This window comes from Loxodonta africana, chromosome 7, assembly GCF_030014295.1.
Source record: "Loxodonta africana isolate mLoxAfr1 chromosome 7, mLoxAfr1.hap2, whole genome shotgun sequence".
In the NCBI taxonomy this organism is placed as follows: Eukaryota; Metazoa; Chordata; class Mammalia; order Proboscidea; family Elephantidae; genus Loxodonta; species Loxodonta africana.
Window position 1 is genome coordinate 24,504,735 of NC_087348.1, and position 72,089 is coordinate 24,576,823.

The window sequence follows — 72,089 nt, forward strand, 5'->3', positions numbered from 1 at the left end:
GAAAGACGAAAGGATATCTATCCAAGATGCTCATCGAACCCCATTTAAGATTGATCCAAAAAGAAAAACACCAAGACATATTATCATCAAACTTGCCAAAACCAAAGATAAAGAGAAAATTTTAAAAGCAGCCAGGGAGAAAAGAAAGGTCTCCTTCAAGGGAGAATCAATAAGTTCAGACTACTCAGCAGAAACCATGCAGGCAAGAAGGCAATGGGACAACATATACAGAGCACTGAAGGAGAAAAACTGTCAGCCAAGGATCATATATCCAGCAAAACTCTCTCTGAAATATGAAGGCAAAATTAAGATATTTACAGATAAACACCAGCTTAGAGACTATGCAAAAAACAAACCAAACCAAACATACAAGAAATACTAAAGGATATTGTTTGGTCAGAAAACCAATAATATCAGATATCAGCACAACACAAGGTCACAAAACAGAACATCCTGATATCAACTCAAATAGGGAAATCACAAAAACAAATTACGATTAATTAAAAAAAAAATGCTCCTAACATGGAATCACTGAAGTCAATATGTAAAAGATCACAATAATCAAAAAGAGGGACTAAATACAGGTGGCATAGAAGTGCCATATGGAGAGTGATACAAGGCGATATAGAAGAATACAAGTTAGGTTTTTACTTAGAAAAAACAGGGCTAAATATTAAGTAACCACAAAGAGGTATTACAACTCCATAACTAAAGATAAAAGCCAAGAAAAACGTAACGACTCAACAAACATAAAGTCAAACACTACGAAAATGAGGATCTCACAATTTACTAAGAAAAACGTCTCAGCACAAAATATGTGGAAAAATGAAATTGTCAACAACACACATAAAAAGGCATCAAAATGACAACACTAAACACTTATTTATCTATAATTATGCTGAATGTAAATGGACTAAATGCACCAATAAAGAGACAGAGAGTCTCGGACTGAATAAAGAAACACGATCCGTCTATATGTTGCCTACAAGAGACACACCTTAGATTTAGAGACACAAACAAACTAAAACTCAAAGGATGGAAAAAAATATATCAACCAAACAATAAGCAAAAAAGAAGAGGAGTAGCAATATTAATTTCTGACAAAATACACTTTAGATTTAAATCCACCACAGAGGATAAAGAAGGACACTACATAATGATAAAAGGGACCATTGATCAGGAAGACATAACCATATTAAATATTTATGCACCCAATGACAGGGCTGCAAGATACGTAAATCAAATTTTAACAGAATTGAAAAGTGAGATAGACACCTCCACAATTATAGTAGGAGACTTCAACACACCACTTTCGGAGAAGGACAGGACATCCAGTAAGAAGCTCAATAAGAGACACGGAAGACCTAATTACAACAATCAACCAACTTGACCTCATTGACTTATACAGAACTCTCCACCCAACTGCTGCAAAATATACTTTTTTTTCTAGTGCACATGGAACATTCTCTAGAATAGACCACATATTAGGTCATAAAACAAACCTTTGCAGAATCCAAAACACCCAAATAATACAAAGCATCTTCTCAGACCACAAGGCAATAAAACTAGAAATCAATAACAGAAAAACTAGGGAAAAGAAATCAAATACTTGGAAACTCAACAATACCCTCCTGAAAAAAGACTGGGTTATAGAAGACATCAAGAAGGGAATAAGGAAAATCATAAAATGCAACGAGAATGAAAATACTTCCTATCCAAACCTCTGGGACACAGCAAAAGCAGTGCTCAGAGGCCAATTTATATCGATAAATGCACACATACAAAAAGAAGAAAGAGCCAAAATCAGAGAACTGTCCCTACAACTTGAACAAATAGAAACTGAGCAACAAAAGAACCCATCAGCCACCAGAAGAAAACAAATAATAAAAATTAGACCTGGACTAAATGAATTAGAGAACAGAAAAACAAGTGAAAGAATTAACAAAGCCAAAAGCTGGTTCTTTGAAAAAATTAACAAAATTGATAAACCATTGGCTAGACTGACTAAAGAAATACAGGAAAGGAAACAAATAACCCGAATAAGAAACGAGAAGGACCACATCACAACAGAACCAAATGAAATTAAAAGAATCATATCAGATTATTACAAAAAATTGTACTCTAACAAATTTGAAAACCTAGAAGAAATGGATGAATTCCTGGAAAAACACTACCTACCTAAACTAACACATTCAGAAGTAGAACAACTAAATAGACCCATAACAAAAAAAGAGATTGAAACGGTAATCAAAAAACTCCCAACAAAAAAAAGCCCTGGCCCGGACGGCTTCACTGCAGACTTCTACCAAACTTCAGAGAAGACTTAACACCACTACTACTAAAGGTATTTCAAACCATAGAAAAGGACGGAATACTAACCAACTCATTCTATGAAGCCACCATCTCCCTGATACCAAAACCAGGTAAAGACATTACCAAAAAAAGAAAATTATAGACCTATATCCCTCATGAACATTGGTGCAAAAATCCTCAACAAAATTCTAGCCAATAGAATCCAACAACACATCAAAAAAATAATTCACCACGATCAAGTGGGATTTATACCAGGTATACAAGGCTAGTTTAATATCAGAAAAACAATTAATGTAATCCACCACATAAATAAAACAAAAGACAAAAAACACATGATCTTATCAATTGATGCAGAAAAGACATTTGACAAAGTCCGACACCCATTTACGATAAAAACTCTCAGCAAAATAGGAATTGAAGGAAAATTCCTCAACATAATAAAGGGCATTTATGCAAAGCCAACAGCCAATATCACTCTAAATGGAGAGAACCTGAAAGCATTTCCCTTGAGAACGGGAACCAGACAAGGATGCCCTTTACCACCGCTCTTATTCAACAGCGTGCTGGAAGTCCTAGCCAGGGCAATTAGGCTAGACAAACAAATAAAGGGCATCTGGATTGGCAAGGAGGAAGTAAAATGATCTCTATTTGCAGATGATATGATCTTATACACAGAAACCCCTAAGGAATCCTCCAGAAAACTACTGAAACTAATAGAAGAGTTTGGCAGAGTCTCAGGTTATAAGATAAACATATAAAAATCTCTTGGATTCCTCTACATAAATAAAAAGAACATCGAAGAGGAAATCACCAAATCAATACCATTCACAGTAGCCCCCAAGAAGATAAAATACTTAGGAGTAAATCTTAACAAGGATGTAAAAGACCTATACAAAGAAAACTGCAAAGATCTACTACAAGAAATTCAAAAGGACATACTCAAGTGGAAAAACATACCTTGCTCATGGATAGGAAGACTTAACATAGTAAAAGTATCTATTCTACCAAAAGCCATCTATACATTTAACGTACTTCCGATCCAAATTCCAATGTCATTTTTTAAGGTGATAGAGAAACAAAATACTAACTTCATACGGAAGGGAAAGAAGCCTCGGGTAAGCAAAGCATTACTGAAAAAGAAGAAGAAAGTGGGAGGCCTCACTCTACCTGATTTCAGAACCTCTTATACAGCTACAGTAGTCAAAACAGCCTGGTACTGGTACAGCAACAGGCACATAGACCAATGGAACAGAATTGAGAACCCAGATATATATCCATCCATGTATGAGCAGCTGATATTTGACAAAGGACCAGTGTCAGTTAATTGGGGAAAAGGTAGTCTTTTTAACAAATGGTGCTGGCGTAACTCGATATCCATTTGCAAAAAAATGAAACAGGACCCGTACCTCACACCATGCACAAAAACTAACTCCAAGTGGATCAAAGACCTAAACATAAAGACTATAACGATAAAGATCATGGAAGAAAAAATAGGGACAACCCTAGGAGCCCTAATACAAGGCATAAACAGAATACAAAACATTACCAAAAATGATGAAGAGAAACCAGATAACTGGGAGCTCCTAAAAATCAAACACCTATGCTCATCTAAAGACTTCACCAAAAGAGTAAAAAGACCACCTACAGACTGGGAAAGAATTTTCAGCTATGACATCTCCCACCAGCACCTGATCTCTAAAATCTATATGATTCTGGCAAAACTCAACCACAAAAAGACAAACAACCCAGTCAAGAAGTGGGCAAAGGATATGAACACACACTTCACTAAAGAAGATATTCAGGCAGCTAACAGATACATGAGAAAATGCTCTCGATCATTAGCCATTAGAGAAATGCAAATTAAAACTACGATGAGATTCCATCTCACTCCAACAAGGCTGGCATTAATCCAAAAAACACAAAATAATAAATGTTGGAGAGGCTGCGGAGAGATTGGAACTCATACACTGCTGGTGGGAATGTAAAATGGTACAACCACTTTGGAAATCTATCTGGTGTTATCTTAAACAGTTAGAAATAGAACTACCATACAACCCAGAAATGCCACACCTCGGAATATACCCTAGAGAAACAAGAGCCTTCACACAGATATATGCACACCCATGTTTATTGCAGCTCTGTTTACAATAGCAAAAAGTTGGAAGCAACCAAGGTGTCCATCAACAGATGAATGGGTAAATAAATTGTGGTATATTCACACAATGGAATACTACGCATCGATAAAGAACAGTGACAAATCTGTGAAACATTTCATAACATGGAGGAACCTGGAAGGCTTCATGCTGAGTGAAATAAGTCAGAGGCAAAAGGACAAATATTGTATAAGACCACTATTATAAGATCTTGAGAAATAGTATAAACTGAGAAGAACACATACTTTTGTGGTTACGAGGGGGGGAGGGAGGAAGGGAGGGAGAGGGTTTTTTACTGATGAATTAGTAGATAAGAACTGCTTTAGGTGAAGGGAAGGACAACACTCAATACATGGAAGGTCAGCTCAATTGGACTGGACCAAAAGCAAAGAAGTTTCCGGGATAAAATGAATGCTTCAAAGCTCAGTGGAGCAAGGGCAGGGGTTTGGGAACCATGGTTTAAGGGGACTTCTAAGTCCATTGGCAAAATAATTCTATTATGAAATCATTCTGCATCCCACTTTGAAATGTGGCATCTGGGGTCTTAAATGCTAACAAGCGGCCATCTAAGATGCATCAAATGGTCTCAACCCACCTGGAACAAAGGAGAATGAAGAACACCAAGGCCACACGACAACTAAGAGCCCAAGAGACAGAAAGGGCCACATGAACCAGAGACTTACATCATCCTGAGACCAGAAGAACTAGTTGGTGCCCGGCCACAATTGATGACTGCCCTGACAGGGAGCACAGCAGAGGACCCCTGAGGGAGCAGGAGATCAGTGGGATGCAGACCCCAAATTCTCATAAAAAGACCATATTTAATGGTCTGACTGAAACTAGAGGAATCCCGGTGGTCATGGTCCCCAAACCTTCTGTTGGCACAGGACAGGAACCATCCCCGAAGACAACTCATCAGACATGAAAGGGACTGAACAGTGGGTAGGAGAGAGATGCTGATGAAGAGTGAGCTAATTATATCAGGTGGACACTTGAGACTGTGTTGGCATCTCTTGTCTGGAAGGGGGATGGGAGGATAGAGAGAGTTGGAAGCTGGCAAAATTGTCACGAAAGGAGAGACTAGAAGGGCTGACTCATTAGGGGGAGAGCAAGTGGGAGTATGGAGTAAGATGTATATAAACTTATATGTGACAGACTGACTTGATTTGTAAACGTTCACTTGTAGCTCAATAAAAGTTAATAAAAAAAAAAAAAATACTTGCAAGCGGCCATCTAAAAGTCATCAATTCGTCCCAATCCACCTGGAGCAAAGGAGAATGAAGACACCAATGACACAAGGAAAGTATTAGCACAGGAGATAAAATGGGCCACATAAACCACAGACTCCATGAGCCTGAGACCAGAGGAATTAGATGGTGCCCACCTACCACCAATGACTGCCCAGACATGGAACACAGCAGAGAGTTCCTGATGGAGCAGAAGAAAAATGAGGTGTAGAACTCAAATTCATGAAAAAAGACTAGACTTAATGGTCTGACCGAGAGTAGAGGAGCCCCAGAAGACATGGCCCCCAGACTCTCTGTTAACCCAGAACTAAAACTATTCCTGAAGTCAACTCTTCAAACAAAGATTAGACTGGGCTATAAACATAAAACAATACTTGTGAAAATGTGTTTCTTAGTTCATATAGATACTTGAGATTAAATGGGCAACTCCTGTTGAAGGCGAGATGAGAAGGCAGAAAGGGATAAGAGCTGGTGGAATGGACACAGGAAATCCAGGGTGGAAAAAGGGAGTGTACATTCACATTATATTTATAGCAACTAGGGTCACATAGCAATAAGTGTAAAATTTTGTATGAGAAAATAACTTTAGCATAATCTTTCACCTATAGCTCAATAATAAAAAAGTGAAAATATAGAAAAAACAAAGAAACGGTATATCAGAGTATGAAATTTACTAATTTTATTCCGTATGACAACGTTATGGAAGTGGGGGACTATTGAGTGGTCTGTCCTAAAGGTAAAGAATTTTAATCCAGACTCCTGGGTGGGACAGACTGAAAGCTAACTGAGACTAAATGAATGAATGAATCTAAAAGAAACAATCACTGGTGAATACAAATTGTTTAGAAAATTGACAGACGCACTAGATATGTTCTTAAGTGTTCAAGTGTTTCAGACATAATTAACACATAGCTTGGTATCTCCTCAGGGAGAGCTGTAAACGCTGAGAGAAAGCTGTAAGTTGCTCCCACTATGCCATGCTAAGAAACGCATGAGATGTGAAACAGATTCAATGCAGGTAAAAGGTAAAAATTTATATGCAATACCATGTTTTACCAATTTCAAGAGTGTTTTAATGGTTTTTTCAAGGCCCCATTTTTTTATTCAATTCTGTCTGCTTTCCATCATTATTCCTAATATGTTCTATATGAGATAAATGTGGATTTCACGTATTCACTTTTTTCATTAACGCTATGAAATTTAATTTCTGCATTCATTTGCTAATAGTTGACTCAGAGACTGCTCCACTCATAGTGTCCAGGAATAGGTATATGCCAGATAGACAGTAGATAGATGATAGATAGATAGATAGATAGATAGATAGATAGATAGATAGATAGATAGATAGATAGATAGATAGATGATAGATAGATAGATAGATAGCAGTTATACACATGGACCTCACCAGATGGAACACACAGGAACCAAATCTACTATGTCTGTGGAAAGAGATGATGGAAAAGCTCAATATCACCAGCCAAGACAAGGCCAAAGTATGACCTTGAGTAGACCCCACCTGAATTTGGAGACCATTGCAAGAATATATTTGACGCCTTGAACACTAATAACCAAAGGCCAGATTACTTGTGGAATGACACCAAGGGCATCACACAATAAAAAAAAAAAAAAGGCCATGAAAAAAGACAGGAGAGAAAGAAAAGACATAAAGTATGTCAGATGAGACTCTGAAATTTGCTCTTGAACATCCAGTAGCTGAAGCAAAAGGAAGAAATGATGAAGAAAACGCTGAAAAGAAGACTTCTTAGGGCAGCTCAAGAAGACAAAGTATTTTGATGAGATGCGCAAAAACCTGAGCTAGAAATCCAAAAGGAAAGAACATGCTCAGCCTTTCTCAGGCTGAAAGAACTGAAAAAAAATACAATCCTTGAGTTGCAATTCTGAAGGATTCTACGGGAAATATATGAAACGACCAGGAATCACCAAAAGAAAATGAAAGGAGCACACAGAGTTAGGACACCAAAATAATTGGTTGTTTTTCAGCCATTTCAGAAGGTAACCTATGATCAGGAACTGATGGTACTGAAGGAAGGAGTCCAAGCTGCACTGAAGGCACTGGCTAAAACAAGGCTCTGGGAATTAATAAAATACCAATTCAGATGTTTCAACAAACAAGTGCAGGACTGGAAGTGCTCACTCATCTATGCCAGGAAATTTGGAAGACTGGAAGCGATCATTATTTATGCCTATTCCCAAGAAAGGTGATCAAATCAAAAGTGGAAATTATTGAACAATATTATTAATATCACATGCAAGTAAAATTTTACTGACAATCATTCAAAAATTGTTGCAGCAGTGTATTTACAGGGAACTGCCAGAAATTGAAGCCAGATTTAGAAGAGGACATAGAACCAGGGATATCATTGCTGATGTCAGGTGGATTCCGGCTGAAAGCAGAGAATACCACAAAGAGGTTTGCCTGTGTTTTTTTGTCTATGCTAGAGCATTTGACTGTGTGGATCATACCAAATTATGGATAACATTGTGGCAAATGGGAATTCCAGAATGTTTAGTTGTGCTCATGAGGAACCTGTGTGTGGATCAAGAGGCAGTAGTTCGAACAAAACAATGGAAAACTGCATGGTTTAAAGTCAGGAAAGGTGTGTCAGAGGTATATCCTTTCACCACACCTATTCAATTTGTATGCTGAACAAATAATCTGAAAAGTTGGACTATATGAAAAAGAACAGGGCACCAGGATTGTAGGAAGACTCATTAACATCCTTGTTATGCAGATAACAAAACCTTTCTTCCTGAAAGGGAAGAGGACGTGAAGCCCTTACTAATGAAGATCAAAGACCACAGCCTTCAGTGTAGATTACACCTCAACATAAAGAAAACAAAAATCCTCACAACTGAACCAATAAGCAACATTCTGACAAATGGAAAAAAGATTGAGATTATCAAGGATTTCATTTTACTTGGATCCATAGTCAACAGCCATGGAAACAACAGTCAAGAAATCAAAAGATGCATGGCACTGGGCAAATTGACTGCAAAACACCTCTTTAAAGTGTTGAAAAGCCTGGATGTCACCTTGAGGACTAATGTCTGTCTGACCCAAATCATAGTGTTTTCAACTGTCCATGTGAGAGCTGGAGAATGAATAAGGAAGATTGAAGAAGAACTGATGCCTTTGTATTACGGTTTTGGAGAAGGATTTTGAATATATCATGGGGTGCCAGAAGAATGAACAAATCTGTCTTGGAAGAAGAATAATCAGAATGCTCCTTAGAAGCAAGAATAGAGACACTATGCCTCACATACTTTGGACATGTTATCAGGAGGAATCAGTCCCTGAAGAAGGACATCATACTTGGTAAAGTACAGGGTCAGTGGAAAAGAGGAAGCCGATCAATGCAATGGATTGGCACAGTGGCTGCAACAATGGGCTCAAGTATAACAACGATTGTAATGATGCTGCAGGACTGGGCAGTGTTTTGTTCTTTAAAACAAAGGGTCACTATGAGTAGGAACCAACTCGATGGCTCCTAACAAAACCAACAAGAGAGTAGGGGGTCAGCAAGTAAAATGAAGACCATCAATGAGATGGACTGACACAGTGGCTCCAAGGATGGGCTCAATGACAACGATTGTAAGAATAGTGCAGGACTGGGCAGTGTTTCATTCTGTTGTACAAAGGCTGTCTATGAATTGCAACTTACTCCGTGGGCACCTCACCACCACTAAGAACTATATTAACATGGTAATTTCTCAGACTGATAGAGGGCACTCATGATCAACATACAGCTACCATCACACATGCTATGAACCATTGAATAAATTCTCAGGAAGATCAGGAACACAACGTGTAAATCTACCCTTCCCAAATCTATCAGACATTTTAGTGGATGTTCTAGAAAACAGGATAAGGCAATAAAAAATAAACCAATAGAAAGCATTCAGATTGGAAATGAAGAGGTAAAACTTTTTATTAATTGATGACATGATTTTTTATGTATAAAATCTAATACAGCCTACTAGGGTTATAATATTAAAAAGTTAACTTAGCATTTCTTTGTGAATTGGCTTTCAGTTTAGTGGCCAATTTAAAAAAAAAAAAAAAAACCTGTTTGAATTTAAAGTGGGTTTGCATTTACTATATAGATACATTTGGGGATTTCATAGATATAACACTGGTAAAGGATTGAATTGTGTCCCCCCAAAATATGTTTCAACTTGGCTGGGCCAGGATTCCCAGTAAAGTGTCCTTGTCCAACATTTTGTGATCAGATGTGACTATTCTATGTGTTGTAAATCCTAACCTCTATTATTTTAATGAGACAGGATTAGAGCTAGCTATGCTAATGAGAAAGACTCAATCAACAGGATTAGGATGTATTTTGAGTGAGTCTCTTTAGAGTTACAAAGAAGTGAAAGGAGCAGAAAGGATTAGGACCTCATGCCATCAAGAAAGAATCTCTGCTAATGAAGCACATCCTTTGGACCCGGGGTCCGGGAGCTGAGAAGTTCTTAGATCGGGGCAAGTTGATGACAAGGACGTTCCTCCAGAGCCAACAGAGAAAGAAAAACTTCTCCTGGAGCTGGCATCCCGAATTCGAGTTTCTAGCTTCCTAAACTGTGAGATGACTCAGAATCCACTTGAAGCCAAAAGGTAAATGTGAGAAATAAACTTCTGTTTGTTGAAGGCATCCCCTTGTGGCATTTCTGTTATACCAGCACAGACATCTAAAACAAACACGAAAAGCAAAATGCATAAAAAGTTTGTCCACATCAAATTTTAAAACTTCTGCTTTTCAAAAGACACTTGTATAAAAACAAGTTATATTTTGGGAGAAAATATTTTCTAATAATCTATCTAATACATGAGTTTTTTTTCTATAATATATACAGAGTTCTCAAAACTGAAAAAAAAAGGAAGGAAACAGTCTACAAAAATGGTCATAAAAATAAACAATAACTTATCTAAAGAAAATATGCAGCTGGCAAATAAGCATATAAAAATGCTCAGCATCATTCTTAATTAACAAATTTCAAGTCAAAACATTAATGATGTACCTCTTTACATCTATTAGAATATCAGGTAGTTGGTAAATATGTGGAGGAACTGGAGCACTCATGAACTTCTGAGGAATAATTAAAATGGCATAAATACTTTAAAAAATAATTTGTTTTAAACATTAGGGTCCACGAAGCCTAACCGTAGTTTTGAAATGAAATTTAGTCATTCCATTTGTATCTATCTAACCAAGAGACATGAGCATTTTTCCTTATAAAGACACAGGTACAAAAGTCCCTAGCAACTTTATTTGTAATAGTCAAAAAGTAGAATTAATCCAATTGTTCATCTATTTGAGAATGAATAAATAAATAATCCAAGAAAAAGAATACCACTCAACAATAAAATCTACTGAATTATGGTTGCATGCAAATATATTGATGAAAAGTACAAACCAATAAATTGGACTTTGTTGAAATTTAAACTACTCACCCTTAGAAATTTATCCCAGAGAAATTAAACCTATGGTCATACAATAACCCTTACACAAATTAGTAGACATGTGGTAACTTTGGTGAAGTGAAAGACAGTACACAAACAAGCAAAAATCCTAAGCAGACTGATGATGGCACTTGACCATGAAAAGAGAAGCAAGGGTAACATTTCTGTTCCTGTGGCCGAAAACAAAACTAGCAAACAAAAAAAAAACCCTAAACAATAACAATAACAGCAACAATAACAACAGCAAACAAGGAAGTGATACCTCACATATGCACAATGCATTGCTTTTATTCTATTTAAGACTGTTAAATAATACAATAGGAAAGTGTATAAGCACTTCTTCATTTTACCATCCGTTTGAAAAGGCCACGGTAGAAAAAAAAAACTGTAGAAACGGGGAATAAAAAAAATATTGACAGTTAATCCAGATCTCTGTGTAGTAAAAATGGAAAGTTAGCAAAGAGTAAAATGCAAGACTGTATGAAATAGATAAACACAGACATGTATACACACTATGTGATTGAAAACTTGCTTAGTGGTAAATACAAATTGTCCTGGACAATTAACAGACAACACCTAGATATTTTGTTAAGTGGTTCAGTAACAATCAACAAATTGCTTGGCATCTCCTCAGGGAGAATCTCCATAGGTGAAAAAAAATTCCATAAATTCGTTTCACTTTGCCATGTTAAGAAACAGGGAGTCAAGGCAGAGACTTCATTACAGGTAAAAAGATAGACTATTTCTGTATTTTAGTAACATACTGAATGCTTCAGTGATATCTGCAGGGTTCCACCTTTATTCAATGGCAAAGTCATTGTAAAATATTAGGATTTCTGAGTCATTTCTGCGTGCATTCTACATTTCAATTGTGCCTGAAACTAGGATTTCTCTCCGTTTTTGTCATTTTTTTTCTTTTTTCAAATATCACACTTTGTTTCAGAGACTAAATGCTCTTAAGCATCTATGAAACGTTCTCATGATATGGCAAAAGTTTTGACTTTATCTAAATAATTATATGAATAAAAAAGAAACAAAGAGGAAACAGGAAAAAAAACCTCCTGGATTCAATTTCGCCTCGTAGCTCCTCCATGTGTGTTGGAGAGCTGTGATCCGTTGGTTTTTCAGTGGCTGTGGTTTTTTCAAAGTAGATCTTTCTTTCTTCCAAGGTGCATCTGGGTGGACTCCATTCCCAGAACTTTCAGTTTGTAGCTGAGTGCTTAACTGTTTGCGCCACCCAGGTAGCCTAACTTAGAGCTCAAATATGAAAGCATAGGAAGCATATATGGTATTAAAAAACACTGCAGCAGAATTATGAAGCTGTGCAGGTGTTCAGCCTCCAATGTTGATGTCTTTCAAAATCCTTAGTTACATGGCGGCTCTAGGCTCTTACGTTCCTCTCAAGTGCAATTTAATATTTAACGCATAGGTAAATAACTGTGTGAATGTGCATTTTTGCTAAACTCTTGATGAGGAAACAAATAAATCCCCATCCCCCATCTCTTGTTGAGATACAAAAAGCAATTTTTGGAGTTTAGGAAACTTTTATGTAGGCAGATTGATGACGATAGTATAATTCATACCAAAAGATATAGCTTTATGAAATGAGGATGAGATACTCAACAAAGATAGTAAACTATGGAAAATAACATGGTGCTTCCATGGAACTCCAGATCTGTTGAGAGGAAGTCCTCTTACCTTTCCTAAGCTTATAGGAAAAGCAGTACTTACCAATACAAGGACTTTTTTTCGTCACCGTTTCATCATTGCAACCAAACAAGATTTATATTGCTTTTATTGTATTCACTGAAGATAGTTGATTTCCTAATTGTAACTCCTACTGATACCCAACTCGGTACTTCTTAAAAAAAAAAAGTTATTGTTTTAAGTGAAAGTTTACATCCAAATTAATTTTCCAATCAAAGATTCTTAAAACAATGTGTCAACACTCTTCTCATTTCCTCCCTGGCTTCCCTTTTTCCATTAGTCAGGTTTCCCTGTCCTCTTGGTGGCCACTGTGAATGTCTATAGTTTCACATAGAATATTGTCTTAAGGCAATAGTCTCAGGGGTTTCTCCAGCCTCTTTCAAACCAGTAAATCTGGTCTTTTTTTTTAATTTTAATTTTTTTTTTGTATATATATATATATTTTTCCCATTCTGCCCCAGACTGTCTATTGTGATCCTGGTCAGGTTTGTCTGTAGTCATAGCAAGGCACCATCTAGTTCTTCTGGTCTCAGGTTAGAGAAGGCTGTGGTTCCTGTGGACCACATGTCCTTTGGACTAATTGATTCCTTACGTCTTTGGTTGTCTTCATTCTCCTTTGTTTTAGGTGGAAAGAGGCCAATAGTTTCTTTTCTGATATAAGCAATGTGTGTTTATAGGGTTACAACCTTATAAGCAGTGTTTTATATATGATAGTGTATTTCCCCAGTACCCATTTTATTATTTAATATACTATTGTATTTTTCTACTGCTTGATTATTCCTGACTCAGAAGCTGCTGGTACTGTTATTTTCATGTAAGTAGTATGTGCAAACCATTCATTCTTTTATCATAAACTGCCATCTTCACCCTTCTCTGGCTTTTTTTTTTATCTGTGGTTTATTATGCATACATATATCCATTTTAATTTAAATATAGTTATATACATTTTGTACTATATAATAGTTTACACTAGAGGATTTCTTTATCCAAATGGAATTTTTTAATGAATTTTTTTAATATAAAATCAATGACATGGGCCTTACTTTCTCCCAATTTGTTCAAATTTCCTCACACTGTCTTAGATTTATTACAAACAACTTCATATATTAGTTATAATGAAAATACTCCTAGGTTTGGACCTATTTTAAGTAACCGTATATTAAAACACACTGCTGTTAAGGCGATCCTGACTGAACGGTGACCCCACAGGGTTTCCAAGGCTGTAAATAACTACGGAAGCAAGAACACCACATCTTTCTCCCATGGAACCACTGATGGTTTTGAACTGCTGCCCTTTAGGTTGGCAGTCCATCAACTTATATTAAAGTGTATTAAGTGGAAAATGTATAATCCAGAATATTGGCACATTGATGGTCCAATTTTAGCCATGAAGTTGTGGATGGGAGAGGGAAGGCCAGGACTCAGTTACATAGATAAACGCCTACTCGCCATCAAAAACCTGACACAGAAGCTAGGGCACACTAGAAGAATTTAGTATACATATGTAAAGTCCTTTCATGGAACTTATTGTCATCATTTTTAAAATAACAACACTATATATTTGATGTTTGAGACTTATGTCCTTATACCTTAAATGCATTGAAACATTTATTCCTCATTTATTTTTCCAACAACCCTGAAGGGAAGTGGTCATTTTGCATTTGTGAATAAAGAAATTAAGGTATCTTATTCTATAACCCACAAAAACCCATTGCCGTTGAGTCAAATCAAACTCATAGCAACCATATAAAATAAATAAATAAATAAATAAATAAATAAACCCTCTGCCATTGAGTTTATTCCAACTCATAGCGACCACGTAGGACAGAGTAAAACTGCCCCATAGAGTTTCCAAGGATTACCTGGTAGATTTGAACTGCTGACCTTTTGGTTAGCAGTCATTGCACTTAACCACTGAGCACCAGGGTTTCAATAAGCCAGAAGTGGAGGTATAACAGAGACTATATCTGCATGGGTCTACCACCTGGAATATATCCCTATATAAAGACAGATAATGCCCACCATGATTGATTAGATTTTCCTTGTTAATCATGTGTTCAACACCTGTCAAGTGTGTTGTCTCAGCCTGTACACCTGCGGCACAAGGGCTTTTATAGGACTCTGTTTTGAAGTAAGTCATGTGAAACGTTTCCACACATTTGTGAATTTTAACTTTCAAATTTTTAAATGAAATTAACATTTGAATTAAAATTTTTAAATGTCATTATGTAATTGTCACTATATAAATGAAAAAAGAAAGTTTAGTAATCATCCATATACCTATCACTTAAATTTTTTAACTTATTTTCATTTTTCTTCATATATCTATATGCATTAAATAAATAAATAAGGTGAAACCTGTTGCCATCAAGTTGATTCTGACTCAGAGACACTATAGGACAGAATAGAACTGCCCCATAGATTTTGTAAGAAGAGGCTGGTAGATTCAAAAGCCAATTTTTTGGTTATCAGCCAAGCTTTTAACCACTGCCCCACTAGGAATCCCATCTATGTATATGTGTATGTATGTGTATAAATATTGTGTATATGTACATGTATATGTATGGGTATATGTATGAGTATATATACATGTGTATGTATGGGTATGTGTACTGTGTATATGTACATGTACACGTGCATGTATATGTATAAGTACATTTACATCTACATGAACACATACGCCTACACTTACATCTTTGTCTGTGTCTGTCTCTGTATCAGGGTTTCTCAACTTCTGCCTTAGTGACGTTTTTGACTGGAAAATTTCTTATCGTGTGGAGTTACCCTGTGTATAGTAGAATGTTTAGTAACATCCCAGGCTTCAATCAGGTATCGGTAGTACCCTTCTTCTACTTGTGACATCTAAAATGTCTCAGGCCTTGAGAAGTGTTCTTTGGGGAGCAAATTTTCCCCAGCTAATAGCAAGTTAGATTTTTCTTTCTTTCCCTCTATCTTTTTCTCTATTTTCATGTACCTATGCTTTATTTGTGGGAGGTGGGTTTAATTTCAAATAAAAAAAAATTTTTTTTTGTGATATTGGATAATTTGGATTTATCTTATTCATTTAGCGTATTGCCTTTGTATACTAAAGATCTATCAGATGATGCTACTTAAAACCTATTGACTGTGCTGATGTCTCTATCCACAATAGGTTTCCTGATAGACCTAGATGGACAAACACAATCTAACAGCACTGAATGAATTCATCCTGTTGGGAATCACAGACCGCCCAGGCCTGCAGGTGCCATTGTTCCGGCTGTTCCTCATCATCTACATGATCTCAGTGATGGGTAACTTGGGCATCATCATCCTCACCAAGATGAACTCCAAACTACAAACTCCCATGTACTTTTTTCTCAGACACCTGGCTATCACTGATCTTGGTTATTCAACAACTGTGGGACCCAAAATGCTAGTCAATTTTGTTGTGGATGAAAATACAATCTCCTATTCCTTTTGTGCTACACAACTAGCTTTCTTTATTTTGTTCATAAATGTTGAACTTTTCATTCTGTCAGCAATGTCCTATGACCGCTATGTGGCCATCTGTAACCCTCTGCTCTACATAGTCACCATGTCACAAAGGGTGTATCATGTGCCTGTGTCAATCCTCTATCTTTATTGTGCATTTTTTTCTCTTCTCATCACCATAAAGATTTTTAATTTATCCTTCTGTGGCTACAAAGTCATCAGGCATTTCTACTGCAACCCAAATGCTTTGTTATCTTTGCTCTGCTCAAACGCACATGAAATTCAATTGATCATTCTCATCTTAGTATCTATTGATGTTATTGCATCCCTTTTCATAGTGCTTGTTTCCTACCTGCTTGTTTTTGTAGCCATTCTCAGGATGAACTCAGCTGTGGGCAGGCACAAGGCCTTCTCCACCTGTGGATCCCACCTGACGGCAGTGATAGTGTTCTACGGGACTTTAATCTTTATGTACTTTCAGCCCAAGTCCAGTCATTCCTTTGATGGTGATAAAGTAGCTTGCATATTTTATACCCTGGTTATCCCCATGTTGAATCCCTTGATTTATAGCTTGAGGAACAAAGATGTAAAATATGCCCTACATAGGACATGGAAAAAAATAATGCAACATCGTTTCTACAGTTTGATGTGTCATACGATTCCTATAAATTACATAATGGGCTTCAAACCTTGTCTTTTGACCTCCATAGGGCACAGCAAGCACAAATATATTCCACATATATTTATAAATATCTTATATGCCAGTCACTCTTCTAAATGCATTGATCCACAAAAGAGTAAAAACCTTTGCCTTCCTTGAAAAGAAGAGATGGAGCACAAATATAATAATAAAGTAAATTTTATACTAGAGAAGAATGTCTTGGGGCCCTGGTGGCACAGTGATTAATGTGCTTGGCTGCTAACTGAAAGGTCAGTGGTTCAAATCCACCAGCCAATATCTGGGAGAAATATGTGGCAGTTGGCATCCATAGATTTACAGCCTTGGAAACCCTGTGGGGCAGTTCTAATCTGTTCTGTACAGTCACTATGAGTCAGAATCTCCTGGACAACAGTGCATTTGGGTTTTTTGAGAATTTGAGAAAAAATAAAATCCTTTGCCATTGAGTTGATCCTGACTGATAGCAACCCTATAGGACAGGGTAGAGCTGGTCCATAGATTTTCCAAGGAGTGCCTGGTGGATTTGAACTGCTGACCTTTGGTTAGCAGCCAAGCTCTTGCCCAGTGAACCACTATGGCTCCAGGAGAGTGTGTTGGGAACCAAGAAATCAGGCAAGGAGTGTGGATATGCTGAGTGGGAGTGCAAAAAAAGTAGTAGGTACAAAACCGGAGTTATAATGATTCCTTTTTTTCAACTATTAAAATAAATTTTACAGTGTCAGTATTTGTGTTTGTGTATATGTGTATCAGAGTTTCTGAGTGGAGATATTAGATTCTGCCAGGTTTTAATGGTTCTCAGTGTATTGTGATGATTTGAGTTACTCAGTGATGTCAATTTGCTCAAATGTCCCCCATTCCAGACTTTAGGGTTCCATTCTTTTCTTGTTAATCTGTTAGCCTAGCTTACTGTTCAGCAATTCAAAGTTCAGCTCCACATCTGACTTCATTTTAATCAGTGCATTTTTGCCGAGATCAGTACACACACCAATTAAGATACATTTCTTGAGGTCATCTATAGTTGTTCCCAGGTTTGGAATCCCTTCCCCACTTCTCATTCTTATTTAATAATTATCTTTTTTTGTTTGAAGAATTGTTATCATTTATTATGTATATGAAAAGCTTTAAAAAAAAATTTCTTTAATTATTTCTGTGTATTTCCTTGAGTAACAGGATATGCTACGATGAGTTCAATTTGTTGCCTGTCTTTCATTGTTTTGGCTTTCCTAACATTTGCTCAGTATTTATCATGCACTATATTTCCATTGACTTTTTTTCCCTACTTGTGAGAGGCAAAATGAGATAATCCTATTTTTTGCACCAAGATGTATTTCTAGTTAATGTGAGGTATGTTATGTGGCAAGGATACAGTTTTCTTGCCTTATGGACATAGTTGCTCCATCTTATTCCTCAAATTTTACCATGTATTTTTGTTTATTATTATTTTCTCTTTGTAAAATTTCTAGGATTTTACTGAAGCTACCAGAGTCTAAATTGTTTTAATGGCTCACTATCATGAAATAAAATCCCTCATGTAGCCAAGGAAATTCAAATAAAAATAGTCCATTGGGGTACAAGAGAAGGTGCATGTTATATTGTCATAAGAGCATCAATATTTTTGAAAGGTTGAAGCAGCTAGAAGGAGAAGATGACAATGATAAGACAGAGTTCCCCAGGCTGGGGAAAATTCTACTGCCTGGATTAGCTTGCTTGGCACCCCTTCCCCGACCCCCTTAGCTTTACGTTAGAATTCTGGTTTCTTTTCTTGATATTTCTCATAGCTTTACATTAAAATCTTAGTTTCCCTCTTTTTAATTGCTGCCCAAACTAGAGGAAATTGGCAGATCCGGTTTAGATGCCGTGTTGACATTCAGGGTAACCTTTTAAGCATCATACATAGTAAATTCCCCATCTCTGGGTGGAGTTTAACCACCATATTCTGAAGACACTTTACATGAAATTATATTTAAACCACTTTGCCCCTAAGTAGTTTGATTAATAATGTTGCTGTTCTAACTTGTACGATCTTCCTACTTGTAAACCCCTTAAAAGTAACCTTTTGCCTCGCTCTCACTGAGCAGTCTTGGCAACATCAGCCCCAACTGTTTCTCCCCTTGAACAATGAAACAAACGTGACTTTCTATACTCCCACTTGAGTCTCTGGTTTATTGGATGAGACAAGTCAGTTCGAGTGGAACCAGGGATTTCCGCAGCAACAATGAGCACAACCAGGCAATAATAACTTATACTTATTGACTGGTGTATCATTGTCATTCTTCAATGTTTAGTTAATTTAGTTTTAACAACAGCTCTGTGAGGCAGAGTCTATTAATATTTACATAACTCAGATGATAAAATGGAGGATAAGAGACGGTAAATAAATTACCCAAGTTCAACTTGCAAAGGATAAATAAATAGTCCAAGTTCACAGTGGTCTTAAGCACAAAAACAAGTTTCAAACATGTTCTACATGTAAGTTCCACGTCCCAGGTTCATAAGAGTTAGTCTAAAAAACTTCTTAATGCAAATTTCCTGAGTTAATGATGTCATCCCTGAGATGACGGAGAATATCCTATTAAAAGAAGAGAAATAGCAGTGGGGTTCGTAAAATAGTGAATATCTAAGACAATGCCTGGAAGAGAAAATAAATTCAATAGAGACAATGAATTAATAAATTGACACAGGAAGCTAATCAATTCATTTTGATGCATGATTTGTTCAAACTAAATAATGGAAAACCATCACAATGTGGATGCAGGACATAGTCTGGGCAGGTTTATAATAAATGTCCAGTGGGGGATATAAGGAATTTTTATGAAGTGTTAAGGAACAGGAGCCATGGTGACACAGTGGTTAGAGCTCAGCTGCTAACCCAAAGGTCAGCAGTTCGAACCCACCAGCATCTCTTTGGAAACCCTAGGGGCAGTTCTGATCTGTCCTGTGTAGGTAGGAGTCAGAATTCACTGGGCAGCATAGATTAGGTTTTTTGGTTTAGTAAGGAAGATGTTAAAAGTCAATAAATAAGCAAGTTCCCATTTTAAGAAATGATTTTTGGACTTTTGGCTTGAGAAATTCAGCCACTTTTTAAAAATAAAGATACGACTGATGTTACTTCTTTCAAAAAAGAAGGTTTGTGAGAAGAAGATTTATTCCCCGTTATCTTCTTCTTGCTGGACTTTGTTATTGTGTAAACTTCAACTTTGGGGGAGTTTAAGGACAATGGATTGCCAAGTACATTGATTTTGCTGAGCTACTGAACCAACAAGAGGCATCAGGGCCCACTACCGGACTTTTTTTTTTTCTTTTCCTTTTTGTTTTTGAGCTACTGTTTGAGTGATTCATTTACTTATTGAGTGTTTCATTACACATCTGGGAAAAGAATTCTAGATGATACAATGAGGAGAGACACAAGCACTACCTGAAGTTGTGAAGGGTACCATGTGGTTCTATGTTTTGCCATTTATAGAGTCTAAGACATGGAAGAACCATCTGTAAATGTGCAATATATTGGTTATTGCCATGATTAATGTAGGCATTGAAGAGCTTCCAACCACAGTAATCGTACATACCAAAAGGAAAACACACAACTCATTCATACTCATCAACTCAAAGAAAATAAATTTGTCTAATCCACTCACACAGTTTTTCATTGAAGGAACTCCTGAAAATAAGAGAAACAGAGAAAGAGGGAGAGACAGTGAACAATAAGAAAATACTGAGGAACTTGATATACAGTAAATATTATTACAGTTCTAATAAGAAATAATCTGTAATTCATTAAAATATTTAATAATCCCCAATAATCTTAATACTTGTTGTTTTAAAGTGCCAGGAGTTGATACAGATCACAGAAATCCCATGAGCAACAGAACAAACAAGTGCCTAGTTCAGCACCACCTCACAATCATTGCTGTTTGAGCCCATTGTTGCAGACACTGTGTCAACCCACCTCACTGAGCTTCTTTCTATATTTAACTGACCCCCTACTATACCAACCATGATGGTCTTCTCCCAGGACTGAACCCACACACCAAGTGTTAAATAGTACCTGCATATGATTTCCCTATTAGAAAAAGTTATCACCAAGCAGATGGGGCTGAGGGAATTGACAAATTGGTACTACATATATTGCTGGATTCCCTAGAGAAAGAGTAAACTGGTGGAGAGGTGAACACAAACGTTGAGGTAGGGAAGTCTCAGAAATCAAGTTAGAAGAAGAGTGATATTTTCATTTCCAGCGTATGTGAATGGCCAATCCTAGAACTGTGAAAGGCATGCCCTTCATTACCACATGTGATGTTTCTTCCAGTTTCCACTGTGTCATATTCTAGCAGAAGTTCATCTTATTATAGCCAGTCTTACCTATATACAGCAGCAACTGACAACAACAACAAACCTGTATGGTCTCTTTGATGAGAAGAATAAAAATATTTAGGATGACATTATCTTAGTTAAATACCACCAAACATGCACAATATATGAAATAACAGCAAAGTACAAGATCAGATGTACCTATTTACATAATTATTAGCTCAAAATGTTAGTTTACCACTTGGACAAAAAGAAATTAGTCATCCCTAAAGCAGGCAAAATAAATATTCAACATTTATTCTAATCGTTTATGTGCCCTTGCATAAGAGGTCTATTGTAGGATGAGCTAGGTTTGTTGCCTTGTTTTTGTTCGGCTGGATTTTCTTCCACTTGATGAACATGAGTGTGAACTTTAGTTCGATCAGTATCTGTGGTTTGAATTCATCATTTCGATTACTCTGCTTGGAAGATGCATAAGGAGGTAACCCATGGTTTGGGCCGTGCTGTGTTTCTAGTGAGTGAGGTGTAATGTGTAGCATTTTATATATTTGCCATGATTTCTGGACATAGTTGCTCCATATTCCCTCTAATTTTCCTGCATTTTTTTCATTCTTACTCTTTTAATACTCAAAAAATTTGTATTGAGAAAAACATAAATTTAAGATATGCTAAGGTTGTCTTTAAAAAAGAATCCAATCTGGGTTTGAGGTTAGGACCCTATGAGATAGGTTATGATGTATTTCCATGTATGTAGAGACTAGAAAACACATGAGAAAAATATCATTTGTAAAGACAGGATATTAAAACGGAAATTTAAAACACACCCCATTCCCAACCATTCCAAGTGGGTGGATTGGGAAATTCTGATAAGCTTTTAGTGAAAAAGAATTAACCAATTGTACACAAACTCTTCTACAAAACTGAAGAGAGGGGTATTTTTCATTTCCTATAAAAGGATAACTTTACTCTGATATCAAAGGCAGACAAAAGCATTAAAAGAAAACAGCAGAGCACATATGTGAAAAATCTAAAGTAAAAATTACGAAATTGAGTCTGGCAATATGTAAAGACAATAGTATACCAAATAGGCATGCTTCAGAAATGCATGGATAGTTTTGCATTAAAAAATCAATTATTGACATTCAGCCTAATTACAAATAAAAATGGTAACAAAGCCATATAATAGATGTAGAGAAGCATTTTAAAAGTACCAAAAATTGTGATAAAACCTTAACCAATCTAGTATTAAAATAGGACTTCCTCAAGCTGATAGAGGGCACCCATGAACAACCTACAGCTACCATCACACATGGATGAAGACTGAATACATTCCCAGTAAGACCAGGATCAAAATAAGTAAATTTACTCTCACCTAATCTATTCCACATTTAGTGGCTGTTCTAGGCCACACAATAAGGCAATAAAGAATTAAATAAATAAACAGAAAGCAACCAGATTGGAAAAGAAGGAGGAAAACTTTAATTATTGATAGATGACATGATTTTTTGTGTAAAAAAATCTAATAGAGCCTACAATAACTAAAAAATTAACCTAGCATTTATTTGTGAATTTATTCTCAGCTTATATTTTTATTTTTAAAAAAGTTTTTTTTGGATTTTAAGTAGGCTTTCATTGATTTTATAGGTACATTTGGAGATTTCGTAGCTATAACACCAAAAAAAAAAATTCATATAAAGTATGACAACAGGCAATCTTAAACTGTTCAAAGAAATAATTTTTATAATAGCTAAAAACTAGTAACAACACATAATGTCCTTCTATGGGTAATGGGTAATCAAACTGTACTAAATCCATACCTAAAGTCATACTCAGCAGTAAAAAAGAATGAAGTATTGATACACACAACAGCATGGATGGGCCTCAATAGAATCCTGTGAAGTGAAAACAGCCAATCACAAGAGGTTGCTGTTGTTACCTGTCACTGAGTTACCTCAACTCAGGGCAACGTTATGCAAAACAGCACAGAACGTTGCCTGGCCCTGTCCTATCCTCACCATCATCAGTACGTTAAAGTTCACTGTTGCAGCCACTGTGGCAATTCATCTCATGGAGAGGTTCCTTCATTCTTATTGGCCCTCTACTTCACCAAACATGATTTCCTCACCCAGAAACTGGTCTTTCCTTATAACATGCCTGAAGCAAGAAAGTCAGACAGTGTTCTGTTGGAGGCAACAACAAAATATGTACTATTCAAGACTTTTTTTGTTTTGTTAGGTGTCACTCAGTCGATTGAAAATCATAGCGATGCACAGGACAGAGTAGAAATGTCCCTTAGGGTTGCTTAGGCTGTAATATTTATGGGTACAGATGAACAGGTCTTTTTTCCCTGGGAAGGCTAGTAGTTTCAAACAGCTAATTTTCCAATTAGCAGTGAGTTTTATAAATACATATGTATGTGTGTATATATATATATATATATACACACATACATGTATATAACCAAAATCCAATGATGCCAAGTCGAATCTGACTCATAATGATCCTATAGGACAAAGTAGAACTGCCCCACAGGGTTTCCAAGGAGCACCTGGTGGACTTGAACTGCCGATCTTTTGGACTCTTAACCACCATGCCACATACATACCATTATATAGGAGAAATAAGCAAAAAAAAAAAAGCCACAAAGGGATGCATTAGAAATATTTACAATGATAAAATGCAGCAAAAATGTTTATAGCACAGTAAATATATATTCACAGTGACACATCACACACAAATATCACACTTCACGAGGGTGTGTTGATATGGTAGAACATTATATCAAGCATAACAGAACATTTATTAAGGTGAGAAAAAAGTTTTGGAATGAGCATTGGACAGAATGAAAAAACATAAAATACTGAAATACAGTGATGGAAAATAAAACAAACAAGCAAAAAACATAAACACATGATGGCAATTGGCTATGAAATGAGAAACAAGGGTAACGTTTCTGCTCCTGAGGTCAAAATGGAAAAAAAAAAAAAGAAACCTTGAAAATAGCTATAACAGTGACAGTAACAAAAATAACAGTAAACTAGGAAGTGATACCTCACTTACGCACAATGCATTGCTTTTATTCCATTTCAGCCTTTGAAATAATGCAATAAGAAACTGTTTAAGCACAGCTTCATTTTGCCATCCGTTTGAAGAGGCCACTGTAGAAATGTGGAATATTGATAGTTCTGTTTTACGGATACAATATTTTAATCCTGATCCCGGTGTGGTAAAAATGGAATGTTAAAGTAAAATGCAAGACTATATGAAACAGATAAACACAGACATGCATACATACTATATCAATAAAATTTTGGTCACTGGTGAATACAAAATGTCCTGGACAATTAAGAAACAACCCCCAGGTATTCTGTTAAGCTTTCAAATGCTTCAGGAACAATCAACAAATTGTTTGGCATCTCCTCAGGGAGAATCTCCAGGGTGGAAAAAAAATCCATAAATTCTTCTCACTCTGCCATGTTAAGAGACACTTGGGGGAGTCAAGCCAGATGATTCATTGCAGGTAAAAAGACTGTTTCCATATTTTATCAATAAGTGAAATGTTTCAGTGACACTTGCAAGGTCCCACCTTTATTCAATGGCAAAGTCACTGCAAAACATTAAGATTTCTGAGTCAGTTCTGTGTGCATTCTACTTTTCAGTAGTGCCTGAGACTAGGATCTCTCTGCATTTTTTTTCGCATTATTATCTTTTTTTTCAAATATTCACACTTTGTTTCAGAGGCTAAATGCTTGTAAGTATCTTTGAAACCTTATGACTAAATAATATTTTTACTTTATGTAAGTAATTTTATGAATAAAAAACTAACAGAAAAAAAAAAAAGTCCTGGAGTCAATTTTGCCTCAAAGCTACCCTGCGTGTGTCAGAGAACTGTGGTCCATAGTTTTTCAATGGCTGTGAACTTTCAGAAGTAGATCTTTCTTTCTTCCAAGGTGCCTCTGAGTAGATTTAATCCCCCAACCTTTCAGTTTGCAGCTGAGTATTTAACTGTTTGTGCCACCCAGGTGGCCTAATTACTTGAATAATAGAGCTCAAATATGAAAGTAAAGGAAGCATATGCAGTATTAAAAATACTGTAGCAGAATTATGAAGCTACATTATTCAGTCTCCAAAGTTGATGTCCTTTCAAATCCTTAGTTATAAGCTGGTTCTAGGCTCTTTCTATGTCCCTCTTAAGTGTAATTTTAACATTTAATGTATAATGAAATAATGTATAAATGTAGATTTTTGCCAGTCTCTTAATGAGGAAATAACAGCCAAGCTCTTAACCACTGCTCCACCAGGAATCCCATCTATGTACAGGTACATATATCTGCATATGATTATGTATTGTGTATATGTTCATGTACATATACGTCTACATATACATGTTCACCTACACTTACAGCTATGTTCTTATCTGTGTCTACCTTTATCTCTATGTTTATATCAGGGTTTCTCAACTTCTGCCATAGTGACAGTTTGGACTGGAAATTTTCTTATTGTGTGGAGTTACCTTGCATATAGTAGAATGTTTAGTAACATCCCAGGTTTCCATTAGGTACGAGTAGTACCCTTCTCCTAGTTGTGACATCCAAAATGTCTCAGGCATTGACAAATGTTCTTTGGGGAGCAAATTTTACCCATTTGATAACAAGTTAAACTTCTCTTTCTTTCCCTCTTTCCTTCTCTCCCTCTCTATCTTCAGGTGCCTATAATTTATTTGTGGGAGGTGGGATTAATTTCAAGTAACTGTATTGGAGGGTTTAGGATTTATCTTATTTATTTAGCATATTGCCTTTGTATACTAAAGATCTATCAGATGATGCTACATAAACCCTATTGACTATGCTGATGTCTCTATCCAGACTAGGTTTCCTGACAGACCTAGATGGACAAACACAATCTAACAGCGCTGAACGAATTCATTCTGATGGGAATCACAGACCGCCCAGAGCTGCAGGCGCCATTGTTTGGGCTGTTCCTCATCATCTACATGATCTCAGTGGTGAGCAACTTGGGCATCATCATCCTCACCAAGATGGACTCCAGGCTACAAACACCCATGTACTTTTTTCTCAGACAGCTGGCTATCACTGATCTTGGTGATTCAACAGCCGTGGGACCAAAAATGTTGGCAAATTTCGTTGTAGATGAAAATACTATCTCCTATTATTTTTGTGCTACACAGCTAGTTTTTGTTATCATGTTCATAACTAGTGAATTTTTTATTCTGTCAGCAATGTCCTACGACCGCTATGTGGCCATCTGTAACCCTTTGTGCTACACAGTCATCACGTCACAAAGGGCGTGTTTGGTGCTTGTCGCAATCCCCTGTCTCTACAGCACATTTGTTTCTCTCCTGGTCACCATAAAGATTTTTAATTTATCCTTCTGTGGCCACAATATCATCAGGCATTTCTACTGTGACAGTCTCCCCTTGGTATCTTTGCTCTGCTCAAACACACTTGAAATCAAGTTGATCATTCTTGCCTTAGCAGCTTTTGATTTGATTTCATCGCTCCTAATAGTTGTTCTTTCATACATACTCATAACTGCATCCATTCTCAGACTGAGCTCCGCTGAGGGCAGGCACAAGGCCTTCTCCACCTGTGGATCCCACCTGACTGTGGTGGTAGTGTTCTATGGGACTTTAATCTTTATGTATCTGCAGCCCAAGTCCAGTCATTCCTTTGACACTGATAAAGTAGCTTCCATATTTTACACCCTGGTGACCTCCATGTTGAATCCCTTGATCTACAGTTTGAGGAATAAAAATGTAAAATATGCCGTACATAGGACTTTAGAACAATTACGCAATACATTTTCTCAACATTCACTATAACTTATGAATTATATAAATTACTTTTTACACTTTAAACTTTTTTTCTGTGTGCCTCCAGAGGGGATATCTAGCACAAAACCACAGATAACATGTATTTCTCTATTGCCTTCTACCAGTCACTCTACTAAGGCTGTAAGTAGATTAATAAATGAAACAGTAAAAAATGTTGCCTTCCTTGAGCAGGAGTGATGCATTATAAGTATAATAATTAAGAAATTTTATAGTATACCAGAATGTCTGGAGGGTGTTACTTTTTTTTTTTTTTTTAATAAGAACATTGAATATGTTGAGTGGGATAGTGAAACTAATAGATACAGGAAGATTTTCAAATACCTGGTGTTTCCCTTATCTAGTAGAAAAAAAATATACAGAAAGTGCATGTGTGTGTGTGTGCATGCTCACACACACCTCCTATTTTATTTCTTACACTCTGCCCTGGGTGGCTAATTCTGATTAAAACAAGGCTCACTGGGGTGGGTTGGTTCGAGTCCTCAGTTATATGAATTTGCTCAAATGTCCACTTTCTAAACCTTGAAATCCCTCTCTTTCATCATCAGTGCCTTTACTTTCATATTTGAGCCCTTAGAGTCCATATACTTTATTATTTTTATTATTACTATATTGTAATATTAGTATAAACAAAATAAAACTATATTCAACAGGATCAGCTGAGTATCTGGTTTTGTCTAAATTAACCAATTTTGCCTGTATCAGTGGGTATGTAAATTAAGACAGATTTATTAAGGTCAGCCACAGACGTTTCCAGGTTTTTTCTTTTTGTCTGTCTCAGACAGATATTGCTCCTAAGTCCGTGCTTTTGTCTCATAGATTGTTATCCTTATCTCTCTAGAAAACAATAATTACTCTTGTTTAGAAGTCATTTTCTAATTGATTCTGTAGCCTTGCATAAGAAGTCTATTGTATAATGAGTTATGTTTGTTGCCTTGGTTTTGTTTGGCTGGATTTTCTTCAATTTGAATAATATGAGCGTGTGTTTTGATCAGGGTGTATTGTTTGAACTGATCATTTTGATTATCCTGTTTGGAAGAAGCATAAGGAGATAACCCATGGTTCGGACTATGCTGTGTTTCTAGTAAGTGAGGTGTGATATGTAGTATTTTCTGTATTTGCCATGATTTCTAGACATAGTTGCTCCATATTCCCTCCTAATTTTCTGTTTCTGCTTTCTTATTCTTTTAATATTCAAAAAATTTTTAATGAGAAAAAAATTAAATTTCAGGTACACTAAGCTTGTCTTTAAAAAAGATTCCAGTCTGTGTTTTAGGATAGGACCCTGCAAGGTGGGTTATGATATTTTTTCCATATATGTAGAGACTAGAAAACGTGTGAGAAAAATATCATTTATAAAGAGAATATCAAAATGGAAATTTAAAACACACCCCATCCTCATCATTCCAAGTGGCTTGATTCGGAATTTTTTTTTTTTAAGTATTTAGGGAAAAAGAATTAGTCAATTCTACACAAACTCATTTACAGAACTGAAGAAAAGTGTATATTTACATTTCCTTTATGAGGATAGGTTAAACCGATATCAAAGGCAGACAAAGACATTAAAAGAAAAGAAAACAACAGAGCACATACGTGAAAAATATAAAGAAATTGAGTCTGGCAATATGTAAAGACAATAGTACACTTAATTTGGTGTGCCCTAGGAATGCATGGATAGTTTCCCATTAAAAAAAAATCAATTAGCAACATCCATCATAATAAATAAAATGGCAAACAATGCCATATAAAGAGATGTAGAGAAACATTTTAAAGTCTTAATAAATGTGATAAAACTTTGACCAAATTAGTATTAAAATAGAGCTTTCTCAAACTGAGAGAGGACATCCATGAACAGCCCGCAGTTACCCTCACACATGGTCTGAAAGATTGAATACATTCAGTAAGACCAGGAAAAAAAAAAAAAAAAAACAGGTAAATCCCCTCTTACCTAATCTATTCCACATTTCAGAGGATGTTCGAGCCACCCCGATCTTTAATAACTTTTCCACCAGATCCCCATAATATATACAGAGATAGGGCTCAAAACTCAAAAATAATAATATCAATAATAAAGTAAAAAAGAAAAACAGCCCAAAAAAATGATCATAAAAACGAACATTCGTTTATTCACAGGACATATTCTGGTGGCAAATAAGCACATTAAAAATGTTCAGTTCATCACTCATCCATGAACTTCAAGTTAAAACATTGATGACATAACTCTACATCTGTTAGAATATCAGGTGTTTAGTAATTATGTGAGGGAAATGGGACATTCATAAACTGCTAGTGGAAAATTAAAATCATGAAAATGCTTACAAAAAGAATTTCTTTTAAGCATCAGGGTCTTAAAAAGCTGAACATAGTTTTACCCTAAAATTTAACCAATTTTCTCATAAGCGAAATGACAGCATTTAGCCCTATAAATACGTGTGTACAAATGTCCATAACAAGGTTGTCTGTAATACTCGAAAACTAGAATCACCCCAAATGTTCACCTACTTGAGAATGGACGAATAAATTGTGGTATTTCCAACAAGTTAATACCACTCTGTCATAAAAACTACTGAATTATTGGTACATGCAAATACATGGATGAAAAATACAAATGGATACATCAGACTTTGTCAGCATGAAAACAACCCACACTTACACATTTATCCCACAGAAACGAAAACTTATGTTCATACAAAAATCCTTACACAAATGTTAAAAGAAACATTACTTATAATAGGTAAAGCCAGTAACAAACCAAAATATCCTTCTATGGGTGAATGGGTAACTAAACTGTACTAAATCCCTATATGAAGTAATGCTCAGGAGTAAAAAAAAGAACAAATTATTGATGCACACAACAGCGTGAATGGACCTCATTAGAATCGTGTGAAGTGAAAAGTCAATCACCAAGGGTGGTTGTTGTTGTTACCTGCCATTGAGTGACTCCAACTCATGGTCACGTTATGTAAAACAGAAGAAAACATTGCCTGGCCCTGTCCTATCCTCACAATCATCAGTATGTCCGAGTACCTTGGTGTAGCCACTGTGTCAGTCCAGCTTATGGAGGGCTTCCCCCATTCTCGTTGGCCCTCTCGTTCCCCAAATATGAAGTCCTCCTCCAAAAACTTGTTTACCTGAAGCAGTAAAGTCAGACAATGTTCTGTTGGAGGCAACAAAACATGTACCATTCAAGAATTTTTGTTTCGTTAGATGTCATCCGGTCAGTTGAAAATCACAGCAATGTATAGGACAGAGTAGAAACGTTCCATAGAGTTGCTTAGGCTGTAATCTTCATGAGTGCAGATGGCCAGGTCTTTTCTCCCTGGAAAGGCTGGTGGGTTCAAACAGCCAACATTTCAGTTAACAATGAGCTTTATAAATAAATATATGTGTATATATATATATGTATGTATATAAAACCAAACAAAATCCAAAGCTGTCCAGTCGAATCTGACTTATAATGACCCTATAGGACGAAGCAGAACTGCCCCACAGGGTTTCCAAGAGGCACCTAGTGGATTTGAACTGCCGATCTTTTGTTTAACAGCTACACTCTTAATCACTACTCCACATACATATCATTATATAGGAGAAATAAGCAAAAAAAAAGGTCACAAATGGATACATTATAAATATTTACGATGACAAAATGAAGCAAAAATATTTATTGCACAGTAAGTATATATTCATAATGAAACATTATGCAAACTATCACACTTTACGATGGTGGGTTGATATGGTAGAGCATTATATCAAGCACAACAGAACATGCATTAAGGTGAAAAAAAAGTTTTGGAATGAGGATTGGACAGAATGAAAAAACATAAAATACAGAAATGTAATGATGGAAAACAAGCAAACAAGCAAAAAACAAACAAGCAAAAAACATAAACACATGATGGCAATTGACCAGGAAATGAGAAGTAAGGGTAACGTTTCTGTTTATGAGGTCAAAAAGGAAAAAAAAAAAAAAAAACCTTGAAAATAGAAGTAATAGCAACAATAACAAAAATAACAGGAAACAAGGACGTGATACCTCCCACATGCGCAATGCATAACTTTTATTCCATTAAAATCTTTTAGATAATGCAGTAAGAAAGTTTTTAAGCACAACTTCATTTTGTCATCCATTTGAAGAGACCACTGTAGAAATGGGGAATATTGACAGTTCTGTTTTACAGATAGAGAATATTAATGCAGATCCCCATGTGGTAAAATTGAACGTTAACAAAGAGTAAAATGCAAGAGCATATGAAATAGATAAACATAGACATGCATACACACTATATGAATAAAAATTTGGTCACCGGTGAATACAAAATGTCCTGGACAGTTAACCAACCACCTCCAGGAATTTTGTTAGGCTTTCATATGCTTCAGGAACAGTCACTAAATTGCCTGTCATCTCCTCAGGGAGAACCTCCAAGGGTAAAAAAAAAAATCCATAAATTCTTCTCACTCTGCCATGTTAAGAAACACTTGGGGGAGTCAAGACAGAGGCTTCATTGCAGGTAAAAAGACAGACTTTTTCCATTTTTTACCAATACCTGAAACGTTTCAGTGACACTTGCAAGGTCCCACCTTTATTCAATGGCAAAATCATTGCAAAATATTAGGATTTCTGAGTCAGTTCTGTGTGCATTCTACTTTTCAATAGTACCTGAGACTAGGATCTCTCTCCCTTTCTTTTTTAGCATCATTATTTTTTTTCAAATATTCATACTTTGTTTCAGAGGCTAAAGGCTCATAAGCATATTTGAAGCCTCGTCATTATGTCTAAATGATATTTTTACTTTGTATAAATAACTATATGAATAAAAAAGTAACAGACAAAAAAAAAAAAAAAGTCCTGGAGCCAATTTGGTCTCAAAGCTACCCCGTGTGCATCAGAGAACTGTGGTCCGTAGTTTTTCAATGGCTGTGAACTTGCAGAAGTGGGTTTTTCTTTTTTCCAAGGTGCCTCTGACTGGATTCGATCCCCCAACCTTTCAGTTTGCAGCTGAGTGTTTAACTGTTTGTGCCACCCAGGTGGCCTAATTATGTGAATAATAGAGCTCATATATGAAAGTAAAGGAAGCATATGCAGTATTAAAAATACTGGAGCAGAATTGTGAAGCTACAATATTCAGTCTCCAATGTTGATGTCCTTCCAAATCCTTAGTTATAAGCTGGCTCTACTCTTAAGTGTAATTTAATATATAATGTATATTTAAATAACTGTATAAATGTATATTTTTGCTAATCTTTTGTTGAGGAAATAAATTTCCATCTCACAACTCATGTTGAGATGTGAAAAGCAATTTTTAAGAGTTTGGGAAACTTGTAAGTACCCAGTTTTATGATGATTGCACAATATATACCATATTCTTCAATTCCCAGGAGAATCTGGCAGAAATAATATATAATTTTCTCAATGAACATAGCTTTATAAAAGGAGAATGAGATACTCAACAAAGATAGTAAACTATGGAAAATAACTTCGCGCTCTCCATGGAACTCCAAAGCTATTGAGAGGAAGTCCTCTTCTTTTGCCTTACCTTATAGGAAAAGCAGTACTTAGAAATACAAGTCCTTTTTTTCTCCAGCAGTTTTTACTGGGTTTTCATCATTGCAACTAAACAAGATTTACTTTGCTTTTATGGCATTCATTGATGATACTTGATCTCCTAATTGTAGTATCTACTGATACCCAATTCCGAACTTCTAAAAAAAAGTATTGTGTTTTAGGTGAAAGTTTACATAGCAAATTAATTTTCCAATACAAACTTCTTACACAAAATGTGTCAACACTCTCCTTGTTTCCTTCCTGGCTTCTCTGTGTCCATTAGTCAGGTTTCCCTGTCCCTTCCCGCCTTCTTGCTCTTTTGGTCTCCTATAGTTGGTAGTTCTAAGGGGCACATTCTTCACAGATTTTATTGTTTAATTTAATAGCCCCGTCTGTGATTGTGCTCAAAGGTGGCCATGGGCAGTGTCTATAGTTTCACATTAGAAGGTTGTCTTAGGACAATTGTCTCAGGGGTTTCTCCAGCCTCTTTCAAACCAGTAAATCTGGTCTTTTTTTTTTTTTTTTTAATTTGAATTTTGTTGTACATTTTTTTCCCTATTCTCCCCCAGACCTTCTATTGTGATCTTCTAAGAGTCCTCTGTAGTCATAGCCAGGCATCATCTAGGTCTTCTGGTCTCAGGTTAGAGGAAGCTGTGATTCATGTGGGCCATATGTCCTTTGGTCTAATTGCTTCCTTAAGTCTTTTATTTATTTTTTTTTTTCTTCGCTCTCCTTTGTTCTAAGTGGAAAGAGGCCAATAGTTTCTTTTCTGACATAAGCAATGTGTGTGTTTAGGGTCACAGACTTCTAAGTAATGTTTTATATGAGATAGTGTATTTCTCCTGTTACCATTTTATTATTTAATATGATATGATTGTATTTTTCTATTAGCTTGATTATTTCTAACTCAGAGGCTGCCAGTCCTGCTATTTTCATTGTAAGTAATATCATTTCAAACCATTAATTCTTTTACCTTAAACTGCCATCCTCAACCTTCTCTGGCATTTTTTTTTAATCTGTCATATATTAGGGATATGTATTATTCATTTAAATTTAAATATATTTGTATGAATTATGTACTATATAATAGTTTAAGCTAGAGGATTTCTTTATCCAAGTGAAATTTTTTAACGAAATTTCATTATATAAAATCAATGACATGGACCTCACTTTCTCCCCCCTCACACTATCTTAGATTTTTTTTTTTTTTTATCTTAGATAGTTCGATGACAAAGTATATCTGATTTGTTACAAACGACTTAGTATATGTTACTTGTAAAGAAGTTGCTCCTAGGGCAGGACGTATTTTAAGTAAATTTATATTCAAAGGCACAGCTGTTAAGGTAATCCTGACTCAACAGTGACCCCAAAGTGTTTCCAAAGCTATAAATAACTATGGAAGCAGACTGCCACATCTTTCTCCCAGGGAGCCACTGGTGGTTTTGAACTGCAGAGCTTTAGGTAAGCAGTCCATCAACTTATATTAAAATGTATTAAGTAAAGTAGGAGATGTATAATCCAGAAGTTTGGCACACTGATGGTCCAATTTTAGTCAAGGAGTTGAAGATGGGGGAGAGAACAGCTGGGGTCAGTTACATGGATAACACACTACTCAACCTACTCATCATCATAACCCTGATGTAGAAGCTAGGTCAACTAGAGCGATTCCTGTATACATATGTAAAGAAAAGTCCTTTCATGTCAATTATTGTTACCATTTTAAAAACAACAACACTATATCCTTGATTTTTGAGACTTATATCCTGATACCTTAAATGCACTGAAACATTTAATCATCATTTATTTTTCCAACAACCCTGAAGGGAAGTGTTCATTTTGCAGATGTGAATAAGGAAATTAAGGTATCTTATTTTATAACTCACAAATGGAGGTACAACAGGGACTATATCTGTGTGGGTCTAGCACCTAGAATGTTTTCCTGTATGAAGACAGCTAATCCCCACTATGATTGATTAGATTTTCCTTGTTAATCATGTGTTCAGTATCTGTCGAGTGTGTTGTTTCAGTCTGTGCCACCCATGGCACAAGGGCTTTTATAGGACTCTGTTTTGAAGTAAAGCATATTAAATATTTCCACACATTTTGTGAATTTGCACTTTAAAATTTTTATAATGAAATTGACATTTGTAGTATAATTTTGTAAATGTCATTCTATAAATGGAAAAAGAGAGAGTTTAGTAATCACCCATATGCCTACCACTTAAAAAATTTAACTTTTTAAAATTTTTGCTTCATATATTTATATGCATTTTAAAAAACAAACAAACCAATCCCGTTGCCGTCAAGTTGATTGTGACACATAGAGACACTGGAGGACAGAAGAGAACTGCTCCAAGGAGAGGCTGGTAGATTCAAAGAGCCGATTTATGGGTTATCAGCCAAGCTCTTATCCACTGCTCCACAAGGAATCCAGCTATGTACATGTTCATGTATGTATAAATATATATGTATTGTGTATACATATATGTGCATGTATATGTATGTGTATATGTACAAGTATATGTGCATATACATATACATATATCCGCATCGATATGTACACGTACACATACACCTATGTCTTTGTGTCTATCTCAATTACTGTGTTTACTACAGGGTTTTGCAACTTCTACCATAGTGACAGTTTGGACTGCAAATTTTCTTATTGTGTGGTGTTACCCTGCATATAGTAGAATGTTTAGTAACATCCCAGATTTCCATTAGATACGAGTAGTACCCTTCTCCTAGTTGTGACATCCAAAATGTCTCAGATATTGACAAATGTTCTTTGGGGAGCAAATTTTCCCCAACTGATAACAAGTTAGATTTCTCTTTCTTTCCCTCTTTCCTTTTCTCTATCTCTGTGTCTTCATATGTCTATGCTTTATTTCTGGGAGGCAGGTTTAATTTCCAATAACTGTATTGGAAGGTTTGGATTTATCTTATTCATTTAGCATATTGCCTTTGTATGCTAAATATCTACCAGATGATGCTACATAAAGCCTATTGACGATGCTGATGTCTCTACCCAGAATAGGTTTCCTAATAGACCAAGATGGACAAACACAATCTAACAGTCCTGAATGAATTCATTCTGACGGGAATCACAGACCGCCCAGAGCTGCAGGCGCCATTTTTCGGGCTATTCCTCATCATCTACGTGATCTCAGTGGTTGGTAACTTGGGCATCATCATCCTCACCAAGATGGACCCCAGGCTACAAACTCCCATGTACTTTTTTCTCAGACAGCTGGCTATCACTGATCTTGGTTATTCAACAGCCGTGGGACCCAAAATGCTAGCCAATTTTGTTGTGGATGAAAACAAAATCTCCTATTATTTTTGTGCTACACAGCTAGCTTTCATATTTTGTTCATAAATGGTGAACTTTTCATTCTATCAGCAATGTCCTATGACCGCTATGTGGCCATCTGTAACCCTCTGCTCTACTCAGTCACCATGTCACAAAGGGTGTGTCATGTGCTTGTGTCAATCCTCTATATTTATTGTGCATTTGTTTCACTTCTTATCACCATAATGATTTTTAATTTCTCCTTCTGTGGCTGCAATGTCATCAGGCATTTCTACTGTGACCCAAACCCTTTGTTATCTTTGCTCTGCTCAAACACACATGAAATTCAATTGATCCTTCTCATCGCAGCATCTATTGATGTGATTACATCCCCTTTAATAGTGCTTGTTTCCTACCAGCTTGTTCTTGTAGCCATTGTCAGGATGAACTCAGCTGTGGGCAGGCACAAGGCCTTCTCCACCTGTGGATCCCACCTGACGGCAGTGATAGTGTTCTCTGGGACCTTAATCTTTATGTACATGCAGCCAAAGTCCAGTCATTCCTTTGATGGTGATAAAGTAGCTTCCATATTTTATACCCTGGTTATCCCCATGTTGAATCCCTTGATGTATAGCTTGAGGAGCAAAGATGTAAAATATGCCCTACATAGGACATGTAAAAAAATATGCAACATCTTTTCTAAAGTTTGATCGGTGATATGGTTCCTATAAATTACATGATGGGCTTCAGACCTCGTCTGTTTGCCTCCTTAGGGTATAAACTACAGAGTATAGTGAGCACAAATGTATTCCACATATATTTATAAATATCTTATGTGCCAGTCACTCTTCTAAATGCATTGATCAACAAAAGAGTAAAAACCTTTGCCTTCCTTGAACTGAAGAGATGGATCACAAATATAACAATTAAGTAAATTTTATAGTAGAGAAGAACGTGCTGGGGCCCTGGTGGTGCAGTAATTAATGTGCTTGGCTGCTAACTGAAAGGTCAGTGGTTCAAACCCACCAGCCAATACCTGGGAGAAATATGTGGCAGTTGGCATCCATAGATTTACAGCCTTGGAAACCCTATGGGGCAGTTCTAATCTGTCCTGTACAGTCACTATGAGTCAGAATCTCCTGGACAACAGTTTTGCATTTGGGTTTTTTGAGAATGTGATAGAAAATAAAATCCTTTGCCATTGAGTTATTCTGACTGATAGCGACTCTATAGGACAGGGTAGAACTGGTCCATAGATTTTCCAAGGAGTGACTGGTGGATTTGAACTGCTGACCTTTTCCTTAGCAGCCAAGCTCCTGCCCAGTGAACCGCCATGGCTCCAGGAGAGTGTGTTTGGGACCATGAAATCAGGCAAGGAGTGTGAATATGCTGAGTGGGAGTGGGAAAAAAGTAGTAGGTACAAAACTGGAGTTACAGTGATTCTGTTTTTTTCAACAATTAAAATAAACTTTACAAAGTCAGTATTTGTGTTTGTGTATGTGTGTATTTGTGTAAGCCCTTGCCTTCTGTTTTGGCCTTCTTAATTTCTGAGGAAGGGTATTAGATTCTGCCAGGTTTTAATGATTCTCAGTGTATTGTGATGATTTGAGTTACTCAGTGATGTCAATTTGCTCAAATGTCCCCCATTCCAGACTTTAGGGTTCCAGTCTTTTCTTATTAATGCCTTTACCTTCCCATGTTAATTTGTTTTTTTACTGTTCAGCAATTCAAAGGTTCGGCTCCACATCTGACTTTATTTTAATCAGTGCATTTTTGCCGAGATCAATACACACACCAATTAAGATACATTTCTTGAGGTCATCTATAGTTGTTCCCAGGTTTGGAATCCCTTTCCCACTTGTCATTCTTATTTAATAACTATCTTTTTTTTTTGTCTCAAGAGTTGTTATCTTTTACTATGTATGTGAAAAGCTTTTGAAAAACATTTATTCAATTATTTCTTTGTGTATTTCCTTGAGTAACAGGATATGCTATGATGAGTTAAATTTGTTGCCTGTCTTTCTTTGTTTCCCTAACATTTGTTCAATATTTATCATGCACTATATTTCCATTGACTTTTCTTTACCCGACTTGTGAGAGGCAAAATGAGATAATCCTATTGTTTGTACCAAGATGTATTTCTAATTAAAGTGAGGTATGTTATGTGGCAAGGACACAGTTTTCTTGCCTTATGGGCATAGTTGCTCCATGTTATTCCTCAAATTTTACCATGTATTTTTGTTTATTATTATTTTTTCTTTGTAAAATTTCTAAGATTTTACCGAAGCTTTTTTTTTTTTTTTTACCAGAGTCTAAATTGTTTTAATGGCTCACTATCATGAAATAAAATCCCTCACGTAGACAATGAAATTCAAATAAAAATAGTCCATTGGGATATAAGAGAAGGTGCATGTTTTATTTTCATATGAGCATCAATATTTTTGAAAGGTTGAAGCAGCTAGAAGGAGAAGATGACCATGATAAGACAGAGTTCCCCAGGCTGGGGAACAATCTACTGCCTGGAGCAGCTTACTTGGCACCCCTCCCCCCCACCCTTAGCTTTACATTAGAATTCTGGTTTCTTGATATTTCCCATAGTTTTACATTAAAATCTTGGTTTCCCTCTTTTTAATTGCTGCCCGACCTAGAGGAAATTGGCAGATCTGGTTTAGATGCCAGGTTGACATTCTGGGTAACCTTTTAAGCATCATACGTAGTAAATTCTCCATCTCTGGGTGGAGTGTAAGAACCATATTCTGAACATATGATGCATGAAGTAACATTTAAACCACATTGCACCAAAGTAGTTTGATTGATAATGTTGCCGTTGTAACTTGTATGATCTTCCTACTTGTAAACCCCTTAAAAGTAACCTTTTGCCTCACTCTCACTGAGCAGTTTTGACAACATCAGCACCAACTGTTTCCTTCCTTGAACAATGAAATAAAGTTGCCTTTCAGTACTCCCACTTGAGTCTCTGGTTTATTTAATGAGACAAGTCAGTCCGAGTGGAACCAGGGATTTCCACAGCAACAATGAGCACTAACAGGCAATAATACCTTAGACTTATTGACTGGTGTATCATTGTCATTCTTCAATGTTTAGTTAAATTCGTTTTCACAACAGCTCTTTGAGGCACAGTCTATTCATATTTACATAACTCAGATGATAAAATGGAGGATAAAAGAGGGTAAATAAATTAACCAAGTTCAACTCACAAAGGATAAATAAATAGTCCAAGTTCATAGTGGTCTTAAGCACAAAAACAAGTTTCAAACATGTTCTACATGTAGGTTCCACTTTCCAGGTTCATAAGAGCTAGTCTAAAAAACTTCTTAATGCAAATTTTCTGAGTTAATGATGTTATCCCTGAGATGACAGAGAATATCCAATTAAAAGAAGAGAAATAGCAGTGGGGTTCATAAAATAGTGAATATCTAGGACAACGCTTGGAAGAGAAAATAAATTCAATAGAGACAATGAATTAATAAATTGACACAGGAAGCTAATCAGTTCATTTTGATGCATGATTTGTTCAAACTAAATAATGGAAAACCATCACAACGTGAATGCAGAACATAGTCTGGGCAGGTTTATAATAAATGTCCGGTGGGGGATATAAGGAATTTTTATGAAGTATTAAGGAACAGGAGCCATGGTGACACAGTGGTTAGAGCTCAGCTGCTAACCCAAAGGTCAGCAGTTTGAACCCACCAGCATCTCTTTGGAAACCCTAGGGGGCAGTTCTAGTCTGTCCTGTGTAGGTAGGAGTTGGAATTGACTGTGCGGCACGGGTTTGGCTTTTTGGTTTAGCAAGGAAGATGTTAAAAATCAATAAACGAGGAAGTTCCCATTTTAAGAAATGATTTTTGGACTTTTGCCTCAAGAAGTTCAGCCACTTTTTAAAAACAAAGACACTATTGATGTTACTTCTTTAAAAAAGGAGGTCTGTGAGAAGATTTATTCCCTATCACCTTCTTCTTCCTGGACTTTGTTGCTGTGTGAACTTCAACTTTGGGGGAGTTTAAGGACAATGGATTGCCAAGTACATTAACTTTGATTTTGCTGAGCTGAACCAACAAGAGCCATCAGGGCCCACTACTGGACAGTTTCTTTTTTTTTTCTTTTTCTTTTTCTTTTCCGGTTCTTTTTTAAAATAAATGAAAACGTCCTCTTGAGCTACTGTTTGAGTGATTCATTTACTTATTGAGTGTTTCATTACACATCTGGGAAAAGAATTCTAGATGGTACAATGAGAAGAGACACAAGCACTACCTGAAGTTGTGAAGGGCACCGTGTGGTAATATTTTTGCCATTTATAGAGTCTAAAATGTGAAAGAACCATCTGTAAATGTGCAATATATTGGTTATTGCCATGATTAATGTAAACATCGAAGAGCTTCCCACCACAGTAATCATACCTACCAAAAGGAAAACACACAACTCATTGATACTCATCAACTCAAAGAAAATAAATTTGTCTAATCCGCTCACACAGTTTTTCATTGAAGGAGCTCCTGAAAATAAGAGAAACAGAGAAAGAAGGAGAGACAGTGAATGATAAGAAAATACTGAGGAGCTTGATATACAGTAAATATTATTACAGTTCTAATAAGAAATAATCTGTGATTCGTTAAAATATATAATAATCCCCAGTAATCTTAATACTTGTTGTTTTAAGGTGCCAGGAGTTGATACTGATCACAGAAACCCCATGAACAACAGAACAAACAAGTGCCTGGTTCTGCACCACCTCACAATCATTGCTATGTTTGAACCCATTGTTATAGACACTGTGTCAATCCATCTCACTGAGCTTCTTTCTATATTTAACTGACCCCCTACTATACCAACCATGATGTCCTTCTCCCAGGACTGAACCCACACACCAAGTGTTAAATAGTACCTGTATATGGTTTCTCTATTAGATAAAGTTACCACCAAGCACATGGGGCTGAGGGAATTGACAAATTGGTACTACATATATTGCTGGATTCCCTAGAGAAAGAGTAAACTGGTGGAGAGGTGAACACAAACATTGAGGTAGGGAAGTCTCAGAAATCAAGTTATAGGAAGAGTGATATTTTAATTTCCAGCATATGTGAATGGCGCACCCTAGAACTGTGAAGGGCATGCCCTTCACTACAACATGAAATGTTTCTTCCAGTTTCCACTGTGTCATATTCTAGCAGAAGTTCATCTTATTATAGCCAGTCTTACCTATATACAACAACAACTAATAACAAACCTGTAGAGTCCCCTTGATAAGAAGAATAAAAATATTTAGGATGATATTATATTAGTTAAATACCATCAGGCATTCTCAACATATGAAATAACAGCAAAGTACAAGATCAGATGTACCTGTTTATTTATATAATTATTAGCTCAAAATATTAGTTTACTACTTGGACAATAGAAATTAGTCATCCCTGGAGAAGGCAATGTAAATATTCAACATTTATTCTCTCATAGAAAATGTTTTCATTTTTAAAACTCGCTTTTTCATGGAACTTATCTATGAACATCACAACCCATTGATTCTATGGAATTTGTGAACTTATATAAAATCATTGATACAGAAATAAAGTATAAGAACTTTTTACAAGGCTTTATTTTCTAAAAATTATTAAATTTTCATGATTTTTCTAACCATAAAGACATTTAATACCTGCTCAGGTAAGCATGTGTTTTTTTTTTTTCAGGTAAGCATGGGTTCTACATCTTTTAAAGTGCTTCATACATGGATATATCTTTTATTTTGCATCTAGAAAGTCAGACAAATTGGCTTTATTTCTTGTTTCTTTTATATTTTAAATGCTTTTATTGAGATATAAATAACATACCATAAAATTTTCTCATGTGTCTTGAATTTTTTCTTCCATTCTTTCAGCTTGAGAAATGTCAAACATGTCCTTCCTTTTCACTTTTTTAACTCCCGGTCTTAGCACATTTCATTATAATACTTTAAATTGTCTTCTAGAGCCTCCCTTTGAAATCTTCTGTTCACCTCTTAAACCGTATTATTTCTCTTGTTTGCTTTAGCTACTCTACATTCAAGAACAAATGTCAGAGTACCTTTTGACATCCATTTGGTTTTGTCTTTCTTGTCTTTTAATGATTTTTTGATTTCTTCAGGTGTGATGTACTTGATGACATCTAAACTTGACTAATCTGCGGTCATTAGTGTTCAATGCGTCAAATCGATTCTTGAGATGATCTCTATATTTTTGGTGGGATATATTTAAGGTCATATTTTGGTTTTCATAGACTTGCTCTAGATTTCTTCAGCTTCAGCTTGTACTTGCATATGAACAATTGACTGTCAGTTCTGTGGTTGGCCCCTGGCTTTGTTCTGACTGATGATATTGAGCCTCTCCACCATCGCAAGAATAGATTTGATGTCTTGAACACTAATTACCAAAGGCCAGATGAGCTGTGGAGTGACACTAAACAAACCAAACCAAACCCAGTGCCATCAAGTCAATTCTGACTCATAGTGACCCTATAGGACAGAGTAGAACTGTCCCATAAAGTTTCCAAGGAGCGCCTGGCAGATTTGAACTGCCAACCCTTTGCTTAGCAGCCGTAGCCAGATGAGTTGTGGAATGACACCAAGGACATCATAAATAAAGAAAGCAAGGGGTCACTAAAAAGACAGGAGAGAAAGAAAAGATGAAAATGCATGTCAGTTGAGACTCTGAGACTTGCTCTTGAAAGTCAAATAGCTAAAGTGAAATGAATAAATGACGAAGCAAAAGAGGTGAACAGAAGACTTTCAAGGGCAACTAAGAAGACAAAATAAAGTGTTATGATTACATGTGCAAAAACCTGAGATAGAAGTGCAAAAGGGAAGAACACGTTCAGCATTTCTCAAGCTGAAAGAACTGAAGAAGAAATACAACCTTGAGATGCAATACTGAAGGATTCTACAAAGAAATACTAAATGACCAGAAAGCATCAAAAGAAGATGAAAGGAACACACAGAGTCAGTACACCAAAAGATCTGGCTGATGTTCAACCATTTCAGGAGGTAACACATAATCAGGAACCGACGACATTGAAGGAATAAGTCCAAGCTGCACTGCAGGCCCAGGCAAAAAACAAGGCTCGGGAAATTGACAAAATACCAATGGAGATATTTCAACAAGTGGATGCTGCACTGGAAGTGCTCACTCTTGTACTCCAAGAAGTTTGAAAAACAGTTACCTGGCCAACCAATTGGAAGAGATCCTTATTTATGCCTATTCCTAAGAAAGGTGATCCAAGCAAAAGCAGAAATTACCAAACAATATCATTAATATCATATGCAAGTAAATGTTTGCTGAAGATAATTCAAAAACAGCTACAGCAGTATATCAACAGGGAATTGCCAGAAATTCTAGCCAGATTTAGAAGAGGTTGTGGAGCCAGGGATATTGCTGATGTCAGATGGATCCTGGCTGAAAGCGGAGAATACGAGAAGGATGTTTACCTGTGTTTTATTGATTATGCAAAGGCATTTGACTGTGTGGATCATAACAAACTATGGATAACAGTGTGAAGAATGGGAATTCCATAACACTTAATCGTGCCCATGAGGAACCTTTACATAGATCAAGAGGTAGTTGTTCGGACAGAACAAGGGGATACTGATTGGTTTAAAATCAGGAAAGGTATGCGTCAGGGTTGTATTCTTTCATCATGCCTATTTAATCTGTATGCTGAACAAATAATACGAGAAGCTGGAGTATATGAAGAATGGGTCATCAAGATTGGAGGAAGACTCATTAACAACCTGCTTTATGCAGATGACACAACCTTGCTTGCTGAAAGTCAAGAGGACTTGAAGCACTTACTGATGAAGATCAAAGACCACTGCCTTCAGTATGGATTGTACCTCAACATAAAGAAAAGAAAAATCCTCACAACCAGATCAATGAGCAACATCATGATAAATGGAGAAAAGATTGAAGTTGTCAAGGGTTTCATTTTACTTGGATCCACAATCAACAGCCATGGAAGCAGCAGTCAAGAAATCAAAAGATGCATTGCATTGGGCAAATCTGCTACAAAGGACCTCTTCAAAGTGTTGAAGAGCAAAGATGTCACCCTGAAGACTAAGGTGCACCTGACCCAAGCCATGGTATTTTCAATCGCATCATATGCATGTGAAAGCTGGGCGGTGAATAAAGAAGACCAAAGTAGAGTTGACGCCTTTGAATTGTGGTGTTGGCGAAGAATATTGAATATACCATGGACTGCCAAAGGAGCGAACAAATCTGTCATAGAAGAAGTACAACCAGAATGTTTCTTAGAAGCAAAGATGGCGAGACTGCATCTTGTATACTTTGGACATGTTGTCAGGAGGGATCAGTCCCTGGAGAAGGACATCATGCTTGGTAGAGTACAGGGTCAGCAGAAAAGAGGAAGACCCTCAACGAGGTGGATAGACACAGTGGCTGGAACAGTGAGCTCAAGCCTAACAACGATTGTAAGGGTGGTGCAGGACTGGGCAATGTTTCATTCTGTTTTACATAGGGTCGCTATGAGTCAGAACCGACTCGATGGTACATAACGACAACAACACATGCAGCTGATTCCTCTCATGTCGAGTCATGCCAATAAAATAGAATATGTTAATCTAGTAAAATAAAATGGGAGAAGACTTATAAAGAAAACTTGCAATAATAGGAGATGTCGAAGTGACTAATATCTGTTCCCAAGGTAAAAAAATAGTGAAAATATAGAAAAAAAAAAAAAAACAAAGAAAGGGTGCATTATAGTTATGAAATGTACTACTTTAATTCCATTTTAGAACATTAAGCATATGGGGATATATTGAGTATGATCTGACCTAAAGGTAAAATATTTTACTCTAGATCCTTTGACGGACAAATTGAAACAACTGAGAATAAATGAATAAATATATCAAAAGAGATTTACTTCCTGGTGAATACAATTTCTTTAGAAAATTAACAAATATCCTACACATTTGGTTAAGCTTTCCGGAGCTTCAGATGTAATTAACACATTGCTTGATATCTCCCTACGGAGATGCTCAAAGACCGAGAGAAAAGTATATATTGTTTCCAATATGCCATGTTGCATTCTTCATCTACGATGCTTGATGTCATTCCAAACTTGTTTAATCTTCAGTCATTAGTGTTCAATGTGTCAAGTCTATTCTTGAGATGACCTCTAAACTCAGGTGGAATATGCTCAAGGTGTCAAAACAGATTCATTACAGGTAAAAGTGGAATTTATTTATACATTAGCATGTTTTACTAACATCTAGTGTTTTAATCAGTTTCACAGCCTCATTTTTATTTGATAGCAAAGCCACAGAAAAATATTAATAATTTTAATTCAATTCAGTCTGCTTTCCACCATTATTCTTGATATGTTTTATATAAGATAAAAATGCACTTCATTTATTCACTTTTGTAATTTAACGGTATGAAATTCAGTGTCTGAATTTGTTGACTAATAATTTACTGACAGACTGCACTACACATAGTATTCAGGAATAGATACATGCCAAATACATAAATAGATATATAGACAGGTACATAGATGGTTAGATTGATAGATAGATAAATAGGTAGATAGATGGTAGATAGATTAGATAGATAGATAGATAGATAGATAGATAGATAGATAGATAGATAGATAGATAGATAGATAGATAGATAGATGATAGATGATAGGCTTATTGTAGGCCTATTGTATTTTTAAAATATCTGTGATATATTCAGATGCAGTTTTTAAAAATTATACTTAAATTGATCTCTGAAATCTCCTGTCACATAGGAGTTCCAATGTTTAATAGAAGATGCTTCATGTTCAGGAAGATTTTAATAACTTTCACTAATTTACATATATGTTATCATCAGCATGTTTTCCCTTTCTCTTATGCTACTATGTCATATACTGATATTTTAAAGTTTTTTTTCATAAAGCATAGAGGATGTTTTTTAACAAGGTAGTGTTTGTGAGATCAACATTTCACTATTTGTTCAGATTTCTTCATATATCTTAAGTTTCTGCACAAGAAACAAAAATATAAATGTATCTGATTTGTTCCAATTGAAGGACAAAATATTTTAAGTAGGCCAACAAAGAAAGTCACCTAGGGAATGGCACTTTTGGACACTTTAGTCATAGAACTGGTGTTACAGAATATGGGGCTGGATCAGTTGCAAGGATAGCAGCATAATAAATCTACTCATCATGAAAATGGAGACAAAACACTTAAATCAAGACTAGAAGAATTTACCTATAAATATCTTGAAGATGAAAATAATTAATGAGAAAAAAAATCATTTTAAGTAATTACTGTCAACATCCAGAAAAAGATAGTTGATGGTGATGATACACAAATACATGATAGATAGATACACAGATGGAGAGAGAGACAGACAGGCAGACAAGTAGGTAGGTAGGTAGGAAGGTAGTTAGGTAGGCAGACAGACAAATAATACTAGGGATACACTACTGTTATTTTTATGTATCAGGAACACATTCAAGCATTTATTTCACATTACACTTCCTAATAAAGCTGCCAGAATGTGTTGGAATATGATTTTTCAGGTGGGAATAAACAGATTCATTTAATTTTTGTTATTTGTCCAAAGTACCACTTTGTATACATTACGGAGGTATAGCAGAGGCTTTATCTATATAAATATAGCTTTAGGGATGTTTTCATGTATAAAGAGAAATAAACCACATTGTGATCAATTATCTCTCGCTCTCTATATATCTGTATATCTACATGTACACATGAAATTACATATCTTCCTTTGTTGTTTAGTGCTGCTATAACAGAAATATGACAAGCCAATGGCTTTAACAAAGAGAAGTGCATTCTTTCACAGTCCAGTAGGCCAGAAGTCCAAATTCAGGGCACCAGCTTCAGGGGAAGACTTTCTCTCTCTGTTGGCTCTGGAGAAACATCCTTGTCCTCAGTCTTCCCTTGGTCGGGGAGCATATCAGCCCAGAAACCTCAGGTCCAAAGGACTTGCTCTGCTCCTGGGGCTGCTTTCATGTTGGTGTGAGGTCCCCATATCTTTCTGCTCACTTCTGTCTTTTATTTTTTTTTTTTTTCAAAAGAGGTTGGCTTAAGACACTAAATCTGTAGCTCTTATCACTGTAACTGCTGCTAATAAATCTTTTTTTTTTAATTCAACTTATTACATAATACCCAACCCAGTGCCGTTGAATAGTGATAGGATTTACAATACAGAGAAATCACATCAGATGATGAAATGGTAGACAATCATACAATACTGGGAATCATGACCTAGCCAAGTTGACAGATATTTTGAAGGGACATAATTCAATTCATAACAATAGCTATCCAAAATCTGTCTAGTATGTTGACTGTTCCATCCTGGACCATCTATAATCATGAGTATTCATAAGACAATGTTTTGAAGTAGAGAGTTCAAAATGCATCCATGTATTTCTTTCAGGTGTACAAAAAAAGACAAAAGTTTTAAGAAAAGTACAACTTATCATACTGTGGGGTCTTATGTGTTGCTGTGATGCTGGGAAGTATGCCACTGGTATTCAAATACCAGCAGGGTTATCCATGGCAGACAGGTTTCAGCTGAGTTTCCAGACAAAGATAGACTAAGAAGAAGGAACCAGTGGTCTACTTCTGAAAAGAATTAGCCAGTGAAAACCTTATGAATAGCAGTGGAACATTGTCTGATATAGTGCTGGAAGATGAGCCCCTCAGGTCAGAAGCCACACAAAATACGGCTGGGAAAAGGTGACTTCCCAAAGTAAAGTCAACCTTAATCACGTGGATGGAGTCAAGCATTTGGGACCTTCATTCACTGGTGTGTCAGGACTGAAAAAATTGAAGAAACAGCTGCAAGCATCTATTAATAATAGGAATGTGGAATGTATGAAGTATGAACCCAGGGAAATTGGAAATCATCAAAAATGAAATGGAACACATAAGCATTGATATCCTGGGCATTAGAGAGCTGAATTGGACTGGTATTGGCTATTTTGAATCAGGCATTCATATGGTCTACTATTCCGGGAATGACAACTTGAAAAGGAATGGCCTTGTATTCACCTCCAAAAAGAACCTTTCCAGATCCATCCTGCACTACAACTCTGTCAATGTTAGGATAATATCCATTTGCCTACAAGGAAAAACAGTTAATACAACTATTATTCAAATTTATGAACCAACCACTAAGGCCAAAGATGTAAAATTGAAGATTTTACCAACTTCTGCAGTCTGAAATTTATCAAGCTTGCAATCAAGATGCACAGATAATTACTGGTGATTGGACTGTAAAAGTTGGAAACAAAGAAGGAATGGTAGTTGGAAAATATGGCCTTGGTGATCGAAACGATGCCAGAGATCACATGCTAGAATTTTGAAGCCCGATGACTTCTTCATTGAAAGTAACATTTTTCACCAACATAAACGGCTACTATACACATGGACATCGCCAGATGGAAAGCACAGGAACCAAGTCTACTACATCTGTGGAAAGAGATGACAAAAAAGCTCAATATCATCAGTCAGAACAAGGCCAAAGTGTGACTTTGAGTATATCCCACCTGAATTTAAAGACCATAGCAAGAGTAGATTTGACGCCTTCAATACAAATTACCTAAGGCCAGGCAAGTTGTGGAATGACACCAAGGGCATCATAAATAAAGAAAGCAAGGGGTCACTAAAACGACAGGAGACAAAGAAAAGACCTAAATAGATGAGACTCTGAAACTTGCTCTTGAATGTCGAGTAACTAAAGCAAAAGGAAGAAATGATGAAGCAAAAGAGCTGAACAGAAGACTTCAAGGACTAGCTGAAGAAGACAAAGTACAGTATTATGATGACATGTGCAAAGACCTGGCAATGGAAATCCAAAAGGGAAGAACACGCTCAGCATTTCTCAAGCTGAAAGAACTGAAGAAAAAATTCAAGCATCATGTTGCAACGCTCTACAGGAAAAATACTATATGACGAGGAAGCATCAAAAAAAGATGGAAGGGACACACAGAGTCACTATACCAAAAGAATTGGTCAACGTTCAACCATTTCAGGAGGTAACATCTGATCAGGATCCGATGGTGCTGAAGGAAGAAGTCTAAGCTGCACTGAACGCGCTGGTGAAAAACAAGGCTCCAGGAATTGACAAAATACCAAATGGATGCAGTGCTTCAAGTACTCACTCATCCATGCTAAGAAATTTGGAAGACAGCTTCCTGGCCAACCAACTGGAAGAGATCCTTATTTATGCTTATTCCCAAGAAAGGTGATCCAAGTGAAAGCAGAAATTATCCAACAATATCATTAATATCACGTGTAAGCAAAATTTTGCTGAAGATCATTCAAAAACAGCTACAGCAGTATATTAGACAAGGAACTGCCAGAAATCCAAGCCAGATTTAGAAGAGGACGAAAAGCCAGAGATATTCCTGATGTTAGATGGATCCTGGCTGAAAGCAGAGAATGCCAGAAAGATGTTAACATGTGTTTTATTGACTATGCTAAGGCATTCGACTGTGTGGATCATATCAAATTATGGATAACATTGTGGAGAATGGCAATTCCATGAAGAATCTGTGCAAGGGTCAAGAGGCAGTCATTCAAACAGTACAACAGAATACTGCATGGTTTAAACTCAGGAAACGAGCATCAGTGTTATATCCTTTCACTATAACTATTCAATCTGTATGCTGAGCAAATAATCAGAGAATCTGGACTATATGAAGAAGAATGGCACATCCGGATTGGAGGAAGACTTATGAATAACTTGCACCATGCAGATGATACAACTTTCCTTGCTGAAAGTAAAGAGGACTTGAAGCACTTACTGATGAAGATCAAAGACCATAGTCTTCAGTATAGATTACACCTCAGCATAAAGAAAACAAAATCCTCACAAGTAGACTGACAAGCAACATCATGATTAATGGAGAAAAGATTGAGATTATCAAAGATTTCATTTTATTGGATCTAAATCAACAGCCATGGAAACAGCAGTCAAGAAATCAAAAGACATTTGCATTGGGCAAATAGGCTGCAAAAGGCCTCTTTACAGCTGAAAAACAATGATATCACCTTGAAGACTAATGTCTGTCTGACCCAAATCATGGTGTTTTCAATTGCATCATATGCATGCCAAAGCTGGACAATGAATAAGGAAGACTGGAGAAGAATTGATGCCTTTGCATTGCGGTTTTGGAGAAGAAGACTGAATATATCACGGACTGCCAAAAAAACGAACAGATCTGTCTTGGAAGAAGTATAACCAGAATGTACCTTAGAAGCAAGGATGGAGACACTATGTCTCACATAATTTGGACCTGTTATCAGGAGGGATCAGTCACCACGATTTGTAAAGTGGAGATTCAGAGAAAAACAGGAAGACCCTCAACAGGATGAACTGACACAGCGACCTCAAAAATGGGTTCAAGCATAGCAATAACTGTGAGGATGGTGCAGGACCAGGCAGTGTTCCATTCTGTTGTGCACAGGGTAGCTATGGGTTGGGACTGACTCAACTGCAGCTAACAACAACAATAAATATCCATGTACCTAACACCTGAACATTTAACTGTTTATTCATTTTTGTTTCATCTATTAATATGTCATGTATGTATATGTGTGTGCAAAAATTGTAGGAGGTGGGCATACATTCAAATACCCTAAAAAGAAAAGTTAGAATTTATATTTTTCATACTAGCTTTTTGTACTAAATATCTAACAGATGATACTACGTAAAAACTATTGACTATGCTGATGTCTCTATCCAGAATAGGTTTCCTGAAAGACCTAGATGAACAAACACAATCTAACAGTGCTGAATGAATTCATTCTGATGGGAATTACAGACCTCTCTGGGTTTGGGCTATTCCTCATCACCTATATGATCTCAGTGTTGGGAAAGTTGGGCACGATTATCCTCACCAAAACAGGCTCCAATCTACAAATGTCCATGTACTTTTTTTTCAGAAACCTGGCCATCACTGATCTCAACAGTTGGGGACGCGAAATGTTCGTAAATTTGGTTGTGGAAGAAAACACAATCTCCTATTATTTTGTGCCACACAGCTATCAGCTTTATTATGTTCATAACTAGTGAAGATTTCATTCTGTCAGCAATGTCCTAAGACCCCTATGTGGCCATCTGTAACACTCTGCTATACACAGTCATCATATCGCAAAGGATGTGTTGGGTGCTGGTGGCAATTCCCTATCTCTACAGCACATTTGTTCCTCTTCTAGTCACAGTAAAGATTTTTAATTTACCTTTGGTGCCTATGAGGCCATCAGCCTCTGGACACCATTACCAACCCCCAACCTCCTTGTAAGTAGGGTAGCATGAACCACCTCCCTTTCTAACTGGTTTCTCCAGATAATTGTTAGGGAATTGGCCATCTTCCTGCCCAAAGTAAAAAAAAAAAAAAAAAATGAGAAGCTGAGGTCACATACCACAGAAGAAGTTAAGACCAGATCTAACCCCCCTGACATGAGCAGCACCATCAACCCATTCTCTGGTTGAACCCAGAACTTTCCTCCCTCTGGACAGAACCAAACTTTAATGGCCCAAGAATGGTGGAAGACTTTCAGAACGAAGGGTCCGAGCCTAAAATCTGGTTTGAGAGACTCTCCTTTTGGACTGAGTAAGGGCAGATAACAAAACCACAAGAGAAATGCCTCTTTGGGCCAGACCAATCAATGATCTTGCTCCTTCCTGCCAGGGCCCATCCTCAATATTTGCCCTAACAATTTTTTTCCAGCTATTGTTTGGCAACATGAGTCCCAGTGTACTCCTTTGCTTGGCCAACCAAATAAGGCTTCTGCTTTCACCTTCACCCCTTTCGTGTGTCCATGGCCACACCAAGCAATATCTGAGAACCCCGTAAAAACTACAAAGTCATTAGTCATTTTTACTGTGACAACATCCCCTTATTATCCTTGCTTTATCCAAATACTCATGAAATGGAATTGATCATTCTCAGCAAATCTTTTGATTTGATTTCATCCCTCCTAATAGTTCTTTTTTTTTTTTTTTTTTATAGTTCTTGTTTCTTACCTGCTCATTCCTGTAGCCATTTTCAGGATGAACTCAGCTGAGGGCAGTCACAAGGCTTTATCCACTTGTGTGTCCCACCTGACAGTGGCGGTATGTTCTATGGGACTTTGATCTTTATGCACCACCAACCTAAGACCAGTCATTCCCTTGACACTGATAAAGTTGCTTCCATATTTTACAGTCTAGTTCTGCCCGTGTTGAAACCCTTGATCTATAGTCTGAGGAATAAAGACATAGGACTTTGGGACAACTATGCAATATATTTTATCTAAGTTCACTATACCGTATGACTAACATGACTAACATAAATTACATTATAGGATGTAAATGTTTTTCTGTGTGCCTTGGAGGAGATAGCAGCACCAAACCTCAAAAAAATTCAGCATATATTTCTATATTGCCTTCTACCAGTTAGTCTAAAAAGAAAACCAAGAAAAACCAAACCCATTGCCATTGGGTTGATTCTGACTCACTGGAACTATGGGAAGGAGTAGAACTGCCCCGTGGAATTTCCAAGCAGTACCTGGTGGATTCGAACTGGTAACCTTTTGGCTAGGAGCCATAGCTCTTATCCACTACACCTCCAAGGTTTCCAGTCTAACAAAAGCTATAAATAAATTAATAAATAAGACAACAGAAAATGATGCCTTCCTTTTGCAGGAGAGATGCATTATAAGTATAATAATGAAGACATTGTGCAGTATATTAGAATGTGTTAGGGTGTGATAGATTAAAATAAAAAAAGAGTTAATATGCTGATTGGGATAGGGACGTTGTGATAGACACAAACAAGTGTTTGTGTGTGTGTGTATGTGTGCATGAACACACCTTCTGTTTTAGTGCTCATCATCTGCCCCAGGCGACTAATCCTAATTGCAAAAAGGCTCAGCACTGTGGAATGAGTTGAAGTACTCAGTCTTCTGAATTTGCTCAAATGTCCACTTTCTAAACCTTGAAATCCCTCACTTTCATCATCAGTGTCTTTGCTTTCATACATGATCCATTACAGTCTGTTTACTTTGTTATTATTTTAAATAGTAATGTAAGCAGTAACAAAATAAAGATATGTATTCACCTGGATCAAGTAGGTGTCTGGTTTGCCTAAATCAACCCATTTTTTCTTTATCAGTGGATATACTAAAAAAAAAAAAAGTGGATATACTGGTTAAGATAAATTTATTGATATCAACCATGGAAGTTTCCAGGTTTTTTCTTCTTTTTCTCTACTGGATTGATATTAGTCCCTAATTACATACTTTTGTCTCGTAGATTGTTATCTTATCTCTCTAGAAAACAATAATTACTCTTCTTTAGAAGTCATTATCTAATTGTTTATGTATCCTTGCAAAAGAGGTCTATTTTACGATGAGTTAGGTTTCTTACCTTATTTTTGGTTGGCAGAATTTTCTCAAATTTGGTTGATATGAGTGTGCAGTATATTTTGATCAGAACTATAGTTTGAATTCATCATTTTGATTCTTCTACTTGGAAGAAGCAAAAAAAGATAATCCCAAATTTGGATTATGGTGCATTTTGTAGTGAGTGAGCTGTGAAAGTTGGCATTTTACATATTTGTTATGATTTCTGGACATCGTTGCTCCATATTCCTTCCAAATTTTCCTTGCATATTTTCTTATTTTTATTCTTTTAATACTAAAATTAATTGTAATAAGAAAAAATAAATTCTAGATACACTAATGTTTCCTACTTAAAAAAAAAAAAATCAATCTGGGTTTTAGGTCAGGACCATACAAGGAAGGATATGATGTTTCCATGTATATATATATAAAAAAAAATGTATATAGAGACTGGAAAACACATAAGGAAAAAAAAAAAAAAACACTGATAAAAGGAATATCAAAATGGTAATTTAAATTAAAATACCATCCCCAATCAAGTCCAAATGGCTTGATTGGGAAATTCTATTATATGTTTAGTTCTCCACAAACTTTTCCAGAAAACTGAAGAGGAGGATATATTTTCATTTTCTATATCAGGATAGCTTTAATCTGATATCAAAGGTAGACAAAAGCATTAAAAAAGAGGAAACAACAGAGCACATATGTGAAAAACATTTAAAAATTTTAAAGAAATTGTGTCTTGAAACATGTAAACCAAATTAGGCGTGCTCTAAGAATGCATGGTTGGTTTTTAAAAACCAGGTAATGAAATTCACCATTAACACTTATTAGAAATGCAAACAAAGTAACATAGACAGATGTAGAAAAGCATTTTCAAAGTCCCAATATGGTGATAAAATTTTAACCAAATTGATATTACGTAATCCAACAGATTATGGAAATTATCTAACAGAATCGTTAATATCACACACAAATAAAATTTTGCTGAAGATCATTCAAAAGTGGTTGCAGCAGTGCATCAACAAGAATTGCCAGATTTTTAACCTGGCTTCAGAAGAGAACATGGGATGAGGAACGTCATTGCTCATATAAGATGGATTATCCGTGAAAGCAGAGAGTAACAGAAAGACGTTTACCTGTGTATTAGTGATGACACAACGGCATTGGACTGTGTGGATCATAACAAAAAATGAATAACATTGAGACAAATAAAAAATTCCAGAACACTTAATTGTGCTCAAAAGAAACATGTACTTAGACCAAGAGGCAGTAGTTGGAACACAAAAAGGGTATACTGAATGGTTTAAAGTGAGGAAAAGTGTGTTTCAAGGTGGTATCCTTTCACCATACTTTTTCAATCTATATGGTGAGCAAATAATCCAAGAGGCTGGATTACATGAAGAAGAACAGGTTATTAGGATGGGAAGAAGACACATTAACAATGTGAATTATGTAGATGGCACCATCTTGCCTGCTGAAAGTGAAGAGGACACGAAACCCTTCTTGATGGAGACCAAAAACCACAGCCTTCAATATGAATTACACTTCAACATAATGAAAACAAAAATCCTCATAACTGGACCAATAAGCAACATCATGATAAACAGAAAAAAAAAATCGAAGTTGTCAAGGATTTCATTTTACTTGGATTCACAATCAGCACCCATGGAAGCAACAGTCAAGAAATCAAAGGACACTTTGCATTAAGCAAATCGGAGGCAAAAGGTCTCTTTAAAGTGTTGAAAGCAAAGATGTCACACTAAGTACTAAGGTGTGCCTCGCCTAATCCATTCTGTTTTCAATCAGCTCATATACATGTGAAAGCTAGACAATAAATAAGGAAGACCAAAGACAAATTGATGTCTTTAATTGCTTTGAATTGTGGTGTTGGGGGAGAATATTGAATATACCTTGGACTACCACAAGAACGAAAAATCTGTCTTGAAGAAGTACAAGCAGAAGGCTCCTTGCAAGCAAACATGGTGAAGCTTCATCTAATATACCTTGGACATATTTTCAGGAAGGATCAGTCCTTGAAGATGGACATCATGCTTGGTAAACTAGAGGGTCAATGAAAAAAATGGAAGTCCCTCAATGAGGTGGATTGACACAGTGGCTACAAGAATGGGCTCAAGCATAACAACTATTGTGAGGATGGTGCAAGACCAGGAGTTGTTTTTTTCTGTTGTACATAGGGTCTCAATGAGTCAGAACCAACTCAAAGGCACCTAACAACAACAACAAAGTCGGGGTTCTGTGGAAAAAAAAATGAAGACCATCAAGACATGGACTGATACAGTGGCTCCAAGGATGGGCTCAAGCATAACAACGATTAAGAGCAGTACTGGGCAGTGTTTCATTGTGTTGTACACAGGGCTGCTATGAATTAGAAATGACTCAATGGGCACCTAACCACAAGTAGTAACAATATTGACATGGAATTTCCTCAAACTGATAGAGGGCACCCATGATTAACCTACAGCTACCATCACACAGGGTATGAAAGACTGAATAAATTCTCAGAAAGACCAGGAGCACAACATGTAAATCTACCCTTACCAAATCTATCAGTCATTTTAGCAGATGTTCCAGAAAACACAATAAGGCAATAAATAAATAAATAGAAAGCATTCGGATTGGAAAGGAAGAGGTAAAGCTCTTTTTATTGATAAATGACAGGATTTTTTTTGTGTATAAAATCTAATAGAGTCTACAATAGAGCTGTAAATTAAAAAGTTAACGCAGCATTTGTGAATTTGCTTTCAGGTTAGAGGTCAATTTAAAAAAATGCCTGTTTTAATTTTAAATGGGTTTGCATTTACTATATAAATACATTTGGAGATTTCTTAGATAAAACGCTGGTAATGGATTGAATTGTGTCCACCCAAAATATGATTCAACTTGGCTTGGCCAGGATTCCCAGTATAGTGTCCTTGTCCAATATTTGTGATCTGATATGATTATGGTATGTGTTGTAAATCCTAACCTCTATGATGTTAACGAGGCAGCGCGAGAGACAGCTATGTTAATGAGAAAGGACTCAATCTACAGGATTAGGATGTATTTTGAGTGAATCTCTTTTAAGATACAAAAGAGTAAAAGGAGCAGAAAGGAGTAGGACCTCATGTCACCAAGAAAAAATCTCCACTAATGGAGCACATCCTTTGGACCCAGGGTCCAGGCTGAGAAGTGCTTAGATCAGGGGAAAGTTGGTGACAAGGACCTTCCCCCAGAGCCAACAGAGAAAGAAAACCTTCCCCTGGAGCTGGCATCCCGAATTTGAATTTCTAGCTTCCTAAACTGTGAGATGACCCGGAATTCACTTGAAGCCAAAGGGTAAATGGTGAGAAATAAACTTCTGTGTGTTAAAGACAGCCACTTGTGGTATTTCTGTTATACCAGCACAGACGTCTAAGACAAACAGGAAAAGCAAAATACATGAAAAGTTTGACCACATCAAATTTTAAAACTTCTGCTTTTCAAAAGACGCTTGTATAAAAACAAGTTATATTTTGGGAGAAAATATTTTCCAAAAATACGTCTAATAAGTGAGCTGTTCTATAATAAATACAGAGTTCTCAAAACTGAAAAAAGAAGGAAAGAAGCAGTCTACAAATATAGTCATAAAAATAAACAAACATTAACTTATCCAAAGAAAATATGCAGCTGGCAAGTAAGCATATGAAAATGCTCAGCATCGTTCTTAATTAATAAATTTCAAGTTAAAACATTAATGATGTACCTCTTTAACCTATTAGAATGCCAGGTAGTTGGTAAATATGTGGAGGAATCTGGAACATTCATGAACTGCTAGTGGTAATTAAAATGACATAAATACTTTAAAAAATAATTTGTTTTAAAGATTAGGGCCTTAGAAGGCTAACCATAGTTCTGCCATGAAATTTAGCCATTCTGTTCATATATATCTAACCAGAGACATGACAGTATTTTCCTTATGAAGATGTGTGTTCAAATGTGCATCGCAACTTTATTTGTAATAGTCAAAAACTGGAATCAATCCAATTGTTCATCTACTTGAGAATTAATAAATAAATTGCGGTCTATCGAATGAAGTGAGTACCACTCAACAATAAAATCTCCTGAATTACTGTTACACGCAAATATAGTGCCAAAAACTACAAATCAATAAATTGGAATTTGTCAAAATTAAAACTACTCACACTTAGATATTTACCCCAGAGAAATGAAACCTATGGTCATACAAGATATCCCTTACACAAGTTAGTAGACAAGTGGTAACTTTGGTGAAGTGTAAGACAGTACACAATACTGGGGAAGTCCTCGCCACTTGACAAGGGGAAAGCCATAGAAGCTTCACAGACATCCAAATGCCCTGAGAGACTGAACTACTCTGCTGAGTGCAGAAAACCATGATCTCAGGGGACATGTAGCTCAAGTGGCATAACAGTCTATAAAGAGAATGTTTTACATTCAACTGTGGTGAGTAAAGGGTCTTAAAAACATGAGAGTGAAAATCTAAGATACATTTACTGAACCCATCCTGACTGGAGCAATGGAGAATGAAGAAGACCAAAGACACAAGGAAAAGATTAGTCCAAAGGACTAAAGGAATGCAATTAGTACAACCTCCACCAGACTGAGCTGAGAAATACCAGAAAGTACCCGGTTCACACCATCAACTATCTGACAGGTATCACAATAGAAGGTCTCAGAGAGAGTAGGAAAAAATGTAGAATAAAATTCAAATTCACACACACGCACAAAAACAACAGGCTCGCTGGTCTCACAGAGACTGGAGAAACGCCCTGAGTATGGCCCCTGGACACCCTCTTAACTTAGCACTGGAGTCACTCCTGAGGTTCGTCCTTCAGCCAAAGCTTCAACAGGTCTCCGAGGGCCAGAATGGCCCACTTGAGGGATGTAATTCATAGCTCAATCATGTATTTAAGACTAACAGGCACATTAGCCCAAAAGCAAAGATGAGAAGGCAGGAAAGGACAGGAAAACTGGACGAATGGAAACAGAGAACCCAGAGTGAAGAAAGGAAAAGTGCTGACACTTTGCAGTGTTGTCAACCAACGTCACAAAACAATTTGAGTGTTAACCATTTAATGAAAAACTAATTCTCTCTGTAAACTTTCACTTGAATCACAATTAAAAAAAGAAGGAAAAAAATGTTTGTAGAAACATTATTTATAATAGTTAAAAACTGGTAACAACCTAAAATGTCCTTCTATGGGTAAATTTCTAAGCAAATTGTAATAAACGCATACATGAGATAATACTCAGCAGGAAAAGAAACAAATTACTGATGCACACAACAGCGAGGCGGAACCCCAACAGAGTCATTTGACGTGAATGAAGTCCATCTCAAAATGTTGTTGTTCTCTGCCATTGATTTGAATACAACATATGGTGACCTTATGGAAAACAGAACAAAACATTGCCTGGCCCTGTGCTATCCTCACAATCCTTGGTACGTTTGCATCCGTTGTTGTAGCCACTGTGTTAATCCATCTCATGGAGGGCTTCCCTCATTCCATTTGGTCCTCTGTTTCACCAAATATGATGTACAATTCCAGAAACTGGTCTTTCCCGATGACATGCACAAAGCAAGAATGCCAGACAATGTTCTGCTGGAGACAACAAAATATCTGCCAGTAAAGCATTTTTGTTTTATTATGTGTCTTCCGGTTGATTGAGACTTATAGCAACTTATAAGACAGGATAGAAATGCCCCAAAGGTGGCCTAGGCTGTAATCTTTATTGGTGCAGAAGGCCAGGTTTTTCTCCCTGTAACGGCTTGTGGGTTCAAACTGACAAACTTTCATTTAGTAGTGAGTGCTTAAACATTGGAAAAAAAAAATATATGTATATACATACACATATTTTTGTGATATTTGTGATATATATATATCATGAATGTATATATATCACAAATAAGCAAAAAAAAGCATAAATGAATACATTATGAATACTTAAAATGTCAAAATGCCCCAAAAAGATATACCATGATAGATGTAGATTCATAATAAAACATTACACATAAAATATCACACTTTACAAGGTGTGACAGTTAAGGTAGTGTGTCAACTTGGCTGGGCCATGATTCTTAGTGGTATGATAGTCATGGGATGTTATGACCATCTCCACGATGGGCTCTACTGTGAGTAGCCAATCTGTTGATGTGTGTGGCCTACATGGAATATAAGTAGATATTCTAGCAAGGTTCACTGGCTTTTTGTCACTTTGAATCCTACACCAGGCTCCTGTTCCTCTGACCTCTGGTTCTTTGGAATCGAACGAGCAGCTTACCTGTAGTCTTGCCTGTTGATCTTGGGATTCTTCAATCTTCAGCTCATGAGCAAGAGCCCTGCTGTCTGAGCTGCAGATGTTGGGTTAGCCAGCCCCTGCAGCTACATAAATCAGAAGAAGCTTCTATCCTGACCCATGGACTTGGGACATTCCAGCCTCTACAGCCATGTGAGCTATTCCCTTGATATAATTTTTTTATATATATACATTTATACCCTTTACCGGTTTTGCTTCTCTACAGAACACAGCCTAAGACACAAGGTTATGTTGATATGGTAGAGCATATGTGAGGCACAGCCAGATCTATATGAAGGTGAGAAAGATGTTTTGGGATGAGAATTGGACAAAATGGAAAAGCAGAAAATATTGAAATGTAATAAAGGAAAATAAAACAAACAAGTAAAATCCTAAGCAGGCTGATGATCACAATTGACCACGAAATGAGAAGCAAGGGTAACGTTTCTGTTTCTGAGGTCAGAAACAAAACCAACCAACAAACAAAAAAACCCTGAACAATAGCGGTAACAGCAACAATTACAACAGCAAACTATGAAGTGATACCTCACACACGCACAATGCATTACTTTTGTTCCATTTAAGTCTTTTAAATAATGCAATAAGAAAGCGTTTAAGCACACCTTCATTCTGTCATCCATTTGAGGAGGCCCCTATAGAAACAGGGAGTATTGACGGTTCTGTTTTATAGATACAGTATTTTAATCCAGAGCCCTGTGTGGTAAAAATGGAAAGTGAGTAAAGAGTAAAAGGCAAGACTGTGAAATAGATAAATACAGGCATGTATACATACTAGATGATTGAAAACTTGCTTACTGATGAATAAAAATTGTCCTGGGCAATTAACAAACAACCCCTAGATATTTTAAGCTTTTAAATGGTTCAGGAATAATCAACAAATTGCTTGTCATCTCCTCAGGGAGCATTTCCATGGGTGAAAAAAATTCCATAAATTCATCTCACTCTGCCATATTAATCACATGGGGGAGTCAAGACAGAGACTCCGTTACAGGTAAAATGATAGACTATTTCTATATTTGTGTAATATCCAGAATGTTTCGGTGACACTTGCAAGTTCCCACTGCTATTCAATGGCAAATTCATTGCAAAATATTAGGATTTCTGAGTCAGTTCTGTGTGCATTCTACTTTTCAGTACTGCCTGAGACTAGAATTTCTTTACGTTTTTCTGTCATGCTTCTTTTTTTTTTTTTCAAATATTCACATTTTGTTTCAGAGGCTAAATGCTCATAAGCATCTATGAAACATTATCATTAAATGCCTAAATACTATTTTATATTATAGAAATAATTAAATGAATAAATAAGAAACAAAGAGAAAAAAAAAAAAAGAGCCCTGGCATCAATTTTGCCTCATAATTGCCTCACGTGTATCAGAGAATTGTGCTCCATAGGTTTTTCAACAGTTGCGACCTTTCAGATGTAGGTCTTCCTTTCTTCCAAGGCATCTCCGAGTGGACTTGATCCCCAACCTTTCAGTTTATAGGTGAGTGCTTAAGTGTTTGCTCAACTCAGGTGGTCTACCTATGTGAATATTAGGGCTCAAATAGAAAGCAAAGTTAGCATATGCAGTATTAAAAATTACTGTAGCAGAATTATGAAGCTACAGTATTTAGTCTCCAAAGTTGATGTCCTTCAAAATCCTTAGTTTTATCGTGGCTCTAGGCTCTTCTTATGTCCCTCTCAAACGTAATTTAATATTTAAAATATATTTAAATAACTGTGCAAATGTGCATTTTTGCTAATCTCTTGATGAGAAAACAAATATATTTCCATCTCACACCTTTTGTTGAGATGTGAAAAGCAATTTTTGGAGTTTAGGAATCTTCTAAGTAGCCAGTTTGATGACGATAGTATACTATATACCATTTCTTCAACTTCCAGTGGAATCTACCATAAGAAGATATAATTTTCTGAAAGACTATAGCTTTATATAATAAGAATTAGATGCTCCACAGAGATAGTAAACTATGGAAAATAACTTGGTGCTCTCCATGGAACTCCAGAGCTGTTGAGAGGAAGTCCTCTTACCTTCCCTTACCTTATAGGAAAAGCTGTACTTACCAATACAAGGACTTTTTTACTTCAGCCTTTCATCATAGTAACTAAAGAAGAGTTATGCGGATTTTATTGGATTCAATGCAGAGAGTTGACTTCCTAAATGTAATATCAACTGATGCTCAATTCAGTTCTTCTTTAAAAAAAAAAAAAAAAAAACATTTTATTGTGCTTTAGGTGAAAGTTTACATAGCACATGAATTTTGCAATCAAAGATTCTTACACAATGTGTGCCAGCACTCTCCTAATTTCCTCCCTGGCTTCCCTTTTTGCATTTGTCAGGCTTCCCTGTACCTCCCTGCCTTCTTGCCCTTTTGGTGTCCTATACTTGATTATCCAAAGCGGCACCTCCTTCCAGATGTTGTCTTTTAATTTAACAGCCCTGTCTGCTGTTGAGCTGAAAGCAGGCCTCCAGGAGTGCCTATAGTTTCATGTTAGAATCTATCTTAAGGGAGTAGTCTCAGGGGCTTCTCCAGCGTCTTTCAAACCAGTATATCTGGTCTTTCGTTGTTGTTCAAAATGAATTTTGTTCTACCTTTTTTACCCATCCTGCCCCAAACCTTCTATTGTAATCCTGGTCAGAGTGGTCAGTAGTGGCAGCCAGGTACCATCTAGTTTTCTGTTGTCAGGTTACAGGAGGTTGGGATTCAAGTGGCCCATTAGTTCTTCGGACTAATTGCTTCCTTATGTCCTCAGTTTTCTTCATTCTCCGTTGTCTAGTCGGGAAAAGATCTGACATAGGCATTTTGTCGGTGTAGGTCACAACTTTTTCAGCAATGTTGTATATGAGATAGTATATTTCCATTTTATTATTTAATATGATACTGTTTTTTTTTTTTTTTTTCTATTTCCTGGATTATTCCTGGCTCAGAGGCTGCTGGTACTGCTGTTTTCATGTAAGTAGTGTCATTTCAAACTACTCATTCTTTTACCTTAAACTGCCATCCTCATCCTTTTCTGGATTTTTTTTTTTTTAATCTGTGGTTTATTAGAGATATGTATGTACATTTTAATTTAAATATACTTAAGTCTATATGCATTATGTACTATATAATAGTTTAGACTAGAGGATTTCATTAACCAGATGGAATTTTTTCATAAAAGTTCCTTTTGACATCAATGGCAGTGACCTCACTTTCTCTCAATTTCCTCCCACTATTGTAATTAACATATATTAAAATGTTTTAAGTGAGGTAGAAGATATATGATCCAGAAGACTGGTACACTGATTGTCCAATTTTAGTCAGGGAGTTGAAAATGGGGGAAGGAAGGGCTGGGGTCAGTTACATGGGTAACACACTACTCAACCTACTCATCTTCATAGCCTGGCTGGCATAGAAGCTAGGTCACACTAGAAGGATTTACATATACATATATAAAGAAAACTCCTTTCAGATATCTTACTGCCATCATTTTAAAAACAGCAAGGACACTATATATTTCATATTTGAGAGTTATGTCCTGATACTTTAAACACATTGAAACATGTAATCCTCATTTAGTTTTCAACAACCCTGAAAGGAAGTGGTCATTTTACAGGTGTGGATAAAGAGATTAAGGTATCTTACTCCATAAGCCACAGGAGGAGATATAACAGAGGCTGTATCTGCATGTGTCTACCACCTTGGATATTCCCCTGTATAAAGACGAATAATCCCCACCAGGATCTACTAGATTTTCCCTGGCAATACATGTGTTTGATTCTTGTCAAGTATGTTGTTTCAGTCTGCACCATCTGTGGTGCAAGGATTTTATTGGACTATGTTTTGAAGTAAGGCATATTAAATGGTTCCACACATTCTGGGAAGTTGCAGTTTAAAATTTTTATAATCAACATATGTATTATAATTTTGTAAATGCCATTATGTGATTGTCATTAAAGACATAACAAAGAGAAAGTTTAGTAACCATTCATATACCTAACACCTAACATTTTTAACATTTTTAAAAAAAATTTTGCTGCATATATTTATCTGTATATTAAAAAAAAAACACAAGCCCATTGTCATCAATTCGATCCTGACTCGTAGAGACCCTTTAAAACAGTGGAGAACTTCCCCTTCGGGTCTCTAAGGAGCGGCTCGTAGATCCAAACACCTGACTATTTGGTTAGCAGCCAAGCCCTTAACCACTGCTCTGCCAGGGATCCCATCTATGTGTGTGTATGTGTGTACGTGTATGTGCATGAACATGAGTGTGTGCATGAGCATGTGTGCATATATATGTACATATACATCTACATGTACACACATGCCTACGGGCACATGTACACATACAGATACATGTACACCTATACCTACACCTGTACCTTTATCTGTGCCTACATGCACATCTTCACTTACATCTGTATCTATATCTATATCAGGGTTTCTCATCCCCCCCCCGACCCCAGGGAAAGTTTGGACTGGAAATTTTCTTATTCTGGGGAGTTACCTGTATATAGTAAAATATTTAGCAACATCCCGGGCTTCCATTAGATACAAGTAGTGCCCCTCTCCTAGTGTGACATCCAAAATGTCTCAGACATTGACAAATGTTCTTTGGAGAGCAAATTTTCCCCAACTGATAGCAAGTTAGATTTCTCTTTCTCTCCCCATGTTTCTCTCTCTATCTCTATCTTCATGTACTTATATTTTATTTGTCGGAGGTGGGTTCACTTTCAAATATCTATATTGGAAAGTTTGGATTTATCTTATTCATTTCGCATATTGCCTTTGTATGTTAAAAATCCACCAGATGATACCACATACACCCTGTTGACTATGCAGATGTCTCTATCCACAATAGGTTTCCTAATAGACCGAGATGGACAAACACAATCTAACAGTGCTGAATGAATTCATTCTGATGGGAATCACAGACCATCCTGACCTGCAGGTGCCATTGTTTGGGCTGTTCCTCATCATCTACATGATCTCAGTGGTGGGCAACTTGGGCATCATCATCCTCACCAAGATGGACTCCAAGCTACAAACACCCATGTACTTTTTTCTCAGACACCTGGCTATCACTGATCTTGGTTATTCAACAACTGTGGGACCTAAAATGTTGGTAAATTTTGTTGTAGATGAAAATACAATCTCCTATTGTTTTTGTGCTATACAGCTAGCTTTCTTTCTCTTTTTCATCACTAGTGAATTATTCATTCTGTCAGCAATGTCTTATGATCGCTATGTGGCCATCTGTCATCCTCTGCTCTACACAGTCATCATGTCACAAAAGGTTTGTCCAGTGTTGGTGGCAATCCTCTATGTTTATAGCACATTTGTTTCTCTTCTTATCACCGTAAAGATTTTTAATTCATCCTTCTGTGGCTACAATGCCACCAGTCTTTTCTACTGTGACTGTCTCCCCTTAGTATCTTTGCTCTGCTCAAACACACATGAAATTGAATTGATGATTCTCATCGCAGCATCTATTGATTCGATTTCACCCCTTCTAATAGTTCTTATTCTTATCTGCTTGTTTTTGTAGCCATTCATAGGATTAACTCAGATGAGGGCAGGTACAAGGCCTTCTCCACTTGTGGATCCCACCTAACCATGGTGGTCGTGTTCTATGGGACTTTAATTTTTACATACATGCATCCCGAGTCCAGTCATTCCTATGAAACTGATAAAGTGGCTTCCATATTTTACACCCTGGTTATTCCAGTGTTGAATCCCTTGATATATAGCTTGAGGAACAAAGATGTAAAACATGCCATTCAAAGAACATGAAATAAATTAAGCAATGTCTTTTCTACCACTTAACACATGATATGGTTCTTACAAATTATATCATGGGCTTCAGACCTTGTCTGTGTGTCTCTGTAGGGTATAGTGAGCAAAAATACATTCCACACATATTAATAAATTTACTTTTATGTGCCAGTCACTCTTCTAAATGCACTGATGAACAAAAGAAGAAACTAAAGAGTAAAAAGCTTTGTCTTCCTTGCAGGGAAGAGGTGGATCACACACTTAACAACTACGTAAATATTATAGTGCAGAATAACATGTTGGGGCCCTGGTGGTGCAGTGGCTAAATTGCTCTGCTGCTAACTGTAAGATCGCCAGTTGAAACCCACTAGCCACTCCATGGGAGAAAGATGTAGCAGTCATCTTCCACAAGATTTACAGCCTTGGAAACCCTATGCATGAGTACTACTTTGTCCTACAGAGTTGCTAGGAGTTGGAATCTACTCAACAGCAGTGTATTTGGTTGTTTTTTTTTTTTTTTTTTCAGAATGTGCAAGAAAACAAAACCTTTTCTCATTGAGTCAATTCTGAGTCATAGAAAACTTAATGGACAGGGTAGAACTGTTCCATAGGGTTTCCAAGAAGCAGCTGAGGGATTTGAAATGCTGACCTTTTGGTTAGGAGCCAAGTTCTTAACCAGTGCACCACCGGACCTCCAGGAGAATGTGTGGGGAACCATGAAGTCAGGCAATTAGAGTGGATATTCTGAGCTGAAGAGGGAAAAGGCACTAATTACAAAAGTGGAGCTACAATGACTCTGGTGTTTTTCTTCTATTAAAATAAGCTTTGCAGTGTCAGTTCTGTCATTTGTGTATGTGTGTTTGTGTAAGCACTTGCCTCCTGTTTCAGTCTTCATAGTTTCTGAGGGGAGTATTAGATTTGGGCCAGGTTGCAAGGAGTCACAAGGTAGTGTGATGATTTGAAGTACTCAAGATATCTAAATTTGCTCAAATGTCCCCATTCTGGACTTTGGGGTTCCATTCTTTTCTTATTAATGCATTTAATTTCACATATCAATCTGTTAACTCAACAAACCTTCCAATTTAGCAATCTACAAGTTCAGCTTTCCATCTGACTTTGTTATAATCAACCCATTTTGCCTAGATCTAAGAGTGGGGAAGAAACTCCAAACCTGGGAGCAACTCTGGATAACCTCAAGCAGTTTATCTTAATTAATGTATGTTCTGATCTATGTACCAATTAAGATAAACTTCTTGATGTCATCCAGGATTGCTCCCAAGTTTCGAATTCCTTCCTTACTAGTTGTTCTTATTTAATAATTATCTTTTGTTTGTTTTTGTTTCATGGGTTGTCATCTCTTCTTATCTATATGAAAAACTTTTTAAAATATTCATTCAATTATTTTTTGTGTAGTTCCTTGGGTAAAAGAATATTCTGCTTCATAGGTTTGACTTTCCTAAACTTTGGTCACTATTTATTATGTACTATATTTTCATTGACTTTTGTTCACCCTACTTATGAGAGGCAAAATGAGATAATTCCATGTTTTATACCATGCTGTATATCTAATTAAAGGAAGGTCTGTTATGTGGCAAGGATACAGCTGTCTTGCCTTATGGACATAGGTGCTCTAGATTACTCCTCAAAATTTTTCATGTATTCTTTTTCCAACATTTCTAGGGTTTTATTGAAGCTCCTAGAATCTAAATTATTTTCTTCATTCAAGATCGTGAAAGAAGATCCCCTGTGTAGCCAATGAAATTTGAATAAAAATAGCTCATTGGAATATAAGAAAAAGATGCATGTTACATTGTTATGTGAGCATAAATATTTTTGAAAGTTTGAAGCATTTAGAAGGTGAAGATGGTCATGATAAGACAGAGCTCCCCAGGCTGGGGAAGATTCCACTTCCTTGAGCAGCTTGCTTGAAACACCCCTAGCTTTACATTAGAATCCTGATTCCTTTGCTTGGCATGCTGCAAAGCTTCACATTAAAATCATGGTTCCCCTCTCCTTAACTGCTTCCCCAAACTAGAGGAAATTGGCAAAAACAATTTTAGACGCCATGCTGACATTCAGGACAACCTTTCAGTTCTCATATATAGTAATACCGTGGCTCTGGCTGTAGTTTAACCACCATATTCTGAAGATGTGATGCATGAAGTTACATGTAAACCTTATTGCAGCTGTGCAACGTGGATAATAATGTTGCTGATGTAACTTGTATGAGCTTCCAACTTATCAACTCCTTATAAGTAATGTTTCCCCTCGGCCTGTCTGAGCAGTCTTGGCAGAAGCAGCCCCAACTGTTTCCCATCCTTGCACAGTGAAATAAAGACACTTTCTACTCTCCTACTCTTCTACTTTGGTCTGTTGTTTATTGGCTGAGATGAGTTGCGCAGAGCAGAGCCTGAAGTTTCCAGCTGGCAACATTTCTGGTGAGCCAGTCAGTAGTCATCTCCCAGTTCCAGAGGCAGATAGGACAACAGGCCACCCAAACATCTGGTGCCACCAGGAGATTTCTCCTAGAGACCTTCCAGTAGCCCTGGTAAATGATTTGCCTGGCACCCAACAATGACTTCTTGGAAGATACGAAATGCACCTGGTTTATATGGTAAGTATCTACAAAAAACCTTAGAAGAGGCCCAAGAAGCAGGAGGAATTAACCATTAAGGGCAATAAAGGGTTTAATATTTGGAGTTATTTGGCAAATAACAGGATAATTCCTAGGTACGGCCTTTAGAGTCCCAAGAAGGAGCAGGAATTGACCCTTGAGGGTGTAAAAGGCTCTAGGTATCAGTTAAAACTAACTAGGTTGTGTGAGTGTGTAATGTGTGTGTAGGAAGCATTTAGACGGTTCTCAGACACAGACTCTGAGAGTCTTGAAAATGCTCACATCCTGAATATGATTTTTATTAGAGCACCCAGGATATACAGAGAAAACTCCAAAAACTTGAGGAAGATGTTGAGATGGGGATCTTGTCTTTTTGAGCTTTCCTACCAAGTATATTCCTTTCAGGATCAGGAAGAGGAAAAGAGAAAAATCACCAATCAGAAGAGACAGGTTGCATTCCTGGATACCACCTTGTAGGGAAATGACTGGTTTCCTGGCAGCTCAAGAAGAGGAGGGACTCTGAAGAGATAGGGAGTTGGGAGACCCTGAACCCCATTAAGCCGAGACCAGAGCGCCTAGTGCAAAGACAGTGGACATTGGAAGAGAGAAGCCCTAAGTTCTTACCCAGAGGAAAGAAAGAATATGGGGTGCCCAGTGGCCCATGGTGCCAATCTGTAAAGCCTCTAATTGAGGAGGACTGGGAGAAAGTCTCTCACCTGAGCCACTGGGTATAATGAAGGTGTGTGTTGGGGGGGAGGAACTGTACAGTTTCCTGTGGATATCAGAGCAGCCCACTCTGTCCTGAGCTTGAAAAAGACAGCCTGAGAAAACAAACTGGGTCTGTCTGGAGTTTCAGGTAAGGGGAGAACCCTCCCTTTCTCCAGCCTCTAACCTGCTCTATACAAGGAAAGTCATTAACACATTTTTTTCTCTATATGTGTGACTGTCCCATTCTCTTGCTGAGAAGAAACTTGTGCAAACCACAAACACAAATTTCTTTTGATGAAGAGGTCATGCAGATGCAGGTACCATCATAGAATGGACGGTGCGTGCAGATGGCCCCTACCACACAGCCACCCATCAATTACAGCATGGAAGGACATTGCCAGGGATCAGCAGGGCCAGACAAAAAGCATGAAGTGGTCCTGTGGTTATGGGTATGGGCCACAATGTGCCAGCACATGCCAAAAATGTGAAAGAACCAAAATTTGCAGTATATTGGATATTGTCATGATTACCGTAAACATCCAAGAGCTTCCCACCAAAGTAATCATGCAGATCAAAAGGATCAATACACAATTCGAGAATATCCATAAACCCAAAGAAAAAAAAAAAAAAAGCCTAATCTAACTATATAGGTTTTCATTGAAGGGGCTCCTGGAAATAAGACAGACAGAGAAAAAGAGAGAGAATGTTAAGAAATACTGAGGAGCTTGAGTATACAAGTTAAATATTATTGAAATTAGAATAAGAACTAACCTGTGATTCATTAAAATATTTAATGATCCCCTACGATCTTAATACTTCTTTTTGTTAGGTGCCATCGGGTGGGTTCTAATCACAGAAATTCCAAGAACAACAGAAGAAAAGAGTGCCTTGTCCTGCACCACCTCACAATCTTTGCTTTGTTTGAGCCCGTTGTGGCAGACACTATGTCAATCCATCTCACTGAGGGACTTCCTATTTTTCCCGGCCCTCTAGTACAGCAACCATGATGCCCTCCTCCAGGGATTGGTCCCTCCAACCACATGTCAAATAGTACCTACATATAATTTCTCTATTAGAGAAAGTTACCACCAAGCAGAGGGAGCTGAGGGAATTGACAAATTTCTACTATCTAAATCACTGGATTCCCTAGAGAAAGAGTAAACCACTGGAAAGCTGAACAGAAATGCTTTGAGGTAGGGAAGCCTCAGAAGTCAAGGGACAGGAGAAGTGATACTCGAATTTCCAGCATATGTGACTGACACTTTCCTAGAACTGGGAGGGGCATGCCCTTCACTACAACATGTGGTATTTCTCCCAGTGTCCACTGTGTCATATTCTAGCAGAAGTTCCCGTTGTATTCATAGCCAGTCTTACCTACACAAAACAGCACCTAACAACAATAGAGAACCTGTCCTATAGGGTCGCTATGAGTCGGAATAGACTAGACGGCAGCGGTTTTTTTTTTTTTTTTTTAATAGTCTTCTTGATGAGAAGAATAAAAATATTTAATATAATAAATTACTTAAAACCCAGCAAACATGTGCAATATATGAAACAAATGCAAAGTATAAGATCAGATATTTCTCATTTACATACTTCTTAGCCTAAAATGCTAGTTTATTACTTGATTAAAAAAAAATTTTTTTTTTGATTAGGTAGGGAAAATAAAAATTGGACACGTACTCTCACAGAAAATGCAGGTATTTTTAAAACTCATTCTTTCATTGAACTTTCTGTTGTCTGTCTTAACCAATTGATTCTATGGAAATTTTGAACTTATTTTAAAATGACTCACACAGAAATAAAATATAAGGATTTTTTTCAAGGCTTTATTTTTTACAAAGTCAGTAAATTTTCATGATTTTGTTAGCAATAAAAACGTTTAATATCTCCTAGAGTAAATATGGGTTCTGCATCTTTTGAAGTGCTTATACATAGATATACCACTTTTTTCATATCTAGAAAGTCAGATAATTTTTTTTTCTTGTTACTTTTATTTATTAAAATCTTTATTAAGATGTTAATAACATACCATTTCATTCACTCCTTTCAGCTTAAAAAATGTTGACTATATTCTTCCCTTTGTTTTTTTAACTCCAGATCTTTGCCCATTTCATTATAATACTTTACTTTGTCTTCTCGAGCTGTCCTTTGGAAATCTTCAGTTCAGTTTTTAACTTCATTATTTTTTCCCTTCTCGTTAGCTACTCTATGTTCAAGAACAAGTTTCAGAGTCTCTTCTGATATCCTTTTTGGTTTTCTCTTTCTTTCCTTTTTAATGACCTTTTGCATTCCTCATCTATGATGCTTGATGTCATTCCAAACTTGTCTAATCTTTGGTGATTAGTCTTCAATGTGTGTAATTTATCCTTGAAATGATCTCTAAACTCAGGTGGAATATACTCAAGGTTGTATTTTGGCTCTCTTGGACTTGCTCTAAGTTTTTTCAGCTTCAATTTGTACTTGCCTATGAGTGATCAACGGTCTGTTCTGCTGTTGGCCCCTGGCTTGGTTCTGACTGATGATATTGTTTTAACAGGTACAGGCGATTTGATTCCTGTATATTCCATTTGGCAAGGCTCACTTGTGTGCTGTTTCTGTTCTTGAAAAAAGTTATTTGTGATGAAGAATTTTTGGTCTTGCAATATTCCAACATGTAATCTCTGGCATCGTTTCTATCACCAAGGCCACATTTTCCAACTACAAATACTTCTTTTTTTTCTGACTTTCACATTATAATCCACTCTTAATGATTAATGCATCTTGATTGCAATTTTGCTGTATTTCAGACTTCATAAGTTAGTAAAGTCTTCAATTTCCTCATTTTTGGCATTAGTGCTTGGTGGGGAAACCTGAGTACTAGTAGTACTAACTTATGTTCTTTGGAGGCTTTTGGAGATCATCCTATCACTGACAGCATTGTGCTTCATGGCAGGTTTCTTGAAATGTTCTTTTTGAGGATGAGTATAATGTAATTCCTCTTCTATTTTTCATTCTGGTGCCGTATATCATGTGACTGTCCAATTTGAAATGTACAAGACCAGTTTATTTCAGCTCACTAATGCCTAGGTTATTGATCTTTATGTATTTCATTTTTACAACTTCCACTTTCCTGGGATTCATACTGCATATATTCCATGTTCCGATCATTAATGAATATATGCAGCTGTTTCTTCTCATGTTGAGTCATGCCCATAAAATAGAATTTGTTAAGCTAAT

The 72,089-nt window shown here is 36.6% G+C and overlaps 3 protein-coding genes across 3 annotated transcripts; all 3 read left to right on the forward strand.

Annotated features, from left to right (window-relative positions):
- The first annotated feature begins 16,068 nt into the window (after window positions 1-16,068).
- Window positions 16,069-18,539, forward strand: LOC135232057 (olfactory receptor 8K3-like). The gene is made up of 2 exons (XM_064289339.1): window positions 16,069-16,956; window positions 18,513-18,539. The coding sequence occupies exons 1-2, from the start codon at window positions 16,069-16,071 to the stop codon at window positions 18,537-18,539; spliced, it is 915 nt and encodes a 304-aa protein (XP_064145409.1).
- Window positions 18,540-26,245: 7,706 nt separating this feature from the next.
- On the forward strand, window positions 26,246-27,199 carry LOC100664340 (olfactory receptor 8K3-like). The gene has a single exon (XM_003423197.3). The coding sequence runs from the start codon at window positions 26,246-26,248 to the stop codon at window positions 27,197-27,199; it is 954 nt and encodes a 317-aa protein (XP_003423245.2).
- Window positions 27,200-64,652: 37,453 nt separating this feature from the next.
- Window positions 64,653-65,321, forward strand: LOC100672199 (olfactory receptor 8K3-like). The gene has a single exon (XM_023542403.2). It carries the CDS (start codon window positions 64,653-64,655, stop codon window positions 65,319-65,321), a length of 669 nt encoding a protein of 222 aa, XP_023398171.2.
- The last annotated feature ends 6,768 nt before the right edge of the window (window positions 65,322-72,089 follow it).

Coding starts and splice junctions, on each gene's coding strand:
- LOC135232057 (XM_064289339.1), top strand. CDS start 16,069: ATGGACAAACACAATCTAACAGCACTGAATGAATTCATCCTGTTGGGA. Junction 16,957..18,512: donor ATAGCTTGAGGAACAAAGAT/GTAAAATATGCC, acceptor TAAAATTTCTAG/GATTTTACTGAAGCTACCAG.
- LOC100664340 (XM_003423197.3), top strand. CDS start 26,246: ATGGACAAACACAATCTAACAGCGCTGAACGAATTCATTCTGATGGGA.
- LOC100672199 (XM_023542403.2), top strand. CDS start 64,653: ATGGACAAACACAATCTAACAGTGCTGAATGAATTCATTCTGATGGGA.